The 72,089-nt window shown below is 38.3% G+C and overlaps 3 protein-coding genes across 4 annotated transcripts; 1 reads left to right on the plus strand and 2 right to left on the minus strand.

The window, feature by feature from the left end:
* The first annotated feature begins 9,490 nt into the window (after positions 1–9,490).
* On the plus strand, positions 9,491–14,210 carry ccnh (cyclin H). The gene is made up of 10 exons (XM_055048959.1): positions 9,491–9,665; positions 9,804–9,928; positions 10,002–10,124; positions 10,202–10,275; positions 10,745–10,958; positions 11,060–11,223; positions 11,303–11,373; positions 11,488–11,593; positions 13,872–13,935; positions 14,019–14,210. Exons 2-10 carry the CDS (start codon positions 9,812–9,814, stop codon positions 14,043–14,045), a joined length of 960 nt encoding a protein of 319 aa, XP_054904934.1. The 5' UTR covers positions 9,491–9,665; positions 9,804–9,811; the 3' UTR covers positions 14,046–14,210.
* On the minus strand, positions 11,948–39,932 carry LOC129372006 (ras GTPase-activating protein 1-like). Of its 2 annotated transcripts, none has more exons than XM_055048957.1 (26): positions 38,776–39,932; positions 24,519–24,671; positions 23,152–23,287; positions 22,392–22,462; positions 21,719–21,836; positions 20,889–20,920; positions 20,682–20,734; positions 20,370–20,520; positions 20,138–20,216; positions 19,685–19,808; positions 19,433–19,589; positions 19,240–19,327; positions 18,684–18,764; positions 18,217–18,374; positions 18,051–18,127; positions 17,800–17,972; positions 17,559–17,718; positions 17,128–17,270; positions 16,421–16,536; positions 16,239–16,325; positions 16,035–16,102; positions 15,860–15,948; positions 15,709–15,786; positions 15,361–15,495; positions 15,198–15,277; positions 11,948–13,316 (listed from the first exon to the last, which is right to left on the minus strand). In XM_055048957.1, the coding sequence occupies exons 1-26, from the start codon at positions 39,270–39,272 to the stop codon at positions 13,268–13,270; spliced, it is 3,153 nt and encodes a 1,050-aa protein (XP_054904932.1). In that variant the 5' UTR covers positions 39,273–39,932; the 3' UTR covers positions 11,948–13,267. The 2 variants fall into 2 exon arrangements, with proteins under 2 accessions (XP_054904932.1, XP_054904933.1); XM_055048958.1 differs by lacking the exon at positions 38,776–39,932 and adding an exon at positions 30,760–31,588.
* A 28,040-nt stretch (positions 39,933–67,972) lies between these two features.
* LOC129372063 (cytochrome c oxidase subunit 7C, mitochondrial) lies at positions 67,973–70,127 on the minus strand. The gene is made up of 3 exons (XM_055049062.1): positions 69,951–70,127; positions 68,469–68,616; positions 67,973–68,071 (listed from the first exon to the last, which is right to left on the minus strand). The coding sequence occupies exons 1-2, from the start codon at positions 70,023–70,025 to the stop codon at positions 68,500–68,502; spliced, it is 192 nt and encodes a 63-aa protein (XP_054905037.1). The 5' UTR covers positions 70,026–70,127; the 3' UTR covers positions 67,973–68,071; positions 68,469–68,499.
* Between the last annotated feature and the right edge of the window lie 1,962 nt (positions 70,128–72,089).

Consider the following 72,089-nt stretch of genomic DNA (forward strand, 5'->3'; position numbering starts at 1 on the left):
CAAATTGTTTGAAATATACCTCACACAAACACTTTGCAAGTGTAATTTTTTAGCATTTGAACTCGGAGTGGTGCAATAAACAATTTGGCTACCACATTAAGATTGAGTACTAGTAGAAGAGAGTGATGCAAAAAAGCCCCCTCCGCCCCCCCCAAAAAAATTGAGCTGAGCAGCAGAGAGAATATGAAAGGTTTTGATCAGGAGTTTCTCTGGGATAATTGTCAGGATCCGCCGTTTGGAAGATGACTGACGAAAGGAGCGGCATGACAGTGGAATTTGTTGAGGAAACATGACAATGTGTCAAACATCCATCACACAAAGAAATGCAATATTTATGGATTCTTGAAGAACCTTTCTCTACCTCTCCTTACGTACAGACTCATGCATTTTGTCTCCTGCTTAAATTGTTTCCCACCTCGTCACGTGTTACTGATGTTCTCTCAAAACATGATTAACATGCAAGAGAAGCTTATTGCTAAATAAAGTGTTGATAATTGTTATCAAAAATATACAGCCAGGATCAAGATTGTTTAAAAAAAAAATTATATTATAATGTTTAAAAGCATTTTGAAGTCTATCTAAAATGTTCTAGACACCATTTGGATAACCAAAAAAGTATGAGTCTAATCAGACGAGACCACAAATGTTTGGAGAAGAAAAACATCAACAGTAAAGTTCATGGGTAGAAATGTCACGGTGTGATGCTGTTTGTCAGGATATGGTAATTCCAGACTTTACATAAATGTCTAAAAGATAGTTTGAGAATTTTATCAAGATATTCTTTATAGGATCCTTAAGACAAGCAATCCAAAATTCATAGCAAAGGAAGCAAAGAAATACCATAAAGCTTCTATAATGGCAATCACCCAACATGAGAGTAATATAAAGTCAGTAGAAAGAACAGATGATTGCAGGACATAGAACAGGCCTCAGACCCTCCAAAATTTAAAAACAGTTTATGTGAAAAAAAATCAACAATGTATGCTGCCAGTTTCTGTATGCAGGGACCATCTTGAAGCTGTCTTTACAAAACAGACCCTTTGTCAGTATTAAATGCGTTTCAAGTGTTTCAACACTTACTCCCAGTAATTCCTCATAAATAATTACTGACTAATTTGTCGTTGAACTCCTTTAACAAGTGGGTTACTTGGATTGTTGGCAATATCTGGTGTGAATATCATGTCAGCAGCTCCATTAGAAATAGATTTATTGTTAAAACTGCTGATGTGTTCAACATTTTGTTTCACCTCAAATCAGAGTACGGTTCTTGAACGTCAACTAATCAAGTTACGAACAGAAGAAACAAACAAACAAGCATCGGCAAATCTTGTCTGCAAACTCGCACACTGTCACTCCTTATAAAGATGCAGATACTTAGCGAAAGAAGGAAGAAAAAAAGAGAAAAACACTTTTTTTTTTCTTAAGGCTACTGATTAATTAGCACTATCTGTCTGAAGACCTCCTGCTATGATTAGACAACTCGCCCCTCCCTCATCTGTCTCTCCAAACACATACACACACCCACGCACACACACCTACTAAGAAAACAAAACCCACTAATCATTTGAAGCTTGTGCTTTGTAGGTGGGGCCCCGGTCATTATCAGGGCCCCCAGCAGCAGCGGGTTTTGTTGGTTTTAGCTTTGCATTCCCAATCAATCCCTAACAGGAAGAGCTTTAATCAGGGTCTTAATACAGCAGTACAAGAGGTGGGACGGCCCTTTGTCCGGGCCCTGAAAAGCCTGATCAGAGGGGAGTCCTCTTGCGTTTCTTTACATTCACCTGCTGGGCCTTATTGGGTCTCTTTCTGAAAGAAAAGGGAGCAGGAAAATGAATAAAGAACACGGGCAAAGTGTGGGCCGGTTCAGCCGGCCCGTACAGGTTAATCAAGGAGCTACTTGTCATCTCCACAGAGTCTCCCCCGGTCTCTTTCCCATGCCAATTCAGGCACGCCGAGGAGCTGGGCAGAGCCGAACAACAGCGGGCCATAACACAACACTGAGCTAATGATACGCTACTTTAAAACGAACGCATGAAGCAGGGAGGTGGGAGGAGAAGTGGAGGAAAGCCAAGGGGAGGGAGAAAAAGTTGATGATTTGCAGAGAAATGCAATTTTGAGAGTCTGGGAATATGAGAGAAAGATATAGAAACTGAAATAGAATCAAAAATATTGTACAGCAGGATGTGATTTTGTTAAAAGCAAACACAACAAGCACACAGAGCGGGTGATGGGTTTGTTCAGGCTGCAGAGAATATTCAGCGAATCAGCCATACATATAATCCGCACTCTGTGGGGGAAAAGAATGAACTGACATTTCCATATGTTAGTTTTTGTGTTATTTATTTATTCTTTGTACTTTATAGGGACGTCAACCAGAAAAACTAACCCAAATATCTTTCTTTGGCAAAATTTGTAAAGATGATGCAAGTTTGGACTATAGATTTCTGGAGGTTCATTAACAAATACGTGTTTGAAAAGGTGTGAAGAAGGGAGCCTTAAGGCTGCTTCAAAGGCTGTGAAGTGATGCTCTTACTCCATCTAGTGAAAAGAGTGAGCAAATCCCTTCAGACGTTTGAAGAACTGCGTCTGTATGCGTGTGTGTGTTTGTGTTTGTGTGTGTTGGTGTGTGTGTGTGGGGGGGGGGGGGGGTGTGCGTGTGTGTATTTAGCGTTCTATCACACTAACATTTTAAGAAGTGCAATTTAAAAGATAGAACCATTATTCAGCACAAATATTGAGAGCAGGAAAAAATATGAAACGTAAACATTTATGCTGATTGATGATTACATTAATCTGCTTTGCTTCAATGTTTCCACTAGACAAAGAAATCAAGAGGGCTTTGGGACGTATCCATACTTCAGTTGGTTTGTAATGACGCATCCATCAGTCAACTACAGATCTAAAGCGAACAAGGTCATCTTGATCAACACAGATGGACCAAACGTTGAAAAAATCTCTCCTTTTGTTTTTTTTTTTTACTATTCATTAAATGCATTAAAACTAAAAAGTCTCATCATTATCCAGCCCATAAATGCAACATCTAACACTATATGCTTTAATACACTTTGCTGCGATTGAAAAACTCTGATAAAAGCTTGGGAGAAATGCTTTGATGCATAAATAAGAATAAACTTGTAATTTCTTCATTTTCCATCAGATTCAGAACTACATTTATCGAGGGCACATTTATTCTTTTTTATGTGTTATTATCTTAAAAAAAGACAACAGCAAAAAAAAAACAAAAAAAAAAATACACACAATCATGGGAACATAGAATCAGCAGAACTCACCAAAGATCTGGAAAGTCCGTATTGGTTTAGAAATAGCCTTCATCTCCGCCTCTATTTGTTTATTCCCGTATGAAATATTTTTTAAATAATGTGTAAAATTAGACAAAAAAAATGTACATTAAAGATATTATTATTATTATTATTAACAACACTAATTAATGTTATTCAATATACACAGATACAAATCTGCATCAGAAATTGTATTTTTATCATTGCTGATTTTCAACTGTCACTCTTTTTTTTATTTTTATTTAACCAAGCAGAGATCCAAAACATCATTTTCCAACATGTTTTCTGTTTAAAAAAAAAAAAAAAAAAGAAAGAAAGAAAGACGTAAGTTCAATCCAACGTCTGTGACATTTCCAGGGATAAAAACGCTGGCAATTTGTGCGACACAGAAAGCTCTGTCGAATTATGCGTGTACTTTAAACGTCAAATTTGTCAGAGACAATGTAGACTGGCGCCTAATGGCTGATCTACCTGACAGGGCTTTTTGTTGAAGTCCACAGAAAGTCCACGGGAAGCCTTCTGTGCTCTCCAGCAGGGCCTGATGCACTTATAAGAATGCGCTCTATGTAACGAAAAGGGATGGCAGCAATTAGAAAACAAAAGAGGTGAGGAGGAGGGGGCCTGGTGATTGTAGCAGGAGCACTTCAATACCCAGTTTTTGCATTGTCAATTAGAGAAGCCACACAGTGTCAGAGAAAGACAAAAAAAAAAGAAAAATACATATTTCCTACTGGTTGATTTTTGCAAAATGTATATATATATTTTTTTAAGTCATTGCAAATCTAACACAAATCTTTTAAAATATGTATATGCGCAGGAGCTTTCTAAAATGAAAATTGCTTGGACTTTTAGGTATAAAACCTATCATTTAATTTGTTTTCCTTTCTGAAATGAATTGGGCATCTAAAAATGAAACATGTTGGGAGGAAGGGGGGAGCGGGGCGGATTTAAAAATGTATACTTTGGTGTGGTAGCAAAATTAAAACCAAATGCTACACGACATTATGCACAAGCACACTTTCAGTCCATTTAAAAATTTAATAAGATGAAAGCTTATTTGTCTGATTTGCTGGCTTTTTGGCTTCGTTTTGGCAGGCATGTGCTACAGAAGGTCACCAATTCACCTGTAAGGAGAGAATTTACCCTGCCTAATTTTTCCTGTCCTTCAGGTGCAGCCTGGCACCCTGCTTTGCATTTTAATGAAGACGACATGTTTATTAAATCTTAGAGTGCCCCCTCCTTTTTAAAAAAAAAAAAAAAAAACTGAAATAAATGGCTTATGGTTACCAGGCAACGCAAGTTAATCAAACTTGCTTCGCCCTCCCCCAATTTTAAGCTCATAATTCATCATCTATATTCAGGCATCAGTTCTTAATTAGATTAAGATGCATAACACCCCCCCTTCTCAACTGAAATCCTATTCACGCAAACGAATTAACACACTAACACACACACATATGCGTCCACGTGCGAAGCTGGAACAATTTAACAATGAATTTTAAAACGCTTAAATTGCAGATGAAAGGCGATTTATGGCAAAGTTCAGACATTTCCTGAAATAACATAATAAAAATACATTTTGCTTTTGAGAGACCAGAAAAACCTTTGCATCATAAACTGTAATAACAGGAGCTGCTTCAGGGAATTTAAAAATCATCGTACCTAGTACTTAGAAAATATAAACAAAATACAATTAGTAACCAAACATTGTATTTCAAATAATTTTACAGGTCACTGGGAGAACTTACTGTGAAGTATTTGATCTTACAACAAAAAATGTGCCTTACTGTCTGTGCTGCCCCCAAAAGCTGAGCTGTGCTTTTCACTTCCTGAAATCTTAATCAGCGCAGCCATCCACAAATGAGAATGAAAGACTGTTTTTTTTTTGTTTGTTTTTTTCTCTTTTATTTAATTCATTAAGAAAAAAAAAGAGAAAACAGCGGGGTTCTTGCACAGTTCGCTTTAGCTTCCAGGTAAAGTTAAAATGGGTCATCAAATTTCATCACAATTCTCAAAGGTGCGACCGTGGAGAAGGAAGAGATGTGTGCATGGCAAACCAAGGACAGTTGGATTTGCTGCAAAGAGCACGGCTCGCTTTGCTCTCCCCGGAGCCACGGCTTTGATTGAGCGCCTGAAATGAGTTGAAATGTCACAAATCTCCGCCAGTATGCTAGAAATGAAAATTGGCCTTGTGGCGGTTTTAAGGCTCCCATTAAGAGTGGGCTTAACATTTTCTATTTAAGTGTGCCGTTGGAGTGCATCTAAAATACAACATTATTACACATCTCTGCGCACTCAAGGAAAAATGTTCCCCTGGAACTTGCCAATGCAGATGGAGTCTCGGCTATATAAAAAAAAAAAAAACAGAACTCAGAATCAGAGGCCTTGATAGGACAGACGGGCATAAGCTCAGGGGAAGACGAGCTTGAATTAAATTAGCAAAAAATATGTGTTCAGAATGGGGGGAATTGTCATGCGATTAGTAGCAAAATGCAGATTTTAGTCCTTGATTCTGGCTTTTATATATATATAAAAAAAAAGGTAAATATAGCACATCTGACAACTGAGTGTCTGGTTTTATCAAACACTAAAACATCTTACATGCAAGCTTTCCTTGTTAGAACTGAATACACTGACTTGATAAATCTACAGCCCTTCTATTTACCCCTTATTTCTTAGGTGGTTGGATTATTGTTTTTTATTTTTTTTTCCCAGGGAAACAGAAAAAATTACTATCCTGGCTGCTTAGTATTCACATCACACAAAGTGAGTCTGTGTTCTTTATTTAGTCCCGTACTGTACAGCTGGGGAGCTGTCCAGCATGGAGCGGCAGTATGCAAATGAGTCTGGATTTGAATGGAGATGGAGGTAGACACAAAGCTCAATTAGAGACAGAAAGAGAGGAAGAGGTGGTGGGGGGAGCGTCTGGACAGGAAGGGGGTGGAGGATGGAGAGAGAGAGAGAGAGAGAGAGAGAGAGAGAGAGAGAGAGAGAGAGAGAGAGAGAGAAAGCTTAATGCCAACTTGAGCAAAACCAGTGTACAAACATGCCGAACCGCAAAGCTGCATGCAAATAGCCAGACATATTTCTAAATTCTCCAGCCTGTCTTTCTAGGGGATCAGACGGCTCAGCTCTTCAAGTCACACCAATCACACCAAGAAGATCCTGCATCATCCGTATCGCACACACAATAAAAACAAAACAAAAAAAGGTTTAAGGCCAGCGTGGGAAACAACAAATGAACAAATAAAAGCAAAAGAGGTGGCGGCCATTTTGTTCCCAGGTGTCATAGTTGATGCCCAGCAGCCTGCATGGCATATCACCTAACTGTCCTTGGAGGAGCCTCTGATATGAGCACTGTCACCTCTTGTTACCCTGGCAACTGCAGCATCAATTATGGGGGATGGGAGCAGAATAATATGAATATTCACATTGCAAGGGAACCTTCATCAAAATTTATAATGTCTTCGTACTGCGTGGGTTATGTTTTTCTACATTTTGTTATGAATTGTTGACCTTGGTTTTCATGTGATGGTTCAGCACAAAACAGTGTCTATTTGCGAAATGCAAGAAAATCACATTTTTATCTGTTGAATAAAAATGTGTCCTGCATTTTTCATTCGGCCCCATCCATGGCTTCGACATTTTTTAGCACCACATTTTGATTAGTTACAGCCTCAAATTTTGGGGCGGTGTCTACTACAAGTTTTGCACATCTTTAGTTGCTCTTCCCTTATTATGATGATGCTTTGAAGAGTGTGCCACAAGCTTTAAAGAAAAAAAGCTTAGGGTTTTGCTTCGTGAACATACTTTGCTTTAAACTTCTTTACAACTTTATCCCTTACCTGTCTGCTGTGTCCCTTGGTCTCCATGAAGCTGTTGGCGCTGTTTTCCTCTAACAAACATCTGAGGCCATTACTGAACATGTGCACTTACGCTAAGATTTAGCTAAGCTCAGTTGAACTCTTTCTAATTGCTGCAAAAGATAGTTCGACAAAGCACTGAGGTCCTGGACTGCGTCCACGGGTTTCACTGTTTCAATAGTAAAGTATTTTTAAAACGGTGCATCATTTTCCCCTCATTACACAATCGTGCGCTACTTTTTCTTGATCAGTCGCCTCACAATATAACATTAGAGCTCATGGCTGCAATGGACTAAAATGACACGAAGTAGTTCATGAGGTCCAGCCACTTTTGGTAAAGACAAATAAACCGAAATTGTTTGCTTCGGCATCACTGGCTTAAAGAAAAACAGAAACGCTGTTCTGTGTTTGGGCCGAAGGGGTGGCTGCTGTCCAGCTTCTCCTCTCATTCTGCACCTACCATTATGCTGAGAGGATCATGAATAGTTTACAAAACTGCGTTCAGTAAAACGTTGACGTCTTGCGCAGCATCATCGGCAGATTTTTTAGCTGACTACGTGGGGTCTGTGACCTGCAGTGCAGTCATTTCATATACAGCTGAAGTACAACAGACAGGAGTGCAGGCTTGACTCTGAGGGGACGGAGCTAACCGGATCAGGGGAGACTGGCAATCCAATATAGGTGTGATTTCCAATCAAACACTGCATGTTCGATCAATATTGTCTATTCCCCGAGGCCTTCTTTGCACGGTTTTCTTGTCAACATCAAATCAGTTCTTCAAGCAGGTCCAGTGTAAGTAAGGAAGAGGAACAATTGCCATTTCAGCCAAGAAATACAAAGGCAACTGAAATAAACCCAGAACCATAGCACAAGAGTGAGCGCCAGAAATAAGTCATCACACACCGCGGGATTATGCGAAAACGCACGCGGCACAGGCGCGAACATCCACGCAGACGCGCGCGCGGGCGAGCGTGTGCACGTGCAGTAAACGTCGCAACGCTCTCATCAATAATGCATCGGCGCTTCATGTTTATGCAATTCGCAGGGCAGGCAAGCCCGAGCGATGCGATGGAGTCGGTGCGATCCTGATCCGCGCAGCACGCACAGGCTACAAGTCACACACGTCTGCGGACAGACTGAGCTCCCGCACTCACACACGCGCAAAGTTATTTTTTTTCATTTATTCTTTTACCGCCTGTGGAGAAGGAGATTAAGATTATAAAACAGTCTGCACCACATACCTGTTAAGGCACTTTTTTTTCTCTCTGGTTCTGGTTTTTTATGCAGGCTGGAAGGGCTCACGGTGACGCGCGCGCTAAGGCTGTGCTGATATGCAAATTGAAGGCTCTGGCTCAATGCAGGGACATTTATTATTCATAAATTACTCATGTTTATGCAAATGAGGGGCTGATACGGAAACACTGGTGGGGGTTGAGTGGCTCAGTCCAAACATGCTGTGTGATTCGATCGCTGTTGCTCTCAGCCATTTGTGATCCAGATGCAAACCTTTGACCAGCAGAGATAGTCGCTGTTCTCTGAACTTTTCGAGGTGGGATTGGGAGGGTTGGGTTTCGCATCCAAAGGTGTGGTCCTGCGCAGTGTGGTCTTGCATTTGTGTATGTTGCTAAAGCACGGGTTTTATTTGAATTTTTCAATATGAATAAAAGGTTCAATTTATGTCTTATGTTTTGCATAAAATAAACTGCAATACATGGGGACATAGCCAGGTTGATTATAATGATTATAGTTCCTTTCAAATGTATTTTTTAATATATATTTTTCACATTTGGGCTGATTACAACCACACATTTTGACCAACATTTTTTATTTATTTATTTATTTATTTTGTCTTGAATTGTTGCCAAAAATCATTTTAAATGCAGTATAATATAAGGTGTTACTGTAAAAACACTGAATTCTCTCAAACAATAGTCATATATCATTATAAAGTCAAAATGAATACATTGAAAGACAATAAATTGTCAGGTTCATTTTTTTAATGCATCTGAGCATGTTTTTTTTTTTTTTTTTTTTTTTAGTTTTTACACTTCATACCACCTGGTGGTGGTAAAGTACAATCACGCTGTTCGCCAGCCATCTATCAAGCTTTACAAGAAGAACTTTCTGCCCTTTTTTATTTTTCACTTTGACACTTTCTGAACAGGGACATTTAAATTGTAAAACTGCATTGTTGACAAAACTATTTTTTTTTTTTATATTACTGGCACTTTCTGCACCCCACACTAACATCGTCTCGCGCACAGCACTCTACTTTACGGCAGCAAATATATTACGGTACTCTCATACGTCATCATTGGGAGACTCCGGCTTGCGTACAACGATGGTGACGCGCTGGGATTCGTATTAGACTACTTTAGTCTGTTTTTACCCTACAAAATATCGACTTTAGCCTTATAAGGAATTGAAACCGTGTATCTGAACGCACATAACCGGCGCACACCAAATTCATTTAGTGGAGTGATGCGTGACTAGATCCACGAGCGTAAGTTCCTGAATGTTGTGGATAAATGTGAGCATTAGTTTGGCAACGTTGCTCGGTTTTTTGTTTATTCTTGTCATATATTGTATATGTATATATATGTGCACGTTATTGAGGCGTTTCGTCCTCTTTTTAACACAGAAAGCACCATGTTCCACAACAGCTCACAGAAGAAGTTCTGGACTTTTAAAAACGAGGACGACCTGGAGCAGATGCGGCACGCGGCCAACGAGAAATTCCGCAGGAAGGCGCTGGAAAGCGGCAAGGTAGGGCGTGAAACGCAGCATTTTTACAGCGCCGTGCGTGCTTTCACCGCAGCTCGATTCTCTGCTGAAGCAGCCCGGCGTCGGTGACGTCATGTTCTTGGATCGCCGCGAGGAGGACGCCTTGTTCCGACACTACGAGAGGAGGCTGCTGGACTTCTGCAGCGCTTTCAAACCCGCGATGCCCAAGTCTGTGGTGGTGGGTTTTTCTGTGTCGAGCATTCCGCGATTGCGGCAAGCCGTCTCTTCACGCTTCACCTGATCTCACCTCTGCAGGGCACAGCCATCATGTACTTCAGGAGATTCTACCTGAACAACTCCATCATGGAGTATCACCCCAGGATTATCATGTGAGTGTTTCCTATTGAAAATATATGCTGAATGCAGTTTGAAACGCCATTGTCTGAACGTGTGGCTGTTTCATTTCACAACCTGTAATGCAACTATTGTGGACAGGTGGGAAGCAAAAGTGAGCGCCTCCCTCAACTCTTTTCACATATGTTGCATAATGTCAGCCAGTGTAAAGCTTGTTTAATAGTGTAAATGTGGGCTCCCTAAAATGAAAAAATGCACCGCCATTAGTGTATAATCTGCTGGCCATACATCCTGTACTTCTGTGGCATCTCATTTAAAATATCAGAATGATGAGTAAATCCTGCTACATGGATGGATGTTCCATATTAACAACTTACTGTGACATTTGTTAATAGTTTGTCCTATTCTCTGTTGACTGTTTTTTTTTTTTAAACTACTTGGCGCCAGTGCTTCCCTGTAAAGTTCTCCATCTACTTTGTCTTGGCCCTCTACTCCTTGCTTCAGGCTGACGTGTGCATACCTGTCTTGTAAAGTGGACGAGTTCAACGTGTCCAGCACCCAGTTCGTTGGAAACCTTCTGCAGGAGAGTCCGGCGGGACAGGAAAGGGTCGTGGAGCAAATCCTGGAATACGAGCTGCTTCTTATCCAGCAGCTCAACTTTCACCTGGTGGTCCACAACCCCTACAGGCCCATGGAGGGTCTGCTCATTGACCTCAAGGTGTGTGCTCTCTGTTTTGATGATGCTTACGCTCCAGTAAATCATTCGCAATGAAATCCTTGACCGTACGGTGTTCCATAAGATGATTTTTCTCTCGTCAGACTCGATACCCGACACTGGAGAACCCAGAGTCTCTGAGGAAGAGCGCCGATGATTTCCTTACCCAAGCATCCTTGACGGATGCAGGACTCCTGTTTTCTCCGTCCCAGATTGCTCTGACAGCAATTCTGAACAGCGCTTCCAGAGCTGGCCTCAAGATGGAAAGGTACCAATCAGAAATGTTGTTTGATTTGTCATTAATTTATATATTTCAGTCACCAATTACTTTTCTCCCCCCCATTTAGTTACCTGACTGAATGCTTGGGCCTTAAAGAGGACAAAGAGACTCTTTCGAAGATGTATGACTCCATGAAACGTGAGTTTCATGGAGTCACCTTTCACCTTCAGTTTCTCTCCACAAGATGGCGATGCTGAGCTGTGTAGCCTTCACTTCTGGTTTGATTTAAGTGTCCCGTCTTTATTTATGCAGGGATGAAAACCCTCCTGAAGAAGTATGAACTTCCCAAACAGGAGGAGGTGAATGCTTACAAACACAAGCTGGAGAGGATTCACGCTGAATTTGCTACTTCAAGCAAGTAAGGAGATGAAGAAGGCTCTGGATAACCGTTTTGTGCTTTCTAATGGGAAATGCACAGTCAAACCATCAATTATTAGCCAACAAACATCTTTCGTACTGAAATACTAATAAGGATTAAAACAAGGGAAATGATGTAAAGTGATTTCTATTGAAAGTTTTTGAAAATTCCTAAATTTTCTATCTGAGGTACCAACAGCTTTAGCCTTAAATTACGATTACATATAAAATACAGTCTCTTATATTCTACAACCTAAAGACTGTCCTGCTTTTGTAATCTTACAATTATTTTCAATTTCATTCGGTTGTATTCTTCTTCACACATCACGCCAAGTGAATAATCGCAGGCATCCAGTCGTATGCAATAACAGTTTTATTGAAGTCAGGTCGTATCTAAGATGCAAAAGGTTCGAGGTTCAGTCTCAGGTAGAAAAATAAAAAGGAACACATCAGCTGTACGAAATCCAGAGAAGCTGCGTCACTACTCGCATCATTCACACTGTAAAGCGTATCCGATACAGGTACAGCTGCTGACTTATAGGCTTTGTGGTTGTGACTCATTTCTCTCCGGTGGTTTGCTAACACTTTGTGAGGTCCGCGGTATAGTAACTGCATCTACAGTAAACTGTTTGGTAATGTCCGAGCTACGGCAGGCACAGGGTCAGACTCTGCAGCTTCTCGAGCGGTCGGCGCCTGAGGCCGACCTTTACGGCTTCGTGAGGTTGATAAATCCGTGTGTGGTCTGACTTGGGAGTGGAGCCGTATGAGAAACAGTCGTAGCAAAGGTGCACAAAGGAAACGCCACCTGCTGTGGTGACGGAGTGAGAGGAGGGAGGGAAACTGCAATGTAGCTAAAGCTTTTTGTTTTCATCCAAAGGCATAGAGAGAGTAAAGGTGGTGGTTTGTTAGAGCAGCATATCTGTAGGCCCACACACTAAAGCATGATCAGGGTTAAGACATGCACAGGACAGGTTCTAGGTATGCAGCTTTCTCAGCACTCTTATGCTATATCATACACAAACACAGTATTTCCTTATAAGACTAACTACATAACATACAAAGCAGCATATATATAAAAAGTTGGGTTCGTGCTGCAAGGACAAAACAAATACAGTGTAAGTTACAATGGTTTGATAGCTTAGAAAAATCAGGTGACAGGATGATTGTGAGTAGAAAGGGAATTAAGGCTAGTGTTGTCTTGGAAAGAGGTGCTGTTTGAATTCCCTGATGACGGCAGAAATCGCTACTTCAGTACTTTGGATCTTCTCCCCTCCAACGTTCCCCACAGTTCGTCCAAAGAGGAGTATCCAAACAGGAAGCCCGTTAAGTCTGCTTCCTTCCAATTACTGTTCAAGACTTGTGAGGAAGTGATAGAAACACCAGGATAGAAAAAGGTCAGATTTCTGCAGTGCAGCGCACCGAGATCCTCTCCCGCAAGGTCACCACGTCAAAAGTTTCTGACGGAATTTGGATTCAGACAAGAGCTTTGGAAAGATGATATTCAGTTGTGCAGCAAGGATCTTCCACGGAGGACAGTCATGTTGCATTTGTACCGCCGCATGCGCACAGTAAAAACAGACTCGCTCGGAGTCTTCGGTTTCACAACTCGTGGAACGAGGCGTCGCTTTGGCTGCGCGATCTGATTACAGGATTTGCAGGTGGAAATCCATTGAACTCACATTACCTGGATGGCAGCAGCCAGAGACATGATGGTGCACTCTGTCCTGTGAAATAAAATGGACATGTTTGTGAAAGACACAAGCTGTTTAATGTTACTCTTGTTAGGACTGCTGGGACAGCTACTGGTATGATTGGGGTAAACTAGACTATAGGACTATGAAGATGAGACATTCGGTGACCTTCTGGAGGACCAAAAGTGCCACAATTCAATAACTTTTTGCATAATTATTTTGATCAAAAGCAAATATGACTTTAGCACGTATTGTATCATGTTCTTTTTCTGCCACCCTTTCACAAAGTCATTGTTAGACATTTTTATATTTGGTCAATATTAAATGCAATTTAAATTCACAATGCATTCAACAAATTCCTGAAGCAATTTTGCTTTTACTTAAATATCCAACAATTCAAATGTTTTAGGAACAAATTTTAATAATTAGTGTTTTATTAGGTTGTGGCACATTTGGCACGCCATACATTTATGCCTAAAAACATTTAAAATGGTTGCATCACCACCAAGACACAAAACAGAGTTCACCACTTATTGATCTGTTTGTGAAACCGCTCCACTTCACCAAAATATCTTTTTATTCTTGCAGCAAACGAAAAAGAGGCTATGAAGAAGATGGCCATGTTGCCAAAGAACCTCGTTTAACCGAAGAGGTTAGTTTTCTTCATTTGAGTAAAAATGTCTATAAAATGTTTTTGTTTTTTTAATTAATCAGCCGCATTTTGTTTAATTGCAGGACTGGACTGATGAGGACCTCCTATGAGATTGAGTTGTGGAATGAAACCGTTCAAAGTTCCTGCTTGGCTTTTTATATCTATATATTAAAAAAGAAACATCTAAATATGGCAAAATTAAGTGCACATTTCAGTTGTGTTTTCTGAGAAATAAAACTATTTTTCTACTAGCTGTTTTTTGTCCTAAAACAAAAGTGCCACATAGCACCGAGTAAAAGCGTCTGGATCTTTGTCAGGGCAAAATGAACAACTCAATAATTTACTTTACAAAAAAACTGTTTAATAAGTGCATGCATGTCTGTTATACAGTCTGTACTATTTAAAAAAAAATACCACTGTAAACTTTTACTTGGTTTCTTTGATTATGTGTCCTGTCTGGCAAATGGGATGTTTTAAAACAGAAAAAGAAGCCGCAGCCAAATAATCAAATATAACTGATACAATTATGACCTGGCAAAAAAACAAAAAAAAAATTCAGCTTATCTCACATATATACTCATGATTCCAGCAAGAGAATTTATTAATATAAAATAACCATAGGTTTTCTGCAAGACTTTGAAAAAAGAACAGACAGAAATGTTTCTTTCAGCGTTTTGCAGACATTGTCACAACCTTTAAAATTAATCAGTAACTAATTACAGTATAAAAAGCATATTTGCTCAGAATCCAGTTTACCATTAAAGGGGATTGAGAGAACTAGCTTCTTCATGTCAGTTTCCTCACAATGAGTTGAAAATAGGGGACCATAACTTTGGCAATTTGTGCCTTTAAAGCACAGTAGGTACAAGGAAACCATATAAAATCCTTATATTTGGTCCTCTTGGTGAATGAATGAAATGCACCCACATCACAGTTATGAACAAAGTCCAAAGGGGAGAACTGTAGCAATCAGTCATTGGTGCAAGTTTGTTTTTTTTTCTTTTTTTTTTCTCTCCATTTGCTGTATTTAAGAGCCGGGTTGCTTGTTGTACTCGGACGCTGCTGTTGCATAGCTCTTTTTGTGGTGAACGAGACAAGATGGTGGGTGAGGATGGGTAACTATCAGACGGAGACATGATGGAGAGTGGTTCCATTGTGATGAGGGGAAGAGCATGCTAGGTCTCCTCAGGGCTGCGCTCACGGAGAGGGGAGGGAGCTTGGCGCAAAGATGGACAAATGGGAGCAACGTGCTGCAGTACTACCTGTTGCTGTTGGACATGGCATACTGAGTCTGCTTCTGCTGGAGGAGCTCTGTGATGGCCAGCAGCTTTTTCAGTACGTGCTGAACGACAGGAAAAGCAGAAAGTGATTATTTTCTAGAGCGAGCCGTGAGGAAAGTGGCGCTGTTGCCCCTGGGTGCCTGACCTGCTGTGCGCCCCGTTCGTTGCTCAGAGTGCGGAGCTCATCCGAGTGCGTGGTGCAGACCTCGTGCAGCGCAGCCAAGTCCCGCGACAGGTCCGTCCTGAACGACTCCGGATGTTCAGGGAGGTCAGGGACATTCTACAAACACAGATCCTCATCATCCTCATCATCATCATCATCACATGTTTTAGCTTTCAGTTAACAGCTTCTGTTCCTCCCTGAGCCTGAATGAATCAGAACCATGTCACAGAAAACACATCCAGCTATTTCTTGGCTATTACTTACTTAGTTCTAACAGCCAGTCCTGATCTCTGTTAAATATAATAGAAGAAATATAAAAATGAGACTCACGCCTAACTCATCCAGGAACATGATCATTCGATGTTTGTTGTTTTTAATAAACGGGTTAACTCCCTCCATATAGGGTTCCTGTTAAAATAAGGAGAGAAAGATCAAAATACTATCAATGTTTACGAAACTCAAAACGGGAAAGGCTTCAGACCTTAGCACCAAATTCAACCAGGTTGGCCAGATTCTGGACAGACTTAGCCACCAGTGTGAGAGTCCTGGCTGCTGTTGGAGATGGAGGGTCTGTGAAAAGAAGAGAAAGTAAAGAAAAAAAAACACACTGCATCATCTCTGATGTTAAACTGAAAGGTTTTTCAATAGATGCTCACCAGCAATGATGTTGAACATTCTGGGGTTGAGAATGGCAGGGCAGATTAGCCTTAGAAAGACAAAGCCACTAGAGAAAAACAATAAAAAAAAACCTGTTTACTCACACAATAAGTGGCACAAATCATGTTGACTGCAGAAATATCTCATCTGGCTTTTAAATCTAACAATGTCTTGCCCTACGTGGTTCGCAGGTCTACGTTTACCTCACAACCCTCGTCCGCATGGTGTGGTTGCTAGGGAACTTCTGCTGAACAGACTTCTGCAGGCAGCCATAGATGAACCGCAGCGTTCTGGGGAGGCCGACACAAAACGGATCATTCAGCTCGAATACGGTTTTCACAGAAGTATCTCGCAGCTCAATCTGTGTTTTAGCGTCTGATCTTACGGCGGTAGGATGTCCGCAGCCATGAAGATCTTCTCCACAAGCTCCGACAATATGTTGAGAAGGTGAGCCAGGTTGGCACCAACATCCTCATTCTTTTCCAGTTTGGAAGGATTTAACTTAAGACAGAGAGGCAATTTGAAGTGAGTTATTATAATACTTTACAACTGTGAATAAAGTCTTTAAGAAGTATTTTCTCGTGTTGCAATCCCACTCCATTGTCTTTTACTAGAATTTTATTTAAACCAACACATTGTTGTGTCGATTTTAAACGTTACAAAAATGGAAAGCTTGTAAACCTGCCTTTTGTTGAATTTGCACCTGTACACATAAAACCTAAAAGTTTTGCCCATTCTTTCAGTGTGAAATGGGTCAAGACACTTGGATGCGGCAGAATTTATTTACATTTCTCAAAGAAAATGAGACTAAACGCAATCATCAGATGCAGTTTTCATATTTTTGCACGTAAAAAAAAAAAAAAAAAAAAATCAATTTTCTTCAACTTCAAACTCAGGCATTACCTTATTATTGGTCTCATAAAATCCTCTATAGTTATATCTTTGTCGCAACAGGGCAAAATGTGACAAAAGAGCAAGAGGTAGGATTTTTGTTGCAAGGCACTAATGGTGTAACTATATTTTAGTTCACAATACACAAATTCTCACAAGTATGAGTTATGGTGGAGCAGCTACGAGTTTGTTGTATCGTACCTCACACGACTGTTTGCTTTCCATGATTTTGAGGATGGTGTCCTTCAGCGCGTAGAGGACGAAGGGCGTGGCCGTGGCCTTCATGTACTGCTCCATGAGCGTGCTGGCCAGAGTAGTTGCTCTGAACAACGTTGTTGCCTCATCTGGTAAAGGCACACAAACGTGAGGTGTTATTCAAATAGTTGCCGTCACGCACATTCCTCAGTTTACATCGCACAAATTGAAACCTACAAAAGAAAAGTGCAAAATCCTGCAAAACAATGAAGAGTATTGCTAAGCTGCAAGACGACTTGTGACAGCATGCCCTCACTATAAACAATCCCTTCATGTTTATCCAAATTCCTGAGGGAGGCAGCTAACCGATTCTTGGATCCAGGTGATCATTGCTTGTTTTTTTGCAGGAGTTTGATCCCTGTGTTTGTGATTCTTACCCTCCATGTTAATTTCTCTGTCGTTGAGCGTCCTCAGTAGAGGCGCTTCAGCCTTCTCGTGCCTAAAGATCCGCAGGAGGAGGCTGGCCAGTAATGTCCGGTCCTGACCACAAACGTTGGCCAAAGCGTAGATTGCGTGGAAATCTTTCTGCAGGATCATCTGCAGAGAACACTTTGGGTCAATGACACTGTTGGCAGCGAGATGAGACTGCCGCTGGAAGAACTTTTCAAAGAATCAGACCTCTTTAAATTCACTGTACTCCTCCTCCGGCATGATCTTCTCCATGGAGTAGCGATGGCGCACCCGCAGCGATCCCGGTTCGATCCCCTTCAGAGGGACGTGGGAGCTCAGCGGGAACCACTCGTCAATCATCTGACCCTTCTGCAAGCGACCCAGCTGGCACCGCATGAACACTACGAGGGACGTGTCAAATAAACGAGTTGTGAAACAAACCAGGGAATAAAACCCTCAATAATGGCCGCTGTTCTTACAGATGTCGCTTTCTTTGTTCTTCTTTGTTTTGTTGCTCAGACTGATTTCAAATCTGTTTACTTCACTGGACAGATCACTGAAACGAGAAATGAAAAAACCAAAACACGGTTTGTAATTCTGCAAACACTAACAGACCAAAATGAGGTGGGAGTCCCACACACTTACTCGAAGATGAACTCCTCGGTGAATACGGGATTCTGCCCTTCTCGTGGCTGCGTCTTGGCAACCTGGACGCTGTTCAGGTAGATGTTGCAGTGAGGGTTGGTAAAATACTTCACCGGCAGCTTGTGGGCCTCCTCCACATACAGCACCAGGCTGCTCACCTGAGACAAAAGTCATCAACACACACATAAAATGTTACGTGTGTGTTAATTCACTTAATTTACTTGGCCATAACATGTTTCATAAATTCGTAACATGTAAAAGGCAATACTTTTCAGAGCATATAAGCAAGTCTCGCGTGTGTTGTGTGGCACAGGCACGCCAGAGGACCACTAGTTTAGTGAGAGTCATGACTGAAAAGTAACTCATCAAAATGAAGGACTTTCAAGTGCAATTATCTCTTTTCATTGGTGTGACTATCAACTGCTTTGCTGCACTTTAATGAACACAAACGCTGGTTATAAGCGTACCTGCCGGAGCCTTTTGTTTGAAGTCGGTACAGTGGTTTTTCTTAGGTTACTACAGAAGGTCTGAAGGCATTTCATCCAATCCTGCAAAAACAGAACGATGTTATACCATCTGAGAGACGCAAAATGTCAAAACTGAAAGAAATGCATGATAGATACATTTTTATAAAATTATAAGAACAGTTTCTATTCTTTGTGATCTACAACCTGGAGCACTTTTTGGTAATCCCACAAAAACAAACAGCAGTAAAGGTTGAGTCCATCCCTTGTGACTCTCTTTAAGGTTCAGTTCTGGCATTTATTTGTTTTAAGACAATCCAAACATATTACTAATAGTATGCAACGTGTTATTGTGCTAAAAAAAATTATTTACTTCTCTAGAATGAAGACTTGCAAAGAGAGGGCTCAATTGATTGCTAATAATTTAAGACCTGCATTTGAGGCATCTTGCATACAGCTGAATGCTTTATGTTTTAGGAACCCAGGCAGCAATTTTAGCAAACATGGACAACTCCAAGATTTTTACACTATTTGCTGAAAAAGCTGAAGCTTTATTTACCTGCGCCTGCTCTAGGACCTCTCCTGCAAAGTAGAATATGTACTGTTCCTCACTAAAGTGCTGGACAACAATCTGGAAACAGTTTGGCCTGAAAATGTCAAACAGAAAATAAAGCTTTAAAAAATTTTTTTTGCTTAGCAGAAGGTAAAAGCCATTATCTCACGTCCGTTTTCTGGAAAACTGCCATCAGCACCTGCCAAACAGACTGTCGTGCACACAATACACGGAGCACACACTTAGGTCTATCAGCCCTTTGGGTTTGGTAGCTCTCTTCTCGCTTTCAAAATAGATGAGCTGTGCATCGTTGCCCTCCAGGATGAAGTAAAGGTTCTTCCACCTTTTTCCTTTTCCTGAAATCAGGGGAAAAACTTAGAATCCTGCCATATGTGACTGACAGAATTTGTGAATAACAGAAAACGATGAAGGAGCTGAACACAGGTGATACCTTTGCTGAAGAGGAGATAGCCTTTTTTGACTATGTTTTTGTAGAAAGCATCTTTTGTTCTCCGTCTGATAGTGTTATAAATTTCCCTCCCATCCGTTATGTCAGTTAGTACTTGCTCTTGGTGCTGCACAAGAAAACAAATCCACCCATTACAAAATAACTACGAGAAACAAAATACTTTTCTTTCATTCACAAAGCCATTAAATGTTACATCGGAGACAATTTTAAGGTCTACAGCTCCAATAGAAAAATGTTGCATGAATATTTTCTTCAAAATGTTCATTAATTGTTTTCATAGCTTTGTTCCAATACGCAGACAAATTCTGATTTTTTTCCTGTTTTTCCTTTTTTTAACCAGAGTATGAGATCGATGGAAATATTTGCGTCTTTACTTTACCAGGAGCTTTTCTCAACTGATCTTACTTCAATTCCACAATCGGTTCTTGTGCTCACCTGTATGGAAACGGGTTCTTTCAGGTTGTAGCCCTCAACAATCTGTTCTTTCTTATAATGATCAATGATATCGTCAAGACTGCAACAAAACAAAACAAAAACAGACAAACATTGAATGGAAGACAGACTGACTCAGTTCCAAAGGACAAGTCAAGTGAAGCTCTGCATGACAAATGTTTAGTCGAAAGGCTGGATTAATTTGAGATGCATTCCAGCATGATGGCAGACGTACCTGTTGTAGTACCTCCCTCCCATCATGTACTGATTGTTTGGAGTCGGGGAGATCTTGAACCTCTGGATGTTTTCACTAGTGCGAAAAAAGAGGGAGTAGTCCCCAGGGGTGTTGTCTGATGGTCGGACCAGGAAGCTGCAAACCTGGCCAACTTAGACATCACAAATGGTGAAGGAGACAAATTTATAGAAACTACACTATGCATATTTTATGTTTTTTTTTTATGTTTCTTTTTTACATATATTTGTGAAAAAGAACAAACAACTACCAGAATGACAGCTCTAACTCAACAGAAAGTAAAGAAAATGTTACCTGACATAAGAAGGTTGTAAGCCTCCGTCTTTGTGATCTTTCCATGATACCAACTAAAGGCGAACATTCAAAACAACAGACAGGAAAAAGAGCAGCTGAATTAATCACATGTCGCCCATATTGAAATATTCAGGAATTGTAAATCTGTTTTTCACTAAAGGTAAACAGTTAAAAATGATTTTTGTTTCCAGGCATCAAGCAGCTTACACTTTTCCCTCGTGTGGGTCCTCCTCCCGGCCCTGCAAAATAACATGCAAAAGTTATTGTTTTGAATCTGTTATGACACTAAAAGAAGAACTGTTGCAAAACAGATTTATTCATAGTAAAATTGCATCACAAATTTACAATAAAAAATACTGATATAAATCCTGTCACTGAACATGAGTTGACTATCAAAATACGAATACAAGATGATGTTCAGAAGTTAGCATTTAATACTACTTTTATATAAATTTAAGGCCTGCCTGGATATTAAAATATGCCATACATGGATCAGTTCTTGGTACAAAAAATGTTTTAAAAATGCTGACGGTGTCACAACCACAATAATAAGTCACTCCTTTCTCTAACATTTCCAAAAGAGGATTGCAGACAGACCAAAACTGTTCAAACTTTTCTTCTGCTATAGGGAGCATTTAGGAGACTTCTCTAAATTACCCAATTGCTGCGCATTGCAACAGATGTGCATTGCACAGAAACAGGTGTGGATGGCTGATATTAGCTACTGACTAGCAGATAGTCATTAGCTAATATCAGCTTCTTATACTTGTTTCTTTATAAAGAGCAAGATACCATGTGGAATAAGCACTTACAATTTCTTACTACTTGTGCCACATTTATCAGTCTACTTTTAAGTCGACAACAAAAATACAATAAATGTTATGAATGACTTTATTTTAACTGTATTAGCCAAAATCTTCTATTCTGTTAGGGCCTTTATGTGCAAGCTTCAGGAAATTGTAGTAATTGTATTCAAGATGATCGTCTCCTGTGAATCCCACAGCAGCCCTTGCCATTCGGCTTTGTGTTTTACTTACCACCTCCTCCACCAGATCCTCCACTATGAGCCCTTGCTCTTCTGTGCGAACATTGGCGACCCACATCCAGCCGTCCTCCAGGTCGTTGTGAACAATAAACATGTCTCCTTTCAGAAAGCTGAGGGCACACGTCAAAATATCATGACAAAACTTTCCTGCGTCACAGCAAAGTAAATATAATAAGAAAAGCTTTGATCACATTGCTGCATTTTATAGATTTAAAGCACAGGAAGTGGAATAAATCTTGTGTAGATGATGGTTCTACAGTGTGGCCACCAGGTGTCTCCTGCGGCTCAAAACAGAGGTCGATATTGCACATCATCTGCATTGTAGAGCTTAAGGCTTGCAGGCGTGCTTGACTTTTGTGGCTGACTTTAGACAGATGTTTATCAGATTTAGGAAATGAGGGATGCAGAGTGTGCGCATTGCAGCTTAACAACTGCTTTTCAATAAGTCAGATGATGTTCTCGGCAGGACGCTGAAGCATTCCACAAAATCAGGCTGTTCTTTGTGAGCAAAACAGGCAGATGTTTTCCTTCTTTGCCTGGGATCTCTGTGCTCGGGTGTGTTTGACTACAATTCACGGTAATGAAATTGCTTCTAAGAACAAATCCGAGTGGACAAAAAAAAAAAAAAGGACATTCAATTTTTGATTTGTCTAATAAGTGCTTACCTGATCTCATCGGTATCTGGCACTTTGGTGTATGGAAGTATGGCCCTGACTCTTCTCCTGTCTTCTACAGGCTGTGGAAAATAAGGGATAAAAATAAGAACAAACTCTAAGCGCTGATCTTCTAAAATCATCAATCATTTATTTAGTCAAAATTGATCTTACTAAATAAGTTACAAGTTATTTAAGGCGATACAGCATAAAAATGTGCTCGCTAATGCAAATGTATTTGCAATAGCTTTGCCTCAATTGACCCCCTTCCTGCCTGCTGGCAAAAATCACTATTCCTTTTCAGTCATCCTAAAAATATATTAATATATTTCCATCCACTTTTCCCCAACAATTCATATGAAAAATAACTTTTGATGAGATTCAAAGAGATTTAACATCCCTTTTGCACAAAGGTATCAGGAGGTTTAAGTTTCATGGGTTTTTGATATTAACAAGATCCAAATTATCAAGGGAAATTTCTTCTCATTCCCATTGGCTTGTTCTTTATTTTTAGAAGAAACATTAAAAAGATTTACTGATTTTAAAAGATTATAATGTGGCATCAATGGGAAATCTGGACAATTTCACAAATGCTGTAAAATGCATTGGGCTGAAATATCATGCATGCCCCATTTGCAAATTTGACATTTTTCCAGGATTTTCTCAAAGTGCAATAAACGAGGAAGAACTCCTTTGACACAATAATCTATTTTTTAAAAAATGACTCCAAAAGAAACCAATCATATATTTAAAGCTATAAAGTCAGTCTCACCTCCGGAGGTGCCACTGGTGACAGGAGCTTCTCTCCTTTTAGTAGGCAAGACACATAGCTGTAGTAACCAATCAGGTCTGATAGAGAACAGAACCGTCGACCACCAATGTAATAGTCCCCACACATGGCGATTATCCTGGAAAACAAAAAAATGAAGTGACAGCAGATCTTTAAACACAGGTTCTTTCAGATTGGATTTATTAAGTTCTAATCAGGCATCAAGCTCACCTTTTATTCAAACAGACCCACTGTATAAACCTCCACCACAAATAGAAGGGGGTGGGGGTGATGAGAGGAGTAGCTTGGTGAATGTGTGTAATAATGTGCCACATCAAACGCAAGATGTTATTCATGTTATCTTCATAGCTACCTACTTAGTAACCAAACACTGCTTCGAGAGAAGCTTGTTTCTAGAATCGTAGCATAAAAAGGACTTATAAATAAAACAAGCCTTTTTAACAAATTTGACAAAATGTTTCAGTTTTTTTTAGCTTTACTTTTGCATGAGGTAAAAATTATATTTTGATTTTTGTTTAGTTTACACCTACTGGCAATTGGTGACGTTTTCATCTAAAAGTGAAAGACAGAAGTGTTACAGATCAACTTAGGCGACACCGTTTGTTTATTCATTCAAGGTAGGATACACTCAGTAACTCCAACGTGAGATTTTGAATAATTATATTTAAAAAAGGGTCATTTAAAATAACTACATCTGTGAAGAAACATTTTTTTGGAAGACACGATCAACATTACTTTCATGAAATACTACATTTTAAGTAAAAGCTCATTTTTAAATATCGATCAACAGTTAAGTAGAAACAAAGAAATGTGTTTCTAACAGAAATGTGTCTGATATATCTCCAAAGTTAATTAATATTTTTAAAAGCAAATGAATAAATAAAAAAAACAACAACTTGGTTTGTTTTTTTATTTATTTTATAGCAAAAACAAAATCATTTAAACCCACCCAATTACCAGAACAATCTCTTTTGTGTTTACAGCCATAGAACCCTTCTTATGATTGAAAAAGACTCTTTTATATTTGAGATGAATAAAAACATTTTTGGTGAAATTTCTGTGTCCATTGTGAGTGTTACTGTGACAGAGAACCAAGACATTTTCAGAATATTATGTTGATTGAGGCTCAAGTCTACCAGCCATATTTAAGCCAAATCAATAAGGACCATTCCACACAATATCTTTAAAATTGCAAATCTTGTTGCAGAAAAGAGGCTCTTGAAAGTGACTGTGTAATGTATGAAATCTAAACACTTTGTGTTAATACTGCAAATGTGCAAATTAGCATGCAATGCAGCTAATTTTAATTGTTCCAGTTAATGGAAACTTTTTAAAGCACTCGGACGTACCTGAAATGGTTGACCACATTGGTCATACTGAGGAAAGATAGGACAAATGAACCGGGCCGGCGGTCACTCTCCCTGATGAGGTAGCTGCCAGGGGTCCGGGCCTGGCGTAAACGCTCCTCTGCAATGGTTCGGTCTAGTTTGCCATGGTACCACCTGAAGACAACAAAGAACAGAATGAATAAAGGAAGAAAAAAAAACATAACACTGATAAATTACTACTTGCAAATGGAAGAATAGAGTACATAAAACCCTTAAAATGCAAATGCTGGAGCTATTCTTTGAGTTTTAACTACCAAATGTTAAAAGTTTCACATGTTTTTCTATTATTATTTTCTGACAACTTGCTCTTCTAAAAATAGGTCAGGTCAACTGAAAGAAAAAAAAAGTCTTGCAGTAAGAGAATGAGGTGCAGCAGCAGCTCTTCACAAGAGACCTACATGGCTTCCATTTGGTTTAGGGAGCACAGGTCTGTGCTTGTAAAGAAAACATGATAAAATATGCTTTCAACCATTAGGCTGCTGGTAGTGTGCTGGATGTGCTTTCTTTTTTAATGCCTTTTATATCATTAAATTGAGAAACAGTGCAGTTGTACAAAACAAGAATACACAGAAATAGCTTCTAACATGTTAATGTTAGAAGGAAAATTTTAAAAAAGTAAACAGGCTAGATTTTAGTGACAACTGTATTGCACACACACACGCACATTACCTAGAAGTAGGGCAAGAAAGACTCAAACAACCTCCAGATGCAACAATCAAAATGATAAAATACAACATGGAAAAACAAGACTCTGTTGTGATTGCTTCTGCTTCAAGCCAATCTTGGTAATCCATGTTGAGCAAGACATGCAGGGTTCAACACTGCATTGATGTGACTTGACAGGAAGATGCTCAACTTTAACAAGCTGCTGAGTTTTCCTGCTTTTCTGCTCTATTTCCAGGTTCAATTCCTGCTGCTGATGTAAAGTAACCAATTAGACTTTTGCAGTAATAACATCAGAACATGTACAACAGTTAAAAACACAACAACGCTGGGTCCTGTCCTTCCCCTTTTCCATTAGGTTTACAACCCAGTTTTATAGTGAGAGGTTGGTGCAAACACAGCTGCAAATTCCACTGTTACTTGCAGATGTATGAGTACGAATTGTGTTAGCCATGTAGGAGCAGGTCAACCTAGCACAATTTCTAAACCATTCCCGCCAAATGAAAAAGTTTAAAATGTATTAGAAGTTAGCTGACGACAAGAAAAGCCAATCACTAACTCTAGACTGAATACTAGAAGAAAAAAAAATTTTGCATGATTGAAAATAGTATGTGTGAAATTAACAACAACTATTTTTATGAGCCATTTGCAAACCCTAAATACCCTCTGTGCCATTTGGAGTGTTACTTTTGCCATATGAACTGCTTTTCCTCTCTTGGTTCCAGGACAGCTCAAGGAAATGTTTACTTCAAATGATTACTGCCTGCTATTACTGCCTACTGTTAGTGGTCACTAAAAGATGAAGCAGTTGCTACTATTGTAGTCTTGAAACTAGAATTTTCTTCAAGTAAAATAACATTGTCACATGTACTTAAGTTTGTTGTTTAAACCTGTTCATATGTTAACAAAAACCATTTACCAGGTTTATGTTTCAAAGACTTATTAAAGGAAAGTTTGTGATTTGTTGAACTGTCTTTATTTTTGCTTTGCTGGATGGCAACGTTGGTGTTGACTTTTCCAGTGACTTTGCCCACTGTTACTGCAAACACATCAGAAAAGACATTATATTTGTAAAACAACCAACCCTAAATAGTTGTTTAAACTTAAGCACATGATTCTGTGAACCTTTTGAAAGTTTGGAATGCAGTGTAACTTGAGGGTAAAACGCTATGTAGGTCAAAAATAAAGCTCTACTAAAATATAGAAATCCAAATGAACAGATCGTTGATCAGTTCAGTCCGTTTGTGTCCAGTACTTGTGAATGTTGAAAACTGATGTGTGTAGAATGGTGCAGCGGTCCCACTCTAGAGTACTTCTCTTCATAATTGATATTAGAAGCAGTGCAGGTATTCTGCTAAACATTTAATTTCCTATCCCTGTTTTGACGTGGAAGGGCCACAGTGCTTCAAAAAACGTGTAAAATTATCTTGCAGAATAAGAGTAATTTACATGATTTCATAATTGAAAGATGCACCAGGAAGGTAGAAAAAACAAACCATTACACAGTGTTAGCGCTTTTTCTGCTTTGGAAAACAGACTTCATTATATTTATGAAAAGCCTTTTCAGCTTTTGGATGGAAGAAAAAAAAGAGCTCTCAAAAGGCAAGATTTTATTGAAAACGTTGCTCTTAGCCAACATATGATGTCACAGGCATATGGAGCCTGAATATGTGGCACAAAATTAATTAGCTAACAGTTCAAATTTTTTTCATGCTATATATATTGCTTACAACAGTATTGCTGTAACGATAAATTTGCAATCCACGGCATTGGGGGAAGCAAATTTTTACCTTTTAATATCTGCAAGAAAATAGAAGCAAACATGCAAAGTAACAGAGCCAAGTATGAAGCTCCAAGCCGAACAGGCATTTATCCAGGGTGAAAGCGATGGATGATTAGCTGTGTCATTGGCACACTGTCTCAACCACTGATCGTCCTAGACGGTGGTAATAAGAGACACCCATCAACACATGTTCAGACACTGAACAGCACAGTCAGGATGGGTTTGTAATAAACATCCTGATACAATTTCACAGAACAACACACAGATGTTCATGACCTGGAAAGTTAATTCGTAAACTGAACGGACTATAAACCTCAACCATGAAGATTGCAGTATATAGTTCTACCATCCGTTTCAGGAATGGGCCGTCATGTCAGCACATGTGTAGCAAGGAGAGCAGAAATATCTTGGCTCTGCTGAGTAAAGCTGAGCCAGCTTTTCAGCAAGCAATTCCCCAATGGTTAACAAAAGCTGGGAATAAACTTCAATTTAAATACCTAGGAGAATGTTTATTTTTTATGCAATAATAAAATTTGGTTTTAATGCAACTACTCCATTAACTACACAAGGTTCTTAGTTATAGATTTAGTGTTTGAGTCCATTTTTTGCCATTGAGCAAATAGGAAGACAATTGAATACTACGTTATCTGTGTAAAAAATAAAATCACAATATATGATTTTACAAATACCTCCTGACCAGCCCCCCATTCCCAACACACATACAAACAACAACAAGTTGAAAATAATCCAATATAGATATGCTGAAAAATTTTCAGCTGATATGGTTAATACTAATATACCATGTATCCTTAAAATTTACAATCACTTGGAAGTATGTGGAGGAGCTGAGAGCAGCTTATTGTACAAAAATGTTACACAGAAAACTAAATTATTTTGTCAATGGCGTAAATGCAGAAATGCAGCCTTCGCAACAGAGGCTGCATACTAAAATAGCGTATATAACTAATATTTTTTGGGCAATTTTGGATTTTTAGACCTTTGCCAAGGTAGATAAGATCAGTGGATAAGATTGGCTTCACGATTAAGTATCAAATCATCGGGCTCTCAACATCTGGTCAAGTTATTGTTGCATCCTATTGCTGAGTAATAGACAAGTGCAAGTAAAATTCCTTAAGTGTCACAATTGAAGGTGGTGAGCACCCATAACTAATGGGCTTTGTTGCTAAAGTGCATTTATAGAAGAGGAAGCTCTCATAGGAGATCATACAGATTATGATCCACTGATGAGGACAGACATAAATATGATTAATGCAAATCACTGAGCAACACATTCAGTTCACTTATTTAGCAAAACAAGTCAGTAATTAAAACAAAAGAGAGTGTAACAGCAGTGTGTTTAGGAAGGAGCTAACAGTGGCTGCATCACCACATGGGAGAGGGAGCCCAGCCAGAGGATCTGCACCGTTTATTAACTTCGCAACGGAGGCTGCATGTGAGTTCTCGTGTCACTCCAGTCCTGGTACCTGCATGTGGGTAATTAGATACACATTACAGCTCGTCAGCGTGTAAGCGGCTTTTCAGTCTAGGTAATTCACAAAAATGTGACTATGTAACATCTGGAATACCACCAGGCAAGATCACATCTGTGTCATTATTTTATGCATGTTTTAGGGAAAAAAATATGCTTCAATCCAAATGGATTTAGATGTTTAGAGGTCTACAGACTAATCACTCAATAACTAATCTGCAATCGGCAAATCAAAAACAACATAAAAACATTGCTAAAGTGCTGTGTTTTTTTTTTAAACAGCCCTTAAATCTATATTTGTACTCTCTCCAAAGTGCCTCTGCCTTGCACAGCTGAACTGAAACATTCAAGTCTGCATAATATTAAACACATTTGTAATAGAGGAACAGTTGGGGAAACAGAGAAGGCAACTTTTTCTAAGTTTTGACGCTTCCCTACCCTGCGTGTGCAAATGCAGCTGATTTCACATTTCCCTCTAAACCCCTGCAATGCATTTTGCTTAAGAGAAATGTCCAAAAAATAAATGGAATGTATTTTAAATGTTTTTTGGGGGAGGAACGGGGATAATAAATTAATTAATTAGTCCTTGCTAAATTTTGAGAAGCTTTGAGCCAAAGGTTAAAGCTCTAAATATTATTTTAAGTGCCATTTGAGTCATATTTTATTGTTACCACAGACTAGGAATCTGGAGCTGGACTCTCGTCTTTAGCGGGAAATTAGAGCAATTAGAGCAAAAAACAGAAAGATTGCTGTGATTCGCTTGAGGTAGACATCGTCTCTCCCTCTGTCTTTCTGTCTGCCAGACTCATTAAACTATCATTTCATCCTCCTCTGTTGCTATGGATGCATCTGTACTTTGACATCTCAACAGACATGCTGTCTGCCCTTATCAAAATCAAACAAAAAATGAATTAAATCCAACTTTATTGTACATCATCAATCTCTGTATGTACATTTTATATCTTTATATATAGTCAATGTATTTTAATGGGAGTCTTTCGTATGACACACCAACAAATAATGACACATCGAGCTTAACTTCTCTTGTTATTTGACAATCTACAAAACAAAATATTTAGCTGCACAGTCAAGGCTCAACTAGAAATTACAATAATAAGAGTCAACTTCTGCATTACAGGTACAGATATAACCAGCCTTTTACGGTCAGAAATGTAGCATAGAAAAATTAGCGCCCCCATTCAAACTGCCAATATATATTAATTGTCTGCAGCTAATCAATTTGACTAGATGCATTGCTGCAAATGTTCAGCATTTGGAGCACGAACAACTTAATGTAAACAAAAACTATTTAACAGCCTAAAAATGATTTGACACTTTTGGGGCAAATAAATCATTTTTAGTTTGTGCGTCACTTTGCCACATTTATGTTTTCAATCAGAAAAAGATGATGTTCTACTGAAGTCAGTCAAATTAATATTTAAACTTTCTGCGCTAAATTTAATTCATAAAACAACATATTGTGACAAAGAAATTTGGGCTGCATGAGATGAGAAAAACATAAGATATCTGATGATGTCAATCCACACTACGATGATGGTGTTACGTGAAATAAATGTTTACAGAGTTAATGCTGTTCTACTTTGGGTTTATTGCACTCACCAACCTCAGTGAGTGAGCACAATGACATTTACATAATCAGATTTATTGTAATACATGCAATTCTTTGTTCTTTTCATAATGCTGTCACAGATACTGTGATGATATATTCACAACATATTGTGAAACCCTACTAAGGAGAAGCAATCAGAAGGTTTATCAATACAATAAAGAAAAAAAAGTTGGTTAAAACAATTATTTATCTACTAAAAATAACTTTTAATTTGATTCTGGCCCATAAACCTGACCGCATGATTTGGATTTCTTCTTTTTTAATTTGGGACAATCTATCCCTATGAGGTATTCAAAATGTCTTATTTTTTAAATAAAAAAACACAACTATTGTATTTAATTGAACAGATCCAATCCTGAATCCATATGTATTATTGACAAATACGTCTTAAAGTTATATTTTTGGAGCAGTGTTTCTGTTGCTCTGAAGCTCTGCTGTGAGGGATTTAGAGCCAACAAACTGTTTAATATGTTTTTACCATCACTACAATAATTACCTCAAAACATCCTGAGAAAATTTTGAGTTTGCTCAAAATGCCATCGCTACTTAATCCTATAACTGAATGTTATAGGATTAAAGAAATGAATGTTATGGGGATTGAAAAGAAAGTTTAAGGCTGAGTAGACGCCTCACTTACGCGGAGTTCACCCTCTGCTGCATCTCCCTCCTGTGTCCCGTACTCTCACAAGGTGCATCCACTCCACCAATAGCTCTGCTGGCCTGGTAAAAAGTGTAAGCTCCAATGTGGAAAGATGACCAAAAACATCTCTAAATCCAATAAAGGCATTAGGGCTTCCCCCAGTTGGAGGCCTGACACAGTCATCTCTCGAAGCCAGGTTCAACGAGAAACATCCGTGGAGAATAATTAAACAGGAAGACAGAAAGACTAAAACGGGCTCACGTGGATTACTTGATTAATTAGTCTGTTCAATTAATTAGTAACGATATCTTATCATTTTAAAGGCTGGTTTGAAGAAAGACACTGGTGAGGTAGCCTTCTGGTCTTTGCTCCACTTAATCCTGCAATGATTTCTCTTCCTCCGACTCGCTCCTCTTTCTCTCTCAAAAGCACACATCCTGAGCATGCTGGCTATTGGTTTCTCTGCCACAGGGACGCAAGGATAGGGAGTGGCATATGTTAACAGACAGATGTAAAAATACCCATTTAGGTGCAGCCTATGAAAATTTTAACACACTGACACACGAGCTTCGCCTACATTAACATTGACACACAAAGTCAGAAGTTTGTCCATCTGAAATGTTTCAAAGTGGTTTTAGTGTTTCCTCCAGGCGCTCACTCTGCAAATGAATGAATCTTTTTGATGCAAACACTGTTTTGGTTTATGAACTCTCTAGCCAGACTAAACTTCTCTAAACTGTGATCATAAATTTCTGTTTATGTTGTCCATTCATGTTTACACAACAAATAAAACAAAGCAGGAGATGATTGATGACAACTACTGTTATTTATTTATTTTTTTTGTAATGGTATTGTTACATTTTTCAGATTTTTTTTTTTTTTTTTTTTTTTACTTAAATCATCAGAATTGGATTGACCTACTGGTCTTTTATTCTGTAAAGAGACTACTGTCAGATGAGGAAATCTTAAACCACATGATCAGTAAAACACCCATGATGCATGATGAACCATCATAGCTGTTTACTTTGTGCAAGCCAAGACGATGACAGGACAAGTGCCAGACGTCCAACTGATGAGTACAAGAGCCATCTATGTGTCTGAAGCAGTGATGTGCGTCAACGCTAGCCAACTAGTAAGACAGACGAGGATGGACGGAAACCCAACATGTTAGGTTCCCTCTTAGTCAGTTTGCCTGAAATAACACCATTAAATCAGAGATAATAAGCTTCACTGTGACAATCACACCGTTTCTCCTCCAAGCTTTCAATTTCTAAAAGCACGACTGCTGAAAAAGTAAGCTTATATTTCTAGTAAGCTGCAACTAAAGATTATTTTAGTTATTGATTATTCTGAAGATCAGATAGAAAAACTTAGCAGTTGACGACTGTTTCGCGATCACGATTAATCGCTTCAGCCCTTCTCGTCAGGCAAACATTTACAACTAATCTCCCATAATTTGAAAATGATGCAGATGGTTTATTAGTAGGAATGAATAGCTTTATTAAAACAGCGAAAAGATGAAATGGAGACAACAAATATTTCAATATGCCATTTTCAGTAAGATGGAAATGGTTACTTCATGCATGTTTATTATTTTAAAAATGGCTGTTATTTTTTTTTTAATCAGAAAACCTTACTGGTTGAATGAAAAATTAGCTCTCGATATTCCAGTGATAAGAATTATTGTGCCCTCAACACATCTACACTTTTAAATTTGGTGCAGAAAGAAACAGCTTCCCTCATGAAGTGAGTTAGCAATTTCTCTTCATCGTGCTTCACTGACTCAGTGATTCACTTTTTTCTGAAGTTGTTTCATAAATCAATTTTCTTCCAAGTTTTGCTTTTCTTTCATCATGAATAACAAGGCAATTGTGCAATCTCATTGCAGAACATTAACAAAGGCTGCAACAGCCCAATACAGGTTATTTAACATCTGAATGTCCCAGCAATACTCTAGCATTACCATTAAGACTTAACAACAGGATGACATAGAAAAAAAGCATGGTGGTAGTGTGAATGTCAGATGGGGATACGCTATTGTATAACAAAATAGCAATGCATGCAGACCACAGACTTTGCCTTAGTGAAAAACTGATTTTACAGTTGGAAAACTTGGAGTGGTTTTTCAGTCAGCAGGCCTGACAAACCAGTTCTAACAAGGTTTCTACAGATTTACCAATAAAGGAGTTTTTAGACCTTTTTAAGACCAATATGAATAAAATGCAGACCCTACATCACAACAGAAACGAACAAAGGAAATGCGAGAGTGAATTTTAAGGAGCCATATTCTCAAAAAAAAAAAAAAAGTCACAAATGTCACGGTGCAAATGTATATGCACCGTGACAAAAATGTCACGGTGCATATACATCGTGCACAAGGTACCTACGTTTTACAAACATGGAGAAAAATTAAGGGAAACAGATTATAAGTGGGATTAAAACAAGTACAATGCATGAAATATAACAATGGACTGTTAGAATAAGACTTATTCTTGTGCCGTTTTCACATTTGAAGCAAACCCTTCCAAAAAAACAAAAAGGCCTGACTCTACAGAGGAAAGTGACTCTAGTTGAGGCAAGTTTTGTTTTCCTGAGGAAGATTCACTAAGAGCTTATCAAAACCATAAGGCCTCAAAGCAGAACTGGAGAACTTCTTTACATCAAGTTAAATGCTGAAAGAGAAGAAAATACTGTTCAAACTGCAGTGCATACATCATCCAAAAAGTACAGAAGCCTGTGTGTTGTTGATCACGCATTGCGAAAATCAACAGCGCTAAAAGCAATGAGTTTTCACATGATTAATGTGTTAATTTTGACGGCCCTAATAAATGCATATATTTATATAAACACTTACATTACTTGGACATGTCAGAGTCTCCATCTAAGAAACTAAATGTTCTGTATTAGATTTGAGACTGTGGGAAATGTCTTCATCAAAATATAAACTGCTTAAAGTGTTTCCGAAGGTCTGTATAAGTAATTTTATAAACGGTTTGCTGAGCTCACCAGCCAAATACTTGTGTAATGACTGAAAAAGGCTCACTAATGTAGTCCTTTTGTTACCTTTCAGAGAAGGAAAACACCTTTTCAAGAGAATATGATCTGAATAGTAACAATGTGCCTGCCTTACAGACTGTATCTACCAGCCCCACAAAGGTAAATAAAACAGTGTTGATATTAAATTAATACGGTTGCAGCAATATTCCTCATTCAACCAGTAAATCAGGTAAACTCATTAACACAGCTGCTGGTTTTACAATTCCACCATCTAATCAGGGAAGCCCTTCATGGCTTAAAATCTCCTCTAATCTTCGTGGAAACTCAAAATCAACCACTCATTTCCCAAAGAGTTGTTAGTTTAATCTGAGGCACAGGCCTGCATGTTTCTAAAGGTGACAGGAACTCACAGTGTTGGACACAGCTTGCACACTCTAGTAAAAGAATAGGGTGCAATCTATTCAAAAGGAGACTTGTGAATGAAAGTCACAGTGGCCATTTGTGTAGAATTTGTAAAGAGATGTCAGAGATCGCCAGTGGTTTAAAGACGGTGCTTTCTCATCAACCATGCAGGTTAGGAGCTCATCTTCTGTCAAAGTTGGTGTCATTCATCCAGTAAATGTTGGCTATGTGTTTAAAACAGTTTTAAATACTTCAGTCGTGACAGACGCCATGAAGCAGGCTCGACAGGACAAGGTGTTGATGGAATGGAAGAAGCATGAGAGCGATACGGGTGAAACGTAAATAGATGAACTGACAAGATCCAAAATAATATTTTCATGGCATTTCTTAAATCAAACCCTTTACTTAGATCACTGCTCAATATTCCCAAGTATAGTTGATCATCATACAAATAGCACTATACCACAAATAAAAAGTAGTACATGAAAAAGTTTTGGTTTTTTAAAAACTGTTTCCCAATTATATTTTCCAGACTATAAGTTGTACTTTTTTCATAGTTTGACTTGTCTTGTTACAGTCCACTGCAATTAATGTTTTTTTCCCCCTCCTCTTTTTATACAAGTCACATCATTTTATATTCTAGAGCGACTTATAGTCCGGAAAATATGGGAAATTCTCATTGGGGACGAGAAATTTTTTTGTTAAGACAAATCAGACTTAAACTTGACTCTTTTTGCATGAATCATCTTTAGTGCAAGGATTAAACACCAACATTGTTTTATTTTTCATGTTTCTTTTTTTTTCTAAAAAATAAAAGTTGTGATGGATGCTTCAGAATTGTTTGTGAATTTTTTACATTTTGAGCAACTTAAACATAATATGCTAATTCCACTGATAATTGCTCCCTCCTAATTAAGTGGAGTAAGAACTTTCTGAATCAGAACATAATTAATCTACTTTTTTAGCTTAAAATAGGTTCACAGAGTCCAATCTCAATCTGACTGGGGTGCCAGAGAATTTATACTTTATAACTTTCTTTAACTTATTGATCAGGTGAGTCATTCTTCATTTTCTGTTCAGTTCAAAAGTACTACATCTATCAAATAACTTACAGCATAGTTGGCACACAGTTACTAGGAAAAGATTTGGAATTTGGTAAAAATCCAAATTTTCAGATCAGACCCCAAAGACTTGAAGTATAAGAAGGAGATACACATTTACAGGTCACGATATGCCATATAGAGAAAATGTGAAGTCTCCAGATGGCTACTTTTACAACAAAGCAGTGTAATGAGGGTGACCATTCAGTAGAGACGTCACAAGTTCCTATTTTGCTATTCATCTCCCAGCTTTTTTTCAAATGCCAAAGACAAAACTTGTCAGGCAAGTACTCAGCTGTAAGTTGAGACACTTCATGCATACAGTAAGGGTAAGGTTGATAACTGAGTTACCTTCGTGGTATGGAAATGGAGGAGAGTTGTTGTAACCATAGCTTTGACAAACTATTAAACTGTCAGTGTCAAATAATTATTTACATTTCTCTTCTGCTTGCTAATTATAGCTCTCACAAAGCAGTCACCTGTTTCGATGGCAGCTGGCACTACAATTAGAGCTGTTAATGTTATGTTACCGACCAGTAGCTGAGCATCGGCGTGCGCATTAAAAACAACAAAAAACACTGTTTTTTGACACGTTGTACTTTCATCAACTAGATTTGTGAAAGCATCACAGATTTGAACTAAAAAAAAATGTATTGCTTTAACTTTTACTAAAAGAAACTACAACTAGTGTTATTCCACTTTTCTGTAGTGTCTAATAAATAATGAAAAAATAATAAGCATCTGATCAGTTACTGGTTTAGATCTAGTTGGGTTAGATCAAGGAAAAGAAAAGTGAATAGACGCCACATTAAAAGCTGCCATACCTAACCACAGCAAAACAACTTCATACAAACACACTGATGTATTTAACAATGCCTACAACATAATGTGTTGGCTTTGAGCCAGTGTCTTTATGCACTGATTTGAAACAGGCTTGGAGAGGAAATTGCTGTCTCTTTTTAACAATGCTGACACTTATAAAAGGACATACAATTGTGCAAAATGTGGTGTTTCAGGTTTTTCTTCACCTCCGTTACACACCTACTGCAGACTTTAGAACCTTCTGACAATAATAAGACAAAAAAAAAAAAAAAAAAAAAAACCTGTAACCGGTTGCTGAAAAGCTCCTGACGAATCCCTGGGCAAAAAATATGCAAGATTAAGGTGAATAACTGAATAATTACCTTATATTACTGAAATAAAATCTTGTAAAAAGGATTTCTAATGAATATTTAATGAACGATTGAATTGATCTTTTGTGGTGGACTGACACACGTCTATAAAAACACATGACAGAACAAAAGGAAGGGGCAGCTTTAAATGCAGGGATCTTCCTGAAAAACCGCCGGTATAGCACATGTAAATCCAATTAATTCTTTAATGGATTATACAGTAGAGTACAGAGTCACTGAAATATTGGATAGCTGCAGGCCTAAACAAAAACACTTGGCTTTAAGCAAACGCACACAGAGGCTCAGGATGTTAAGGTGTGGCAGACAGGTATGTTACGGTACGATAACAGAGACCAGTTGTTTTGCCTGGACGCTTGGTAAATTACAACCTGATAAGCGTAGGTTTTAAACTCTGTAGTCATAATTTACATTTCTTCTCTGCTGACACCATGCCGTAAGTGTCACCATGTGCAAAACTGGACTTGGAATTGTTCAGGTGACAGCTGGTTGTAAACAAACCTTGACTAGATAGCAGTAGATGTACCTCTGCAGAAAAAGATTTTTTTTTTTTTTTCGTCTACTTCCACGAAAAACAGTTTAACAACATCTACAGATCAGTCACCGGACTGCCCAACCCTGTTCAGTTTATTATTTCATACCTCATGCTGACCTGGACTGATACTGTTTGTTTGATTTTCTGCTCCCGGTACTCTTGTCAATGGGAGATCAAGAACCCGCTGCATCAGATACTGATGCAAGTAAATCTGGCTTTTTTGATGTCCATCATTTTGGCTGACTGGGTCAAAAATAAAAAAATATCTCAATAATAATCCATTTTTAGCCATATTTTTTTAAAAATTATATGACATATTCAATTGTATCTTATTTTAATTCTGTTTGTTTTATATTCAATAAGCCAAACAAAGATAGTGTCAACACACGTCAAAAAGATGAATACTATTTCACTGCCCTGAAAAAGTACATTTCTGCAAGTGAAGCGATCAGAAGTCGGTGAGACTCTGAAGGGTACGTGATCCTGAAGACACTCCCATAACTCTTTAACACACCGTTTCCAGATAGCAATTGAGATGCATTGAGACCAGATCAGGAATGATGCTTTATTAATTTTCCTTGTATTGATTGATTTAGTACTTTGTGTATAAAGTTGAAAATGTTTATGCGTCTACACCAAGAGGTGGTGTGTGTGATCTGTCAAAATGACAAATGGCCATCAGATTTTTCCTTTACCATTTAAAAAACCCACCAAAAGTGGAGATTATTCAGTTAATGCAACCACTGGTGTAAATGTGTTTTCATCAGCTTTTCAAAAATAAAGTTCTCTTGCAAAGTGTGCCTCTTTGAAAAGATTTATAACATTTGCATTCAAGAACATGTGAATGATGTTGACAAACTATCCTGAAGTCGTTCTGCCAAAAAAAAACTCATGGTAAAAAGCTCATACAAGTTAACATTAATTCAGATGTTTAGACTATTTATCCTGAAACACCTGGTTAGCCTAATTAAACAAGGAGTCCTGAACAAATGCAGCATTGTTTTAAACCTGAACACATGCAGAAAGTTATTGTTCCAAAGCACTACTTTTAGAAGGCAGCACATAAATCTGAACAAGTATGCACAGGAACACCAAACTTTCATTCAGGTCTGATGTTTGAGAACATCACAGATCCACTTTGAACAAGAGAGACAAAAAACAAGGTGGGTTTAACAAACTTTGAAAACAGTGATAGACTATGTAGCTCACGCCATCAACATGCTCATCAATTTGTATTTTTATCTTTGTGGTCTTTTCAAACTCAACTATCTTGGAAAAAGAGTGGTTTGCCATGGGACATTTCATACACTTTCCATTAATTCATACCCATCAGTATTTAGAACAAAAATGCAATTGTTAAGTGTGAAACTGTATCATTCAAAGGAGCACTTCACCACCAAGTCAGGGTATATCTATAGACATAGACTTTCAGCTGCACTATTAAAATTACTCTCCGCCTGCCAGAACCTCTCCTGAAATGTCATTTCCAGCCAGAAAGATAAAAACATCCCAAACATGCAAATGACACGCAGCACTCCAGGAAACTGTGAATCGGGGATTACAGATGCTGCTGCAGGATACTGAATATCAACTTCCACGTGAGCCGCAGCATTGTTTAGACTTTTAAAACATTTGCATAATCATGAGTAGACTGAGAAAAGCATGTAACAGTAGAAAGAAAGTCAGCACCAAAAAAAGAAAACAAAAATTACTTTTAGCTTGCTGTTGGTGAAATTACAGTTCCTTGGTGTCGAAGAACAGCGGGTCGTTTTGAACCGGTGCTACTTACTGGTTTGTGGGAGGCGCTGAGAGAGGAAACACCAAGTCTTCTTCATCTCCCCAATCCGGCAGGTCGCTTTCATCCATGGGGGGCGCAGGTGGCAGAGGTGGGAAGCTCGTAGAGCCATCCGGGCCTGTAGATGTGGGTGAACTCCGACTGGTTGGACTCTCCGAGGTGGGAGAGTTGCACATGCCGCCCCTTGTCCCTGAGTTGGTTCCTTGGAAAACCGCCTGTCCACCACTCCCAGCTGCGGAGAGCACTGATCCCGTTATATCCCCACCGGGCACCGGGTAGATACTTGTGTCGGGAAGCGAGTCCGGAGAAGTGTTTGAATGTTGGCGGGTGGTTTGGGTCGGTTCTTGTCCCAGATCGGTGACGACTCGCACTCTGTTCGGCTTAGGATAGTAGGGAAAAGGGGCCGTCTCCGGGCCTCCTCCTCCGCTCGCCACCCCTGTCCCTGTCGTGACCGAACCCGCATCCTCACTGCTGACCTCTGTAGCCATCATGTTAGAAAAGTACGCAGAGGGGGAAAAGTCCAGAAGGGAGCCTGCCCTTCCCCTCTGTCCTCAGAATAACCCTTCAGTGTTTGGGCTTCGTGGAAACAACACGAAAAGTTTCTGGGGGAAAAAAACACGTTTAGCTAGCAAGCTAACGTTAGCCAACAGCTAACTTAGCTCCCTTAGCTTCACAGCCCCTTCGCTGGCTAACGCTAGCAGCGTCGAGACACTTGATGAGTTCTTGCTGACTAGGTCTTCATTGTTTCCTGAGTTTAAAGTTCACACAGAAACGGCACTTGGGATTAAACCACGCAAAATATGCTCAGAAAAATACCCGTTCTCCGATTTTTTTCCAGTTTTTAATTCGGACCTCACCCTCAGAGCAGGCAGACCACTTCTCGAGGAGTGTTTTATTGTCACTGTTGTGTGTAATCCCCGTCTTTTTTCCAGTGTTGTTGCTTTCTTTCGTTCTTAGTTCGGTGCCTTAAAATAAAAACCGAAAACGGCCAATCCTTGTCGCCCAATTCTTTGAATTATGTGTCGTTTTAGGCTTTGAAAAAAAAAATTCTTTTGCGCAAAAGTTATGCTTTCTTGGTCATTCCCGCTAAGTACGCTGTTATTTCTGGGTTTCAGGGCTTGTGGCTTGTTGCCCGCTGCTGCTCTGCTGCTTTCTCTCTCCCCTCCCTCTGCCTCTCTTCTTCAATCACAAAGCAGACACAGCTAAGTGAACGCCGAGCGTAGAAACTTTAATCCATTTCATCTTCAATCGGTGCAGCTCGTCAAAAATACCTCAGGCTTATGGTGTGATCTTTAACTATGTCATTGTTAAGGTGTTGAAAGAGATCACTCTAACAAAACCGGTGTTCTGGCATGCAAAAAATATTTTTGATAGCTATTTTTTTACCCTGAGCTTGGTAAGCACATTGGTGTGGTAGTAAATCCAATAGTGAATTGGATAGAAAATTATTACTAAGTCATTCTGGTCAGGTGAGATGAAATTTTAACCTGGTCCACTATGACAGAAAAATTCCTCCATAGTCCACAGGCAAAATGCTATGGTGGAAAACTAATATTTTTGCTACCAATGTCAACACACAAAGAGAAGTATGGCGAGGCAGCATCATGCTGTGGGGATGCTTTTTGTTAGTCTGGGAAAGGGAAAGTGGCCCGGGCTGATTGGAAGAAACAGGATATTGGTGGAGGAAAACCTGGAAAAAGCTGCAAAAGAACTGGGGCAGGACCATAATCCCAAAGAAGCAGGCATAGTTAATGTTAGGTGAGAGTTACTATGTTTATAAGTTCACTTCATTTTGGTAAATTCACATTTCACAAAGAAAAGAAATACAAAATACCCCTTTAAAATGTAATAAAAAAAAGGAATAGGCTGAAACCCATGGCTTACCGTGTTACCCTGATTTAGCATAATAATGAGAAATATTTTTCCTTCCACTTTACAGTTCTGCATTACACTTTGTGTTACTTCCTTACCTACTTTCCTCATGAAAACACTAAAATTTGTGGTTCTATTGTAATAAAGTAGGAACAAATATCAAAGGTCATGGAACTATAGTTACTAACCTCTGACTTCAAAATGATTTTTAGAATTTCTTTTCATTCGGTCTAATAGTGAAGACAAAAAGTTCAGCCACGGGGTAAGAAATGAAATGACATTTTTTGATTCCTATTTCACTCCCAGAATCCTGAAATTATCAGTTATTCTTTTGCCTTATGAGTTAATTTCATTTTTGTGACAAGAAATTAAGCCATCTCTTATCTTGAAAGCTCATTCCAGCCATAAATATATTGTAGTTTTTAGAATAACGCCTTGCTCTAAAACTAAACTAAATTGGAATGTATATTCCAATGATCTTCTTTGATCAGAATAAAAACACCTTTTGGAAATACCAACCTTTAAGATCATGGTGAACATGTAATTTGTTAAGCTCACTTTTCTGTGTGTCTTTTTTTGGTATTGGCCTGATGTAATTTTCAAATACTCAGTGGTGCATTCTTATTATAATAAACAGAAATAAAAGCCTGACAATATCAATCAGTGTGTGATAAATCTATATGACACATTTTATTCAGGGCATTGAGTTATTGATATGTTCGATCATTTTCTGATTTATTGAGTTGCTATCAAAAGTATCGGATAGCAGTTTTTAATATCAATTTGAAACATTACTTTTGTACGGACTAGAAAGGTTGTTTGTCATTTTCTTTAAATCAGCTTTGGGTCAATGTTGTTCTGTTTCAAGGTGTGCCCTCCAGGCAGCGACTTTTCCTGATCCACCTCCACACTGTTCCATTCCTGAATAACTTGTACTGCAAAAAGGATATTTTGATGTCACTTCTTCTCTGAACGCTTGCTTAAATCTTCCCTTCGGCAAAGTTTCCTCAGTTTGTGAACCTTTCTGGTGTCTTTGTCTATTTTTAAACTACAGTTTTACAGTCTCGAGAGTGAATGACATGCTCTGCTACCTTCAATGATCCACCCCCCCCTATTTTTATGGCACTCTCAAAATAATTATTCTTGGTAAGTGAGCACAGAGAAATTTGAGGAGTGCACTTCTTCACATCTCTATCAGCTGCTTGGGGAGATAATGTCCATGTTCTCTGCTAAAGCACCGGGACTCCCTTAACTCCAGTGACACAGAAGGTCAGTGATGTGTAAAATCTAAAGCACTGGCTTGACATATTATGATCATATCTTTTGACACATCCAGTTATTGTAGCATATACTTGAGTATGCTCTTATTACAATAAAACGATTTGTTTTCATTATGATGTGGCTGCCCTCTCCTTATACTCCAAATGTAATATTTAAGCTTCGTTGCCTTTAGGTCCAGTAGTTCCCAGTCCTCAGCTGACCTTATCTGGTGTTTTTATCAGTGGGACTGTGATCATCATCCTTCCCTGCATGGAAGCACAACTGGGTCCCATGGATCCTCCCTGACTGAGTGTAATGAGATTGCAGACAGGAAGCAGCTAATTGCTGTTCCTCAGCAGACAGATAATATGAAAAGATTAACATTGTACCTGACTGTATATTCTTTACCACATCCATATTCAGTCAACACTGTACCGTTTAACAGAGGAAGTGCAACATAGAGGACTGCGTAGGCATTAAGGGCAGTTAAAGAGTTTCATCCTTGTCAGAAAGTCTTAACTGGTTTTATGTGCTTTTGACAACACCTCCATGTGTTTGACTTCCTCTTTCCTTCTCTTTGTGTGTGTTGCAGGAACGAGAGAATGCTGCTAGCACTGACAGATGGTCTGGGCTGAGGGGTGGGGGTGTGTATGAACCAGAATGGTACGGGGCAGCAGTGCTGTTCTGCTCTGTTTCCCCATAACCGCACTGTGGGATGTGAGGATGGGTGCTGATGTGAGCACCAGGGCAGCCTGACTGTGTGTTGGCTGATGTCACTCCTTCACATTCATTGTCCGCATTTCTGTTCACCAGAAATGTACCAATCAATTTTCTATTTACTTTTTTGCTTACACGTTGGAGTTGTAAGAGCCAGTAGTAATGCATTTGAACATATTTTTCTTTTAGCAAACAAAAAATACGTATCTCGTTGTCCTATAGTGTTCATTATCACTTAAGACAAAGTGATCAGACTGCTGCACCAAACATAGTTCAGTTTTGTGTGACTCTTTGTTCATCCTGTGTGGTTAAGGTGTCTGATGTCACAAGAGCTAAAGTTTCTGTTTAGCTTGCGTGTGCATCTTCCTCGCCTAATCTCCCTCTGTCATACTGTTCACACATGATCCGGTCAGAAAAGCAATTTTATTATCTTTTTAATACTCTTGACACCTTCCAAAGTCATCACCCCTCGTGGTCTCATTTAATTCCAAAAGCACAAAGTGTGTGAGGTGAAGCACTCCTGTAACACATGGGTCATGAATGTGTGTTCAAAGTGATGGGTTCAGTGCACAAGCCCACTTCAATTCCCACTCAAGCCCTTTTAATCAGGATGCTTGTAGTCACCTCAGGTCCTGTGTGAATAATTCACTGGCTCACCATAAAAGTTTTAAAAAAAGAGAAAAAGCGAGGAGTGAGTGGCACATGGATGGATAGCGTGAGCAAACGTACCCTTGGGTTGGAGGATGGTTTCAAGGCGTTACTTTCTTTGCATTTATGAAGCCTTCCCATGCCCTGGCCAATGCTGTCCAGGTGCTCAGATTGATCTTATATGCGAAACAGAAAATGATGGCATAAACCTTTGAGTAGGCATTTGAAAAAAAAAAAACAAAAACACTTAAGTGTGCTCATGCTGTTTTACTATTGGCTTTGCTATTAATCTGTGTGGTTTAGCCCACATTATATTTGATTTTGATAGTCGCTGCTGCATGTAACTCTACAAGCAAACACTGTAAATCAAAATGCTGCTGCATATTTTTAAAGTAAATGCTTGGGAGAATTTTGTATTATTTATCCTCAGTTCACCTCCAGTTGTTTTAACTTTGCTTGGACTAGTTTTTAAGTTTCTACATAGAGAGGCTGCAGAATGAACATATTTTTAGTTGATTTCACTTACCAACAGTTTGCTTTCATTAACTTCAGTTCCCCTTTTGAGCCAAATGCATTGAGATAAAGGAAGCAACAGGTTCATGTCTCACTCCGTAGATAGGGCATGTGTGTGTTTATCTGCACAGTTAACTTTTACGAAATACATATGTGGTGTTTGTGAAAGAGTCTAAAGGTCTGTCTGCAAATATTGTGTCCTCCTGCATTTTAACTCATCTGCAGGCTTACCCCGCACTGCATTAGACTTCCTGTGCTGCTGAATATTGATGAGCTGAATGGCTGACTTTGGTACAGCTGTCAAAGGAGATAGATGGCACTCTATAACAAATCAGAGAGCTAGTTATGCCGTGATGACACGTGTATCTACTTATTTGGAAGACATTACTACAAAAGAGGTCTTACTTACATAGTGCATATAGATTAGCGCTTTTGTTTTTAGGGATGCCTCTTCACTGGATAATGGCAGAGTGACTGCCATTAACTCTCTGTACTGTATTTTCTTTACTTCCCCCAAACCCCAAAATGACACCTAGACCTCTGTGTTTTTCTTTCCGCTTCTTTCAAACCCCATCCAGTCATCGGTAATTCTTTCACACACTGAGTTTGGTTCTGCAGCCAATTTATTCCAGTTCAAATGTAGTGGGTCCTTCCTACTCTCCCCAAATGTTTGCTCAGGATGAGGTATTACTAAAAAGTCAACTTTTATCTAATCACATCACGCAAACAGCAGAATTTGCAATAAATTGTAATGTGACTCGGACTGAACTGTATTGTACAAGATTCGATCAAAATCTGACTCTATGTCTAAATTCTATTTTAATGAATTGTATTCATTTAAACTGACTTTAACCTGTGCATCTTGTTGTGAGATACTATATGTCATGAAATGGCATGACTCAAAAAATGGAAATGAACATCACCCACAGTAGCCACCAGATAAAGGCTGATCAGAGCCCCCGTTTCCCCTCCTCCCCCACCAAAAAAAACCCCATACTGTCACTGTATTAAAGGGCAAGTGGTTGAGTTTGCAGCTGCCTCTGATGTGCACATATGGTCAGGGTGGTGGTTAAGAAGGAGGGGATGGATAGGGAGCACATGGCCCCTGCAGTCACATTTCTGACAGACATAGCTAAAGAATAAGGGACTCTGTGTCTATGTGGATCTCTACAAATTTGGCATCAACTTTGATGAAAGAGTCTGAAAAAGACCCCTTTGCAATGTCTTGAATATGATATGCAATATTTTACTCTCAATGTATGGAAATAACACCTCTGAAGGTAGTATTACTAGTTAGTGGAACTCCAGTCGAAGGCATCACACCCTAATACTACAGAGCTAAGATTTGAATTAAATACAGAAACTTTTTTTTAAAATAAAATTAAACAAAGTTAGATTAAACTTAGCCAAAGCTGAATTATTGTGAATTAATTCTGTGTTTTTTTATGTTAATTCATTGGTATTTCAAAGGCTCATGTAAGGACAGCTAGTATACTTTATTAGTGTATTGTACAGGAAGTCCAGTGTGGCATGCACCAAATGAAAATCAATACCTCTTAAAAAATAATTTGAAAACTAATCAACTGTCAGTTAAAAAAAGACACATTTAAGCTGAGAATAAATTTGCCACTTACTGTGGTTAACAAGCCCAGAGTACTTTCCACTCTTTTAGGTAAATATAATGCTCAGAACATTCCTTTTTATGTGACGTGCCAATTTTCACTCATCTGGGAGGATCAATAGAGGGAGGAGAAGACAAGAAACTGAATGATGAAGCATTTTTACTGTATTAAAATGCAGCATGTGGCTCAATGCCCAGGTTTGAGGTTGATTATCAGATGATGTCACCCTGGCACCCGTTGTCTGGGGTGGTTTCTTTTCCCGTCTACGGATGCTATAAGGGATGAACAGCAGCTCCCTAGGGAGCAATGAATGACGTTGTCATTAAAGATACTTCCTGTGAAAAGTTACTTAGAAATACAAGCCATAAGACACACCTGTGTGCGTGTGTACGTGAGTGAAAGAGTGTGAGAAAATGAATGAAATTTCCTACTGTACAAATGTTTAGACGACTATGCATGCATATTTGCACTAAAAATAACATCCTAATCCCAAAGAATTAGAAGTGCCTAATATTTTTATTATACACAGAGTTGTCAAAGATTGCCTTAAGTGAATGTACAGACTTTGTATATCTTTATTTTTTCATTTTCTTAAACTCGATGAGATTGTTCACTTAATTCTTTTATAGCTCACAGCTATAAAATAAAAAATAACATTCAAACGTGTGTTGACTGGCAGCATCATCTGATGAGTCACTACCCAAATGAGGTTATCCCATCAATTCAGATATGTGGGCGGAAACCAGAAGCTCCTCACTGCCCAGCCTATTTTATCAACAGCTGAGAAATAACACACCCCACTGACTGTCCACTGGCTGCATGACATCATCTCTACTCCTGTATTTTATATGCATGCATGAGGGATTACGCTCTCTATCGCTGCCATTGCTCTTTCAGCTATTGCTTTAATGTTAGACGTAAATTCATCTAATCCCTTCAGCCACTCTTGTCTCTGTTCTTCTTCTTCATAAAGAATCCCTTTCCTCCACTCTGTTCTCTGTCCCCTTGTTCCTTCCTGCCTCCCTCAACTCCTTTTTAGCCCTCAGGCTACATGAACATGTGCGCCGCAATCTGCACCCTCCGTACTCTACTATGTCCTCAGGCCTCCCCATCACCCTGTACTCCCGCCCTTCTTGTGCTTTTAGGTCCTTCTGTTTAATTCATAAGCTTCCTGTGGCTCCTGTCATGTCTCATCGGGGCCACAGGAAGGCAAGCTGTAAATAATGGAGCATCCCCAAAGACGTGTTCAATGCTAACTGTCACAGCAGTGCACTGTACGCTCACATGGAAAAGATAAGATAGCAGTGCATTCTTGGCTTTTCTAACATGTTTTTAAAGCTCATAATTAATATAAAGGTTTCCACACTTACGGTGTCTTTAAGAAAACCATTTATGTGGCTTGTCACACGTTGTATTAATTTCCTTAAATATATTTTCTCTTGGACAGAAAGCCATGTGAGCAAAAACTATTTTATTTTAGATTTATACAGGTGCATCTCAGTAAGAGGAATATAATCAAAATGTGAATTTATTTTGTCAAATATATATAAAAAAATGAAGCCCATATAAGTTACAATTTTCTTATAAACAATGATTTATTTGATTATGACTTGATCAGATTCTTCTTTTGGACGAATTACTGCAACAGTGCAGCTTGGTGTGGAGCTTCTGGCTCTGCTGGAGTGTTAAGAAAGCCCAGTTTGCTTTAATGATCGTAACTATCAGCAGTCTTCCATATGATTCTCTGGGGCATTTCCAACATTTCCAAATAAAAAATAACATTCAAATGTGAAAAAAAAAAAAAAACACACTGGGATTCCATAAGCTCACAATTATTAAAACTAACAAAAATGAACTGTGTGTGTAATATAGCAATATGTAGGTGTGTCTTTTTGACATCAGTTACTAAAATGAATTAACATTTGAGGGACATTCGAATTTGCTAATACACTGCTCAACGTTTCACATTTACTTTTGGATGTTTTCAGGCAGTACCTATTTTATTGTAGTTGGCAGCTTAATTTACTATATACCCAATAAAACAAGAAGGCACATTTGCCTCAAACAAGCTTAATATCCTCTCTATGCTGCAATCTTTACTATTTATCACCTCTAGGTGTTTTATTGGCATTTTTACCACAGAGGTGGAACTGGAAAAAAAAACAAAAAAAACAAAACAAAAAAACATCTTATTACTGAACTACTGCAGACAGCCTCCTTAAACCCAATAACTAGAAAATAAACCATTTTCACGGTGAGCCAAAAATAAGAAACCAGAGTGTTGCAGGAGGAAGAAAAGATTCTTAATTTCCAGAGGCTTGACTGTGACCTGCTTATTATACATGCTATTGATGAACACCAAGGATTACTATTTTATCCTCAGATATGAAAAGCATGTTCTACATGTATCAATGAAAAATAGATGTGTGGAGGGAATTTAGTCTAGATGGAAATGTGGACCTCAAAGAATCATACTAAGCACATATTTAAAAGAAAATTTTCTTTTGTTCTGAGTAAGAGCGTTGCTACCTCTGTGGAATATTAACATCTTTCAATGAATCAACCGCATGATCAAAACATCTCCTTTAAATGAAAACTCACATTTAAACAGAAATGCATCAGTTCAAGCTAAGAAAAGTCAGTTTAGACAACAGACGCCGTCATACATCAGCAGTGTGGTCAAATGCAAGCAGCAAGCTTTTGCTATTTATTTATGCAGAATTCTGCTGATATGGATGTTATAAAGACTGTGCTACCTGGAATATGATGAAGCTGGGTATCAAGAGATCAGCTCCCAGGGGGTCTGCTGGAGGATTTGTCTTATGTTAAGCAGAGGAGCGATGGAGGATTAGACACTGCGATGAAAAATAAGGGCACTCCAGGTGAGCATATGTAGGCCGAGCCTTTCGTACATGAGAAATGTTTATTTCCCGTGCACAATCCCAGCCAGCATGTGAGACAGAAAAAAAAAAAAAATCTATTTTTGTTAAAGCAAGCCGATTTGACTCATGTGTACATCTTTCCGCCGTCATTTTTACTAAATCAGCCAGGCAAAAAAGCTGTGATGTTTAATATGTTACAAACAAAAACTTCCAAGTGTGTCATTATTATTTTATGTACTGGACGGACACAAAGGAGAACCATACATGGCTTTCACAACAGAAACATTCAAAATTTAATGTGCTTTGGTATTGAAATTAAATTTTGTCTAAATGTAACCCTCTTTCGTTGGAGAAATCAAGAACAATCAAATGAGTGTTGTTAGAGAACAATGAACAAACAGAACCATTAAGCTCAATGAACACATCAGAGAGGTCAGGGGTAAAACATTTAAAGCAGGACTGCCATTTAGAACCATATCTCAAGCTCTGACCAGCACTGTTCTTCCACCATCCCACAGCAGAAAGAGAATGGCAAATCAAGATGTTGCTCTCTATTTAAGCAGAGAAGCAAGCAAGAAATCCATATTAGCTATACGCCAGTAGCTTAGCTTTTCCCGAGACAGCAACTTTGGTGGGAGAAACTGTCCGCAGGGCAAGTATTTGCATGAAAGAGTGGAAGAGTGGAATGAGGAAAGTCGTTGATGAAAAATATTTATTTGTAAGGAATCCTTTTTGAAAGTTAATGAAAACTAAATATAGGGAAACCCTGGAAGAAAACCTGTTAGAGGTTGTAAGACCTGAGACTGGCAGCGTTTTCTCTAACCTGAGGGACAAACAACCTGTGAGCATACAGATCCACTCCATCTAAAGTGGGATGGTTCAGATGAAAGCCGTTATCACGTATTAGCTGTTTGGATTTTCATTTGTGGAAAATCTTTAAAAATCGTGTATCCTTTTTGATTTTTTTGTGCACTACTCAAATACACACTGCTTTGTGTCGGTGCATTGTACAAACCTTTATGTAACAAACCTGTGCTATGATGTTACAAATAGTTAATATTAAAGAGGCACATTTGTTGTTGTGATGGACATTTTGCAGACTATACGACTGAACTATGTTGAATGATAGAAACTATGAGATTGTAGCTCCACCACAGGCCAACCTTCTCAAGCTGACAATGAAACAGAGATGAAACGTTGTAAATTATTTAAAAAGTACATGATGTACACACACTGGCTTAATTTAATTATTATGGCTGAGGAATGTGACCATCTTCCAAGAGACTCAAACACAAAAAAAGTAAAACAAATTTTCTGCCTTGTAGGCAGAGTCACTTTATCTTCTTATGCAACTGAAATTAAAGCTTTCCTTGTGTTTGCAATAGCTTTTAGAGATTGAAAATAAATCAGCAGAATGATTTATACTGTTTCCTGTTGATGTCTGAATTAGCATAAGATTCCTCATTTTCTCCTAATGATTCTTCTTTTCTTTTTTTTTTTTAAGAAAATAAAATGCAGCCTATTTCATGATTCTCTATGGTTTCATCATTACTGGTTTTCACTGTCTTTCACAAAACCAGAGAGAAACAGTATTGAACATTGTCTGTGGTGTAGTGAATGGAGCTGTTAGGCTGTACATCCCACTTCACCCTTTACAACAATGGCAGTTGTTCAATTCATAATTGGAGCCTGCAGAAGCACTCACGCAGTTGACATTTTGTATTGTGAGCAAAGTGAGGTTTCATCATTTATTGTTACTTGAATGTAAGTGATAGACGCGCGTCTGCAGTGAAACACCATCTGGAAAGGGTCAGCAGCAAAGACTGCAACTGTGGATGCCCTTTGACCTGCAAATGCTGTCTTTCCTTTTTTCTGATGCTTCCCAACTAGCATCGGAAAGCATGTTTCATAAACACTGTAATAAGATGCAAAGCTCTACATTTAGTGCTGATCCACGGAGCCTCTCTATATAACTGGGCTTAGATTTATACCCCATCCCATTCAGAAAGGCTTATGAAAACACATGAAGCATGAGTAAAAAGAAACAAAACTAGCAAAAAAGTTAACAGTTGGGTACTCTTAGAAAGGAGAGGAACAATCTGCGGCATGATAAGAAAGAGAGATTAGTTTGGCCATCAACAAAGAGATTAATGTCAAGATATTCCACAATAATGTTTAAAAATGCTACAAAGTGGCCTGGTTTGAAGACACTCCTGAATACATTCAATCTATTTAAGGTTGTTAATTTAACATATAGGTTTTTACAGCTTCAAGATGGCTGAGAAAAGGTCTTTATAGTTTCCCTTTTTTTATATTTCAAACCAAATCTAATTTCAAATACTAAAAGGTGTGGATATAGCCCCCTCTTCTGGTCAGAGTTGGCAATTGAAAATGAGAAAAATCTTACTAATTATTTAACGCCCTGCACAACAATTTAGCGCACTTTTCATCAACATCTGCTTTTTGATTCATATAAAAATATAAATAACAGATTAAAATACATCTTTTCTTTTCTTTTTTTTTTTTTACTATTTATTACATATTAGAAGCAAATGGATTTGATCTTAAATAAAAATCAGTTGATCATTTATCATTACAATTATCTTTTCATGTCTCCTTTACGTCGATGCTTTTTGCATTGATGTAAAGGATGCAAAAAGCATCCTTTACGTTGACGTAAATAGGTCCCTTTCAATGTGAGGAAGCCACGCGGTAAGGGTTCAGCTCACACAGTCACTGTCATGTGCTCTGATGGCTCGATGGAGAGATGGGAACAAAGAAAGACTCTGTAGCTGTTGAAACAAGCAGGCATGGTACACTGGATCACATGTTTAAAACCAGTTTCTGTTCGACCACTAACCTGCCAAATAAAGAAAACCTCTGTCAAGCCAAAAGATGGCACTATAACATCAAACTGCAAAATGACACAGAAGGAATAAACCGTTTAGTGTGGACATATTTTGATCATCGTATATAGAATTTCTTGTAAAACCTTAAAGCAGAAAACCATGACATGTATTTACTGGCTTTTTATGTGGAAGGCCTTCACAAAATGGAACATGAAACAAAAATGATTCAAGGTTTTAGATTCTTTTATTGTAATAAATAAAGGCATTCAGTAAATGCATCAAACGTTTACTTTACAGAACATTTAGCACTGCTCAAGACCAAAGAAATACACTGGACAGGTCAGGAATAAAATTGTGGAGAAGTTTAGATTGAGTTAAGTTTAGGTCCACCGAAGCTGACAGGGTTGGAAAGATAAGTTAATCAGAGAAACAGCCCAGAGGTAACTCTGGAGGAGCTGAAAAACTCCATAACTTTGATGGAAATTCTATCAACAAGACAACTATTAGCTACAAACTGTACAAATTAGGCATTTGTAAAAAAAAAAAAAAAAAAAAAAAAAATCCTGCTAGGAATTTGCCTGAGGTCTTTTAGTAATTCAGCAGGCTGTGGAGGAAGTGATCTGGACCCTTTTTGCTTTTTGCATGTTTGGTATAAAACTCCCACTCCTTACTTATGTCCCCCTATGGACAGGGAAACTAGTGTGATCATATTTTAGGCAGAAGCTGGTTTGCAAAGATTTAACTTTCAGCAAGCACAGCAATGCTTGCTTAGTATTGCTGTGCTTGCAGCACAGCAGCAGTGCTAAGCATAGAACAATGTTCTGAAATAGGTTTATTTCAGTGGATTCAAGTTTAGAATACCTTGAATGGACTGGACCACTGGTGCTAACAGTAGTGCAAATTGTACATTGACAGAAGATTAGAGAAATATTGCTGCGATGTTTTACTGCAAAAACACCTTGAGACCATTATTAATCTAATACAGACTACATAAACATTCAGCACTCTCTATTAAAACATGCGGTCCACATTCCTGGTCCTTTTGTCCTCTGCTTTCGCTAACAATGTGAAATAAAGGACAGACATTACGACCTTTTTGTTTGACTCATGCTGTTGTAAAAGTCCCTCTTGCCCGCTCTATGCAGCAGTAAATAACAGCTAATTGTGCAAAAGCTTAATTAAATGACATAAATTCTGTTTACGACGTTTGGCTTTTACAGAGCAGTTGAGCCGTGGCTGTGCAGACAGCAACGAAAGGCTTAGTGTGTCTCTTCTGTAAAACTTTGGGAACTCGAAGTAATAATTCATCTCATTTATTATAATCTCAATGGGTTCCTGTGTGTTTATGGGGCTATCAACTAAGCAGCCTTGGTATTCCACACCACAGATAACTCAGACGATTCAGTGAAGCGACCAAACCAGAACATATTTAATCAGCAAAGGCAGTGGATCAAGCGCACACACAGGGTTAAGGATGTCCTTTATGTTTGAGAATATATAACAACAATCTATTTAGGCAGGTCAGGTTCAGTTCCCGCTTTTGATGGAGATGTTAAAAAGAAAAAAAGGAGATAATTAAGCTCCTCTGTCGATTCATAAAAGCACTGCGTCTACACAGAACCTAAAACAGAACCTGCTTCCATCTATTTGTCTCAGCATGTTTCACCCAGCGAACACAATCTCCCGTGATTGATCGATATTAAGCTGAGCTAGCTGAATGTTGTTTCAGCACCGTTAACTTCAGCAAGAGCTGCAGCTGGAGATTACAGCTCTGATTGCATTTCAATTTTTAATGGGAAGTGCCAGAATATCTAAAGTTCCTACCGGTAAGTTCAGTCAGAGTGTTTTACGCCATTAGCAACTCTTACAAAGACAAATTGGTCACATTAGCAGCCGCCTAATGTTCATTCATTCATTATTTGCATTAATAAAGTGGCACATATTTGCTCTCCTCTGAAATTTGAAATTGCCCAGCAAGGCGTTCCTTGATAGAGGATGAGGCTTTTTGCAGAACCCCAGAAGTCATTTGAGTGTGCCCGGAGGTTATTTCTCTCTCTGTGGGTCTGAGCCTTCTTTGTTTGGATTTTGTGGAACATATTAAGACACAGTAGGTGTCATAATAACTTTGGTTTTGGGATTTAGATGATGATAAATAGTGTTGCATTCAGTGCAAGCAGAGTATGAGGTGACGGTGTGTGATGCAAAAGAATGGACTATTTAGTTTAGGTTACGATATGGGTGATATATCTGTCTCACTGCTCAGGGTGTGTGTGTGTAGTTGCAAAAAAATATGTCATCTCTTTTACTCTTACTAGTATTTCCTGTTATTACAGAGGCAGTTGGGCAATGAAGTTAGCATGCGATTTTAGATTTCTCTTTGGCACTAAGTTAAACCTAGAGGTTTTCTTTAGAATAATTTTCCCACAAATTTTTTGCTTGCCATATTAAACCCTCCCATATGTTGTGGACTTAACATAGGATATGGGGAAATCCAGGGGAACATAACATGTGTTTTTAATATAGGCATATGGGTGGATTTAAATGAGAGATATGGGATCATTAATTAAAAAACAAACAAACACATTTAGCCTTTTTTTGAAACTAAGGCAATAAACAATAAACAGGCTGTGACACCCCAAGTTGCATCCAATCATTCTGAGTTTTCTTGAAAATATAGTTAAAATTTCTCCTCAGCTTATTTTTGAAAAGTTAATATTTTATGTTTTACACCGGGCCCAGATAGATAGAATCACCCAGGATGGCATTTATGCTACAATCCCCTTTAGATCCATCCATTTTCTATTTAAAAATTACCATTGGACCGCTATCTTTCCAACGCTGTTCCTTTCAGTCCTCAATGGAAGACAGAAGCAAAAAGCAGAGAGCCACAATTTCAGAAGTTCCTAGAGAATCAAGCTCGCCACTGAAAGATCAAAATCATCTCTGTAGTAATGTGCAAGATGAATAATTCACCAGCACAAATGGTACTGTTCTCACTAATACATCTTCAGCTTTCTCTCTGGCACACCCTACAGTCGTGAGGCAGCCCATAATTGCTCAGGGCATGAAATAGTACTTAAAGCCCGGAACGATGTAGATCAGGGTGCTGTGCACACCACAAAATGACAGGCACAACCAGCGACTAGTCCATCATGCTAACCTCTTTACAGTGGCAGATGAAAAAGTTAAAGGCCCATAATACTGTGACGCTGCTTGCACTTCACTATGGTTTATATTCAACATTCACCGTCGGGGAAAAAAAGAAAGGTGCTGAGAAGAAAGGAGCTTTTGAGTCTTGGGGAAGAGAATTATAGCTTTAGTTAGAATTTAATGAAGGCGCATAAAGTGGAAATCTCAGCGTTCGAGACCTCAATGAACTGCTAGCGGGGAGGAAAGAATCGCAGCCAAAAGCACCACGAGGAAGACTTTGATCCGGCTGGAGCCAATCTTTAAACTGATTTGAGCATTCACGGTGCAGAAATGGCATTGTGGTTCACTTTTTAACAGTGAGATAAACGATTTCTCGCATAATAACCAGAGCTTTAGGACTCAGAGATCATGTATAAGTAGAGAACTCTACAGGAATGCTCAAGTTGGCTCCTTTATGCTCTTATCTTCTTCGGCGGTGTGTCGGGGAAGCACTTCTCAGCAGCAACAGTGAAAAACCCCCCAAAATGATGTCCAGTGCTCAAAACACCAGCAAGTCCTCAGCCCCACCATTACGTCTCAGTGGATTACTATTGTATGAAGCTATTCTTTGAAAGGTCAAGAGAAGTGATTTGTCTCTCTGCTGTTTCAATCTTTCCCTTGCTCTAAATCCCACTGGTGTCTGGGTGGAGATGATAGAACAGCCCATTCCATCTCTTCCAAACTCCCCGACACCCTCCAACCCTCCCCCATCCGGCTGTTACTCTCTCCGCTGCTCAATTGCATGTAAATTAATGTGAGAATGCATTTTTTTTCTTTTTTTTATTTTAGTTTTATAATTTAGAGGCCACCCACATAACCATAGCTCATGGCGCTGTTTCACACAGCTTATTGCATTTCTCTCATGGTATTCCTGGTCCTGGCCATGCTCATGTATTTTTTATGAATATGCTTAGCCTTGTGGGGAAAGGCCAAAGATGGTGGGGGGGTTAACCGTATATCCAGTCACCTATTTTCTTAGCATACTAACAGTTAGGAACAATTTCCCTCTCCTGTTCAAAAATGGCTCTTCTATTTTTTTTTTCCCCTTCTCTTCCTTTTAACTCCCAGGACGGTAAATTTTCTGCTCCTGCAGCTGGTAGTGGATATTTGATTCAGCATTTCCTGAGTTCCCAAACTCCCCTTTGCTTGTTCTCTCAGCCCTGCTCGCAGATAACTGCTGAAGAGGCTTCAGGGATGCTGCTTCTTTGGAAGACCAGCTGGCTGGACGCTTGGCCGTGTTGTGAAATTATGAAACCCTACCAACTCCAATTTGTTTCGCTTTGACTGTCTTGCTTATTAACCTGAGTCAGCGGGTATTTGTTGTAAGAATTAAGTACTTTGTGCAAGAAGGTACTTAAAACATAAGGTCAGAAGAACACTGAAAATCAAGATCAACCAAAGATCAAGGAACAGAGATAAAGTTGCAGAAGGTTAACAGCGTCCCACACTTTGAACTTCTTCAAAGACCATTGTGGAATACATCATCTAAACATAGAAAGAATAATACACAATCTAAAACCTACTAAGACATTGTGTCCACCTAAACTATTAGGCTGGGAAAGAAAAGCATTCATCAACGAAGAAGTCCATAGTCAGTCTAGACTCTAGCTCCACATTTCAAATGCAAGAACCTGTCGACATATGTTTGCGCACTACACATTTTGGCTCATATGATTAGCCAGAAGAAAGGCATTGTGTGACGAAAGTCACAAGAAGTTCTATTTGCTTTTTTGTCACAAACCATGGAAGAAAACGGTGGATGGACACGCTCTGATCAAATCAGAGCAAAACTGTGAGGCAGAAAACTAACAACCCAAAAGCAAGGTGTTTATAGTGAAACATGTGGGGGGGCAGCATTTTGTTATGGGGACATTTCTGTCCACCAGGTGATTCCAAGTAGCAGAAAAAAGAGAAAAACCTGAAGAATCATTTAATTGCAAATTATTCCGTAATACTTTCAGTATTTTTTAGATCGGTCTATCATAAGTACTTCAAATAAAATACATTTAGGTTTGTGATTGTGGGATGACAAAATATTTAAAAAAAATCAAGGGGTTATGAATACCTTTGCAAGGAACTGTATGTGCAAAAGGTTTTGCCATTGTATTGGTTGAAAATATGGCTTTTAACATAATCTTAACTTAACTATACAATAATGATGTGAGCAATGTACATATATTTAACTTCTCACTTTTGCAGACTGTAAGTGGCTTAATGTGATAACCCCGGGTTAAAACTTTTAAGGCTTTGTAGGAGATGCTGTTAATGTTTTTTTTTTTCCCTTTCTCATTTATGTGCCCCTGAATAAATGGAATGTAAATTAGATTTATTCTCTATGAGTGAGTCATTAAAGAAAAGGCAGAGGTTAAATACAATGGTGGAGGGCGAAGTTTAATTAGACCATCTTTTCCTGTTCTGTAAGGCAAGTCTTTCACTTCCTCACTACCTTCCTGGAATCTAAAGGAGAAGAGACGGTGAGTACGCAGCAGAAAACTTCCCAGCCTTTTTAAAATTTGTTAAAAGGATGTCAAAGCTAAAAATCCCATTTAGAACCGTTCTTTCTAAATATCTATATTTCTGCTATGACTTCTAATTATTGAGTGACTAACAAAAGTTTTTTTCTTTCCACCTTGTAATGAGGTATTTGACAACAGGGCAATCACTGACAAGCAAAGTGTAATAAAATGCCATTTTAAACAGATTCAAAAATGCAATTAACTTCCCAGAATAGGAATCCAGGACAAGGACACTTCAGAATAAAAATCGCTTTTTAAGTTAAACAGCAGAACTTAATTGTGTTAGCCGACTTTGAAGCTAGGTGGAATCCAATTTTCTTCTTTAAGAGACCATAGCTGCATCAAATTAAGCCTGCATACTGTGCTCAACCTATTGCAATGAAAATTACACCGAAGTAATGAAATATTATGCCGTGGCCAACGGGGGGAGCTTTTCAAGGATAGATGAAAACATTTACACAGAACAAGAGAACTCTCTAATATGGTGACACAGCATCAAGATAATACTGCTGAGAATGTGTTCGTTAACAGCTTACAGCGTTGAGCTAGATTGCTGTGGTAAATGATGAAACAGCTGTGAAATTCTTGAAATGTGTGGCTAAAGTTCTGTGAGAGGTTACTGCTCACATTAAACCCACTAGTCAAATCTTTTAGAAATGAATTTACAACCTGCTGATTTGGGGTTATTGTTACTCGTGTTCCAGGAAATATTTGCCCCCCTCACACGATCTGCTTCACTTTTTCCAGTCTCGAACAGCATTCTTCCACTGTTCATAATTCAGCCCTCGTGAGAGCTCTGGAGTCTCTGTGTTTGTTTTGCCGTTAAAGCTTCCAGGAGAAAAGGAGCTCCTTGCGTCCTTACCAGTTTAAAATTTGGGAAGGAGCTCTCCCTTCGTTTAAACTGTACTGAGCTAGATTATTAACGATACCATGAACATGTATGGCAGTCCATCTAAAAATACTGTATAAAAATAATGTTAATTACTCTATTAGCATAATTTTGTTTTAAATGTTACACATACATTGTATGAAAATACCTGAGAAAATAAACCTGGTGAACTTTTTAAAGATACTTTCTACTTCTGGAGAACATTGCTAAGTTCTTTAGATATTTTTGACCAAAGTTAAGAAGACCCACAGTGAAGACATGTTCATGTCTTGATGAACATGTCAAAACGCAACTCAAAATCCAACTGATAATCTGGACTTATAAAAGCTTACGACTTATAAAAGTCGTAAGCTATAGCTAAACAAAAACATTAACTTTTAGATTTTAAAATGAAGAAACTATGGATCCTTTCTTTCTACTACTTTACGATTACGATGTATTTTCTTGTTAGTCAATCATATAAATGTGACAAAATGCAAAGACACAGTTGAATAGACCAAGTTTAAAAGCTCTACGTGAGCGTGTATTTTCAATGCGTTGTTAGTCATGAGTACATTCAACATTGCTGTGAATGTACTCATGAATATTGGAGCGCATGTGGTCAGTGGGAAACCAGTGGCCTTATGTGCTGCCACTGGTCTACCAGTTTACTTTGTGCATGGAAACACTGTGATAAATAAACAGCTGCGTAGGACATTAAACACGATTTGGATCTTTATTTATGTCCTTAAAAAATCTTGAAAGAAAACAATGAATTACAAAAAATCACTCTTCTGAAGTTGGAAACCATGGCCATTGTAAATCCAATGTCCTCTGCAAGTCTATTTTGTCTTTGTTGTGCTCTAATTGATCCTATTACAGATTCAGGAATTACTTTGTTTACTCAGCTCCATTTCTTGCAATGCAAGGCAGCTGTCAGGAAATAGCAGCCCTTCCCTCTGTCTTCTTCAAATCATTCTCTCATTTGCCTCCGCTCCTTTGTCCATCTTTTACCTATAAGACTCCCGTTCCCACCAACACTGATCTACAAATTAATCTGGGGATATAAATTATAATTAGACTAAGCAGGTGGAATTTCATCTTTAACCTCCCTCCATAATTGAATATCTTGACCTTTTCTATCTGTTTGAAAGGCTGCAGGGCCTTCGGATGGTTTTGTTTCCGCATACTTCCACATGCCTGAGCTGAAATCAGCAGGTGTGATTTCATCAGTAGACGGCTTTTCTCTCTAAGCCTTAAAGATTCGTAATTGCAAAGAGGAACAGTAAATGTAACCCTGGCTGATAAGCAGAAAGATTAAATGAGATGGAAAATTTTGAAGTGGTCTACATCATACTGAAAAGTGAAAAGCAATTAAAGTTGTATGACATGGAAATATTGCTGGAAAAAGGAAAGTTTTGCTCGTCATCAAATTTTCAAGAAGTCTTTACTGACAGTCCTTGTGGGTTTTTGGAAAGATTTCAACCAACAGGATGGAACCATTTTGACAGAAGTAATGCTATGATGGCAAATCGTTTGCCCCAACACCAGCCCCTTCTCATTTATTTATGTTGTCTGGAATAAAGGGAATTATATATATGTGGATGATGCTATCTCATATCTTTTGTAATTTTCATCAGGTTTGTTTTATTTTCTCCTGTTTTCTCTGCTCACGTAGACTGTATTTTGGAATAGTTGAATTCCCAAAAGAGCTACTCTTACTTTCATAATTTATTGCTGTATGCATCAGAAAATACGATGAAATTTCTCACTGAAATTGGTCCATGTAGACAAGATTTGTAAATGTGGTCAGACTTCATTCAGTTCAAAGTCCTAAAAAACAACTATGCTGCACATTTGAACAAGGTGATGCATAACACCACGTATTATTAAAGACAATATGAGTCATCAGTTCAGATCAGATGCAGTTCATAACATTTGATGATGTCAAAAGATGCAATTCAAGATGATCCGATAATCCAAGATCAGATCTAATACAACACAAAATATAATAAAAAAATGACATGATTCAATGAGAAATAATCTAACTATACAACTACAATATCAAATGATACTGTCAATTTTGCTCTAATTGCATACAAACTAAAATGATACAATTCAATATACAGGACACAATACTATTTATCATGCTATGATGCAATATCAAGAGATGTTGCTGGAATAAATATAATTCAAGAAGACCCAATACTATTTGATGTAATGCAATAAAATTGGATGTAATGTAATGCAATAAAATACAACACTGATTGATAGAACAAAATTTAAGCTCTAATATAATACAAGAAAATCTGATATAATACAATACAAATTGTGTAATATGATGGTATATAGTGCAATCTGGTGCAATGATGATCTACTTGTTCTATTCAACAAATGAAAGAAACAAAAGACAAATGAAAAATACGAAAAGAAAAAACAACAACACGTTGCTCAATTGATAAACAAACATAAAGTTAGCCAAACAGAGCTTTGTATCTGGGGCATTGGTCACCATGTGGTTCATCAGGGCTTTTAAAAGCACCGTTCTGAGTTAATCCAGGCTGATGGCAATTGCACGTCTTTGTTGCATCCAAACATCTGCCGTGTCAAAGGAACATCCTGGAGGAGATTGGTCCGTAGAAAAATAAACCATTCTAAGCGCCCCGTGTCTTCCTCGGCCACATGCTTCTCTTTCTTGCCTCTGTGGACAGACAATGGCAATTCATTCACATTTTCCCTGCGCCACCAGTGTTGCCCTTGTCACTTGTATTGCATCTTTGTGATGCTCTGTTCCTGTGCTCAAAGGAAACAATCTTCTGCTGCTAAGTGTCAAAAAAAAAAAAAAAAAAACCTGGCAAAAAAGAAAAACTCATAGTGTTTGTTTGGACTTCCAGTATTCTGCCGTGATTTACATAATATTTGTATGAACATCTCCCCTGTCCTGAGGAATTTATTAGTGATTAAAATGTATGACAACCCAAAGAAATAAGCAAATCAAATGTTGACTTAATTGCAACTTTGCATGGAAATGTGTTTTGTAATCCAAAGCTCTTATCAGTTTGTTTTTCTCCAGATGGGGGAGCTCTCAGGCTACCCAGGAGCACTATGGTGATGCCTAACTGTCCTGCTTCTATACCTCTGTTCTTCTGCATCTATGTCCTGGGAGACTACTGCAGAGCTACACAGTAAATCTTGCAAAAATGGTAAACAGAGCAGCATAACCCATACAAAGTGCTGACTCTTTGAGTTCAGGGCAGTGTTAGTTTGCATGGGGAAACAGCTGTAAAAATGCAATTCCTTTACCATGAGTGCATGCAAAACCTTTTTCTGTGATATGTGTCTGTCAGCACCTTTCTGTAGTCTTCAAAACATCTGTCTGTAAAGCAAGTGTGCTTGGTCTGAGATTTGTTTATTTAACAAAGACAAAAATGGCAGAATAGCACTTTTCGTATGAGTGTGATTAGATTCTTGATCTTGTAACTTGTGTGTGTGTGTGGGGGTGTGTGTGGGGTGTGTGTGTGGGTGTGTGTGTGTTTCAGTATATTGTTAACAGGTTCAAACTTAATTCTAGCAAATTTACTTGTACCACGTCTATGTCCTTTCCCGAGCTTCTTCTCATGCAAACACGCCTGTAGATATGCGAGTTGATGGCAGATGCCTGTCAGTGTGAATTGAATCTCTTCTCAGAGAAAGTAATAAGGGAAAGAAACCACTAGGTAGCAACAGACACAGAGAAAAGGTTGAAATATATATTTTTTTCTCAGACTGTGAAAAAAAAAAAAAAAACATAGCAGAGAAAACAACTGCAAATATTTAACTAAAAAATCCCTTTCCCCCCTGGCTTGGCTCATACTCTATTTCTGGTAGTCTGACATTGTCAGACCTTATCCTCTGACTGCATCTCCTTCCCAGAACAAATCAATGGAGATGTTTCATTTGAGTGAAAAAAAAAAAAAAAAAAAAAACAGAAAACCTTCACAGTTTTCAGTGTGCCTAACATCAGGTCTAAAAAAGGCAAGCTCTGGTGAAACTGAGTGAGATGTTCGTTGTAAATTAGAAGACTGATCATGAACTGCTAAACACACATCAATATTTAATTAGTAAATATATGTAAAAAAACAACGAGTAAACAAAAAAATTAACGTAACGGAAAAATAAGTTTAAAAAAATAGCTTTTGAACTGAGCTCACTTAATCAGAGCAGAAAGATATCTGGATTAAAAAGTAATGATTTTTTAATTTTTTTAATCACATCAAAAGTAACAGAATTATTAGAACTTTGAAACAAAACTTTCAAAAATCAAAACAAAAAAAGAAAACCCTTCCCTGTTTGAGTAGACTGGAACTATGTGCTTTGGCCCAATTACACCACAACTGAGCTTTTCACCAACAACCACTCTAAGTGGGTTTGAAGCAAATGAACGAAATGATGGCTGTGAGGAAAAGCGAAGCATGACCTGTGTAAGGTACTGTAGAGAAACTGTAAAATTACAGTTGTAAGTGCTGTAATGTGGCTGTTATTCCCCTGGGAACCTTGTTTCATGGTCTCAATGGCAAACACATTTCAAAGATTCATCTTGCGGCTTTTGTAAGAAAACTCAAAATATCTTTCAACAGGATACTGACACAAATCATTACAAATATGGCCTATCGGTCATGAATTTGAGCTCAGAACACAGACCTAAGTGCTCCAGAAAAACCTGTGGGATGAGAAGAGAGAATAAGAGAGGAACAAGAACTCTACATGATCTTGTCCAAAGATGAAATGTCAAATATTCTTGTCTTTGCATGATCCAGTCTTGTAAAAAGTTGAGGAAAAGACTAATCAAGTCCTATTAGCAAAAACGAAAATGTATTGTTAGTGTTGCCAGTAATTATGTCAATGATAATTTCATAATTTGATTGAAAAGAACTATTGGTAATCTTTCTACTTTTGCCTTTTTGTAATATTATGCCACTAAAGTAAAAAGTACATGAACTTGTAGGCTTTTTATGCATATTTGCTAGAGGTGCAGATGAATATGGCCACCTCTGTAAAAGCAATTACTTGGTAAACTAAAGTAAACATAAAGCATTATGCTTTATACTTTATGATACATTTGTGGTATAAATCGTGTGCCTTCAGGGAGAGATCTTGGGTTTAATATTTTTGAGCTGTTTTACTTCTCTCATCCTGAACTTACCAGGAAAATTAAGAAGCTTTCAATAAATAAAACCCACATATCCAGATCAAGCATTAACAAGGCCCGGAGCAGGAGACCATGACTCTGGTTGGCACAGTTATATTGAAATGAAATCTCTGTTCACCCCGAAATTGGCTAATAACTTTGGCAGTTTAGTGTTTCATTATCGAATGAAAATCTGTTATGGGATCTAAAGTCTTCATGAGGGGGATGTAGATATTATGCCACCTTCTGAATCTTGGCAAGGACTGCTGCCAAGTCTCTGCAACACTTGTTTTCATTTTAGATTTTATATGCAAAAACTGTTCAAACATGGAATATTTTTCTCCTCTGGCCTCACAGGTTTCGTTATTATTTGCCAAAACAGAGCTGGCCTCTTTAAAGTGATTCAGTATCTGCTTTAATAGGATAATGAATACAAAAGGAGAAATATTCTGCAATAACATACTCTTCTTGCTAGACTCTTTTGAAGGGTGCAGTAAAACTAGTTCACAGGGTTTCTCCGTTTGCTGCTTGCCGTCTAAAGTTGCAATATTCCTCTTGTGACTGAATTTTTAATTTTTCTTTTTCCGGTGACATACAAAAACATGTACATAGACAAATGTGATCTCACTGGGACATTTATCTCCCATGAGCAGCCTTACTCTGGAGGTCCTGGACTAATTGTGTGGAATTCCTGGCTGAGGTGGTGGAGGCCCACTTTGACAAAGTGGGAGGTGCTCATACACTTCATCTTCCTGCACTGACAAGTCCTCGCTTCTCCTCAAGTCAGCATCTTTAAGGAAACACATTGCAAACAGAGTCGGCTGGGAGAGGGAACAAGCTTCGCTGGAAGAGGAGGACTTCATCGCGCCCTTGAAACTTTGTTGAGTGGCAGCGTTGTTCAGCAACTGCAGACAACTGCTCCCTCCTCTTTCTGTCTTCATGCCCCATGCGGAGACATAGTAGACACACAACGTGCAACTCTACATATTGCAACAGAGTGATTAGCGATATGATTGAATGCTGCTGTGTGAGTCGTTTGTGTGTGCTGATTAGGACTCATGCAGTGCATCCAGAAGGGTTATTTACCCTCCGGATTACATGACAGACGTCTTACTCCCGTACAGATTAAGTAGATGTTTATATAGCTCTCAATACACTGCTGAGTCGGTTCACACGAGCGAGAACTTACAAACGAAAAATTGCTTAACTATTTTTGGCAATAGTTAAGCAATTTTTCGTTTGTAAGTGAACAAACTCTTACCGAAATCAAGAGAACCACTGAGTGTCTTTTCTGAGATGGAAGTGCAAGATTTACACCAAGCTGAGGCTCCACTCTGAAGTGCAAATGAGCCTATAATTAGATTCCACACATGAGATGCTGAACAGCCCACAGAGTTTGAAATCAATGGCTTAAAACACAGCAAATAACATGACAAACAGGTTTGCGAGAACTTTAGACTTTTTTTTTTTTTTTTTTTTGGACAGAAGTTACTTTCTAATTTTAACAAGGAATTGTAAAACTTTTTTTCAGATTTTGCTGTGTAAACTTTTATGTGTTATAGTGGTAGACCAACAGAAAGTAGTCAGAAACAGAAATAATAAGAAAATAATAAATCACTTCCAAATGTTTTTTTTTTAAATTATGTGCAACGCAGCTACTGCAGAGTGATTTCTGTGAAACAGTTATTGTAATTTATGTGATGGTATGGACTTGATCAAATGTCATGAATTTAAAAAAAAAAATAAAAAAACCTTTGGTAACTGGTATACTGTAAGAGTATGAAAAAGGTGTTAACTCGGCTAAACCACTAATACCTCCCTCTTTGCTTTTCATCATGCTTATTTAATGGACTCAGTTCAAAAATCTCCTTTAAGAGAATGAGAGAATGCATAGTTCTCTTGTAATGTCTTCTTATTCCACTCTGCCCCACTTTCCATTCCCTGTGACCACTAAGAGCGACGCTCTGCATGGAGAGTCCATCTAAATTATGCGATGTGGACTGCTGTGGACTACCCCTCTGCAAAGCGCTGCGTGCCAGCCAGCACCCTTATGTACCTTTCATAAGATGCCAGGACTGCACTGCAGCTTGGTCCCTATCCAGATAACACCGCTGCATGTAATTGGCCCTCGCTGCTGGACCCTGGCATCAACTAGGATTCCTAAAAGCTCTGGTTAGAGTACATAATGGCAGAGAATAGATCATTTATGCTGATAATAAAAGGATTGGCTACTCAGGACGTGTTGTTTTTACCCTTGGGTGCTTCGATAATGTGAAATTCTTGTATGACCCAGAAACCTTTCTGGTCTATATTTGTACTCTCAGTAGAAAGACAACACACATATTTAAACTGTTTTTCTTTTCCAAAGACGAGAAGGTTGGGGGCGTTCCAAAATTAGCACCCCGTGTTGCTGCACCAATTTGCTACATTTGTAGATGTTGGATGTTTGATTAGCCCCATCAAAACTTTGGGGTACTCAATGGAAGCTTTAAATGATTTAGTTTGATCAAAAATTGAGTCAAATAAAACCAACAAAATTCCATGCTTTTCAGTAGTCAATAAAGGCCCTCAAGAAATCCCTGCAGCAGCTTTACTGACTTGTCACGCATTTGGGCGGAGAGCATTGACCTTTTGCAGACACCTTTCAAACAAAGGGTTGAGTGTTTCATATTCAGAAAAATACCATTTTGAAAGGGGCATCTCTTCAAAGATGTTTATTTGTCTCTAATGACACTTGAAAGCTCTTTCTGTCTCTTTGAACAAGGTTGGTGATCTTTGAGATCCACTGTCTCGTGTCTGAGGCTGAAGGATGTCAATTATCTCACAGTTCATCATGAATTCTTGTAATTAATTGTTGAACAGGGGGTCACCAGGCAAAAAATGACAGTTCAATTTGTGCTGAACTGTCACCTTGGGGTATATTTAAACACGACAGGCACTGATGTTATTGGGAGGTTTAAATGTTTCAGGATCTGTATTTCCCCCTCCTGCCTCCCACCTCCAAAGCAATGTGTCTTGTTTTTGGTGTTCTACCATCGAACAAAAAAAATCAACTCCCCCTCCCCCACTGCTGAATTATACTTCCTGACTGACCCGCCATCGACCCCACTATCTGCCTGTTAACTTCATTACCACTTAGGAAAAGCGACATGATCTGAATACATTTTTTTCTATAAACGCCCACAGGCATAAACAGCATGCCATTAAAAATGCCAGCATGTAAAACCACCTGACAGCTTTACTACATGCTTTGAGTTGTTTGTCCTAAGACTGAGTGTGAAGGTTACACTGAAAAATCAGGTCTCTTTCAATGTATTACAATATCATCAAAAATGTCATGCATTAATCAGATTTTAAAGTTGAAGCTCATGTATTTTTATGAAACGCAGAGTGATACATTTCAAACGCTTATTTCTTTTAATGTTGATGACTATGTCAGAGCTTATGACATTTTAATATTCAGTTACTAAATTCCATTCAATTCCAGATCAATAAAACTGGACTTTCAATAAATAAATATATTATGACCAACATAGTTATGGGGAAAACTGATGACAGCGGTCCAGAAGCAAGTTATTAACAAATTAAAGACCTCAGACAAAGGTACGTCACAAAAGACATCAGCTACTCTAAAAGACTGAATGCAGTTATTTTAACGGAAAGCTGAGTGGAAGGAAAAATTAGACTTAGAAAAAAGGTGCACAAGCGACAGCAGGAAAACCCATTCAAAGTGGTGACTGAGGCTGGAGTTTGACCTTTAGCCCCTTGACTGTCATCTTCATTTATGTCAGATATGAATTATGCAGATGACAGTTCACCACAGACAAACCCAGTACATGGATTACTTCTGTTGGATGTCTTCTGTCAAGCTTCTCCTCAATCTGGACGAATGGAGACGCATAAAAATCCAAGTTGCTTGAAGTAGAGAGCAAAGTCTCTGCCCACAGTATAATGATTTGGAAAGCTGCGCCATCCTCTGATCCTGGTTTGTATTTTAGCAAATCTAGTCATCATAGCCATTTACCAAGAACTGTCAGAGCATTCCCTGCTTCACATTGCCTGAAGACTCTATAAATATATTTTCTGGGAGGACTTGGCAGCTACCTACACTGCTAAAAGTATCAATACTGGGTTTCATGACCATGGCATCAGTCTGCTTGAGTTGGCCAAAGACACCTGATCCTAAAACCCAAAAATCTAGTTTCTTCAAGCAGACTCATCAAAGGTTACTAATAAAGCAACCCAGGCTTGTTCCAACATCTTGGCAGCAATGGGCCGATTCCCTTCATACCACACACACCACTAATGCAGTAATTCATACAAACTTAATGAAGGTTATACCCAGTCAGCCCTCGCCACATTAGTGAGATTTTGTGGGGCATCACTGAATACAAAACATTTTACATCAGTTTCATTTTTTAAAGTACTAATACTAACATAGTATTTATATTTAAGGTGTTCAAGTCAAGATACATCAGTAAAAGTTCTTTTTCTTTTTTTAGCTCATCACCACACCATACAAAAAAAAACAAGAAATTGCTTTCAAAGTCTAAAATAAAACTAACCTTGGCTGATTGCTAAAAACTGACTGTAGGTATTATTCCCCTGCACCAACTCAGCAGGCAAACGCCCAGTTTTAATACTTTGCCCTTGGATAATTATAACTAGAAGAACAGGGTTAATTGAACTGAAAAAGGTTATCCAAGCTTAGCTGCGGAGCGAAGAAATAATACCTGTCAGAGTCCTCAGACCTTCACACAAATTTCAGGTGAGCCACCTCATCCTCTTTTAAAACGATTACTTTAAGAGTGACGTTTAGACATTGCACTTTAATAAATCATCTGCAAAGTATCTGGAGCATAGCTATTGTCTACATACAAGCCCACATTACAGTTAACACTGTAGGACATTTTCCCTCAGTTAATATATATTTTTCTGGACCTGATCCACAAAAGATTTTACAATTAAAATAATATGTATAGCTACCAATAGCGCAGAAGTTAAGGGACCTAGGTCCACTTAACAATGTATTAAACCTTTTCAAAGTAATGACATACGCATGTCTTATAAGATAAATAAAAAGACAAATTCATATTTAAGGTAATTTTATTTACAAACAAAAATAGGTGAATCCCATTCTTCTGCACAGATTGAACGCAGATGGATAAATGTGTTCCAACTGACAACCTGCAGAAAAAACAGGACACAAAGTGATAAGATGACTTGCATACATCTTGATGTCAAAAAAGCAATTTCTTAGTAAACACCAGAGCAGATAAATGTGACAACACCTCAAAACAGATTCCACCTGATACACACTGACGTTTATAATAAACTGTCACATTAATTTGGCCGAGTGGGAGCTGATCTGCACAATACGGCTGCCACTTGACATCTGTTACTATTGCATTCAAGCGTATGGTAATATATTTAAGAAATGCCATGCAGTGAAAGGCTAAAGAGGTGCAGGGAAAAGCCTGACTGCCAGTGCCCACTTTACCAAGCAATATTGCAGCAAATGCCACATCATCCTGACATTTTAATAAAAGCAGATATGCTGGATCAAAATGGCAGCCATAATTACCTCGGAGGCAGAGTAACAACATTGGGCCATTTCACTTCTTCAGGAGCTGATGCCTGACAACGATGAAGGGGAACGCAAAGCCGCTGCCAAAGTACAGTACCATCATGCCCAGCAGACGCCACTTGTTTTCCACAGAGAAGGGTAGGTTCTGTGGGAAAAAAAACCCCAGACAAGTTGCAATCTATGGTCAAAGTACATATTTATAATCTGCTCTTATAATATCTGGAAACCACTTTTTTTTTTTTACACATTTTTCTATTTATAAGTTCTTACTACACTAAGGATTTAAGAGAAGTAAATTTATAATAAATATTTTGAATAAGCTCCTTCTAATCATTGAGGATAAATGTGTCTATGTAAACATTAAAAACCATAAACGTTCACTATGATGTTGTAATGTTATGCAAAGACTGTCTTTTTGTGATGCCTGCAATGCAGATAAGAATTTGAGAGAAGCCAAACTAGACATGCTTTGAAGCTATGTTTGTATTGATTTCACTAAAAAAATAAAAATAAAAAATGAAAAAGTAAAAAGGCAGAAGACCTCTTCAATCATTACACTCTTGCAAGGATCAATTATGCTTTTGGCTTTTTAACCTATTAATGCCATTTGGATTTCAGTTGCACTTTTCTTCTAATCAGAGCAATGACAGTTATCAGCTCTTATTAATAACTGGAAACTCTTTTCTCCTTATGCAATAAATGTACTCTTCCTATACAGTCTGCTGTTATTTCTGTTATAAATCTGCATGCCTCGACCTACCCGTCGCTGCGCAGCTAGTTAATCTGAATTTCCGTCAAAGGGTCAATACAGGTTTTATATTGTTCTCTGTCAACGTTCGAGCGCTATAGTTTTCCTACATTTGCGACACAAAAAAGATCAAAAGTGGGCCACAAATAGGACTTCCAAACAAGGCACACGTTCTTGTAGCAATTATGATTTAAAAAAAAAATATGCATTTGGCAGAAAAGGAACAATCCGTGTCAATATATTTTTTCCGGTTCGTGTCAATTTATCTACGGGTTTGACCTTAACTGTTACAGCAGTTTACCGGAAGTAAAAAGAAGAAAAATAAGTCAGATGAAAAATCAATCAATTTTGGAAATTTATCAACGTATGTGCCTTTAATTATACCCACTTTTCAAATGAAATATTATACCAAAGCATGTATCATAAATTAAGGCGCTTTCGGAAGTAGTTTGCTAGCTGTTAGCTTGACATTGTTAGCCCTGTTGTATACATACATAAATATCTGTATTAAGTGTATAAAGACCACATTAGGCATATATTTGAAATTAAATAATGTTTAATGTGAACAAGTATTACAAACTATTCATGTGATCTTTAATAGCGTTGTCATATTCTTGTCAATTAAACATGACCTCTATGTTAGCACTGGCTAAGCTAACGCCAGGCTTCGGACACTGACAGGGCCAAGTCTCAGTTGAAACAACGCTGTTTCTCTTAGAAGATAAACTCACCTTCCCTGGTCCTTCAGCATAGTGTGAAGAACGAACAGCAGATGTAGCGAATCGCCTCACAGCCTGTCCCAGCATAATTGTTGTCTGGTTTGCTGCGTGTCTTAGTACACTGACTCTGTTGCTGCTAATCGCGAGCGTCTTGCGTCTGTCTCAACGCAAAGGTCTTTGGGAAAAGAACGGAAGGTGTGCTGTGGGAAATGTAGTTTCAATACATCCTGCAAAACCTAATCCGCTGGGTGGTTAGGTTTTGTAGATGGTTTACGAGTTTGTGCAGTTTGTCGTTCTACAAAATGGTGGAAAAATAACACCTGGACTGTGTAAGAAAGATAGGGTAATTTACATAATAGCTTTATTTATGTGTTCAAATGATTTAAATTACTGAGCCTGCATATCAACAATTTGTATGTATTGTATAAAAATATACAGAGCAATGATTAAATAATGATTATTATTTAAATTTGATGAGTTTTTTTCCACCTATCCTTTTCAAAAATTTCTAACACAAATCAAGTGTATGTTGTCTTTTTGCAATATTACAACAGCACACACCCTTTAATTCTGAAGTCATCTTGTTTTTATGTTTTATATAAAGTTAAAATAACAGTTTGGAAAAGATTAATACTGTCTCACTTGTATACAGGATAGTGAAACTACAAATGTTTTAGATTTAAGTAGTATTTCTTTCATATTTAACGACATCAATCTCCCACCACTGGTGTGGATCACATGCTATTTTTTTTAACTAGTTTAAAATTTGAGGCACATGGCAGCAGGTGGTCAAACTCTCTAATCATCAGAAGTCTGATGATCTGAATGTCCTTGAACTCTTTGAATGTCCACTGAGTCTTGTTTGGCATCTTTCCAGTCACTACTGTCTCTGGTTCTCATCTGCTGATGAGAACCTGATGCAAGTGGCAGTTTCTGTCTTGGTCAGAGATCAGAAACAATTTGAAAGGAAACCATTTTACAAAGCTCAAATTTAAGGAAAGCTATTAATATACAACAGATGTTTTCAATGTGAACAAAAAGGACAAGCAAATAAATAAATGCAGCAATATTTCAGTTTTCTCCTTCATTGAAAAATAAAGGCAAAAAAAAAAAAAAAACAGAAAGAAAGAACCAGGTCGAGCTTCATTAAAAACTGCAGATACAATTTGGTTGAAGCAAAAACGAAAAACAAATCAGCTTAATTACAGTATTTCACACAAAAATAAATATTCACTTTAAATCCATCCCTTTAATTAAAACTAATCTCAGTCAGGGCTATTTTAGAAGACAGCTCTTATTTTTTTAACTACTCAGATTTTTGATAATATAAAGTGAATTACTTTATGTTTTCTCATCTGTTAAATATCTGTTATGTTTGTTTCATCTGTGATGAAACAAGTGAAGGTAAAATCACCCTCCAAAATGTGACAATAATCTAAAAACCCACGGAACATCTCTATTCAAAGTAAATTATATGACAGCATTGTCAGCTTGTACCATTCTCTTTGCTGGTTGTGTTGAAGCTCCAACCAATTATCTCCTGTGTTGCTGGCAGCTGCGTCAGGCTGGTTACCCATCGTCTCATCCATCAGTGCAGGGTCATCACCTGGCCTGCTGCCATTAGTTTGCCCTCACATTGCCACTGCAATCTGTTTAAAAAACATTGAGGGATTGGGAATCATACTGTAGCTGGATGACAAATAATGTCATCATACCCCAGCTATAAATATTGATGTTATCTCATGCTTGCCACAAAAAGCTGGAGGCCTAGTTCTGAAACGCATCGTTTGTAACATTGTCAGATTAATCCATTCTGCGGATTCATTTCTTATTACTGTTGACTGCCTTATTGTCTGGTTACAGACCTTTCTTGGCTGATGAAAAAGGTGTATTCATCATAAATTCATGCTGGTAGAAGAGAAAGATTGTTGAATGAATAAATATGAACACAGATTACACTGCACACAGCTATTAAGGTGACTTCCATATTCACTTGGGGCTTCTAATTAGCAGTGATACTGAAATCTATGATTTTAACTTGATTTGGTGAGATTTACCAAATCAATCATGCATGTATGCTGGTATCCATAGTTAGTTATATGCATGATAATATACACAGATGGCCCACACTTACTTAAAAATAATTCACAG

Source organism: Poeciliopsis prolifica, unplaced genomic scaffold, assembly GCF_027474105.1.
Source record: "Poeciliopsis prolifica strain line A6 unplaced genomic scaffold, Auburn_PproV2 SCAFFOLD028, whole genome shotgun sequence".
NCBI lineage: Eukaryota > Metazoa > Chordata > Actinopteri > Cyprinodontiformes > Poeciliidae > Poeciliopsis > Poeciliopsis prolifica.

Coding starts and splice junctions, on each gene's coding strand:
- ccnh (XM_055048959.1), top strand. CDS start 9,812: ATGTTCCACAACAGCTCACAGAAGAAGTTCTGGACTTTTAAAAACGAG. Junction 10,125..10,201: donor CGATGCCCAAGTCTGTGGTG/GTGGGTTTTTCT, acceptor TCACCTCTGCAG/GGCACAGCCATCATGTACTT. Junction 13,936..14,018: donor AACCTCGTTTAACCGAAGAG/GTTAGTTTTCTT, acceptor GTTTAATTGCAG/GACTGGACTGATGAGGACCT.
- LOC129372006 (XM_055048957.1), bottom strand. CDS start 39,272: ATGATGGCTACAGAGGTCAGCAGTGAGGATGCGGGTTCGGTCACGACA. Junction 20,521..20,681: donor TTACAACCTTCTTATGTCAG/GTAACATTTTCT, acceptor GTGATGTCTAAG/TTGGCCAGGTTTGCAGCTTC. Junction 18,375..18,683: donor CAAACAAAAGGCTCCGGCAG/GTACGCTTATAA, acceptor CTTTTGTCTCAG/GTGAGCAGCCTGGTGCTGTA.
- LOC129372063 (XM_055049062.1), bottom strand. CDS start 70,025: ATGCTGGGACAGGCTGTGAGGCGATTCGCTACATCTGCTGTTCGTTCT. Junction 68,617..69,950: donor ATGCTGAAGGACCAGGGAAG/GTGAGTTTATCT, acceptor TTTTTCCCACAG/AACCTACCCTTCTCTGTGGA.